The sequence below is a fragment of the Haemorhous mexicanus genome, chromosome 16 (genome assembly GCF_027477595.1).
Source record: "Haemorhous mexicanus isolate bHaeMex1 chromosome 16, bHaeMex1.pri, whole genome shotgun sequence".
Classification (NCBI taxonomy): domain Eukaryota; kingdom Metazoa; phylum Chordata; class Aves; order Passeriformes; family Fringillidae; genus Haemorhous; species Haemorhous mexicanus.
In genome coordinates this window covers 4,628,437-4,697,338 of record NC_082356.1, presented here as the reverse complement: position 1 = coordinate 4,697,338, position 68,902 = coordinate 4,628,437, and the positions used below count along the sequence as shown (strand labels likewise).

The 68,902-nt window shown below is 55.7% G+C and overlaps 3 protein-coding genes across 3 annotated transcripts; all 3 read left to right on the top strand.

Moving 5' to 3' along the window:
• The first annotated feature begins 25,886 nt into the window (after window positions 1-25,886).
• On the top strand, window positions 25,887-26,833 carry LOC132334593 (olfactory receptor 14J1-like). The gene has a single exon (XM_059860700.1). The coding sequence runs from the start codon at window positions 25,901-25,903 to the stop codon at window positions 26,831-26,833; it is 933 nt and encodes a 310-aa protein (XP_059716683.1). The 5' UTR covers window positions 25,887-25,900.
• A 4,964-nt stretch (window positions 26,834-31,797) lies between these two features.
• Window positions 31,798-34,348, top strand: LOC132334592 (serine/threonine-protein kinase pim-1-like; the record flags this gene model as incomplete). Its single annotated transcript, XM_059860699.1, has 5 exons — window positions 31,798-32,391; window positions 32,508-32,558; window positions 32,763-33,129; window positions 33,772-33,951; window positions 34,200-34,348. Coding segments are annotated over 5 exons (1,299 nt in total), but the record flags the coding sequence as incomplete, so codon positions are not given.
• Window positions 34,349-65,064: 30,716 nt separating this feature from the next.
• LOC132334670 (serine/threonine-protein kinase pim-1-like) lies at window positions 65,065-67,559 on the top strand. Its single transcript, XM_059860761.1, has 5 exons — window positions 65,065-65,610; window positions 65,728-65,778; window positions 65,983-66,349; window positions 66,976-67,155; window positions 67,411-67,559. Exons 1-5 carry the CDS (start codon window positions 65,065-65,067, stop codon window positions 67,515-67,517), a joined length of 1,251 nt encoding a protein of 416 aa, XP_059716744.1. The 3' UTR covers window positions 67,518-67,559.
• Window positions 67,560-68,902: the final 1,343 nt, after the last annotated feature.

Sequence of the window (68,902 nt, the reverse complement as noted above, 5' to 3'; positions counted from 1 at the left end):
GGTGAGCCCACACAGGGTGTGCTCCTGGTCCCAGCATCTCATGGCCCAACATCTCAGAGCCCAAGCTGAGTGTGGCAGTGGGGATTCTCCCTTCTGCAGCCCTTCATGGCGCTGAGACTTCAGCCAAGTTGCTTTTGAGCAGGGCTGGGTGTGGAGCCAGCTTCCAGCCCTGCAGGCAGCCTTTGCCCACCACTCTGCCCAGGACTGGGGCTGGGGCAGCCAGCCCAACAAAAACACCCGTGGGTGGGGATAGCCGAGAGGGGGGGTCGGAACCAGGGCCCCAGCCAGTTTGGTGTGCAGGTGAGAAAGGGCTTGGACTGCTCCACTTGCCTGGTTTGTTTTGGGTTCATAATGTTTTTTGGAGCAATGCAGGCAGGGAGGATGCAGGCATGGATTTTCCCCCAGCACTGAGTGGTTTCTCCCTTGTTATGGTGGGGCCTTGCCAGGGCTTCCACTGCCCTCTTCCAATCCCAGTGGCTTCTTTTCCAACCCCAAGTCTGTACACAAGTCCCAGGTGCTGGTGAGAGGGCAGTGCGTCACACCCCATGTGCCACTGGAGCAGGGATGCTGGGGCCAGGCTCTGGGAGCAGCAGCATCCCCCTGATGAACTCCATCTGTATTCCATAGGAACACAGTCATACAGCCCCCCGGAATGGACCCACTTTGGCTGGTACTATGGCAGGCCAGCTACCATCTGGTCCCTGGGCATCCTGCTGCACCAGATGGTCTGTGGGGAGCACCCTTTCAGGAGGGGCCAGAACATCAGCTGGGACCATCAGCTCCTGCTGCCACAAGGGCTCTCTCAAGGTGGATCCTCTTCTCTGGGCATGGGGGGAATACCAGTGCTGGGAGACAGCAGCGGGCTCGTGAGCATCCCGCTCTGGCAGCTGCTGAGGAGGTGGCACATGTCCTGCTCTCCTGCTCTCCTCCAAACCAGGGAATGGATGGGAAAGCTTAGGCCCAGCTCTGAGCACATCCAGCATGGCCTGGGCATGGGAATAGTGGGGCAAAGCCAACAGGAGCCTTCTCCAACTGACCAGCGGTTTGTGGTTTCTCTGCCCAGAGTGCCAAGATCTGATCAGGCGGTGTTTATCCATGCTGGACTTGGAAAGGCCCTCATTAGAAGAGCTGCTCTGTCATCCTTGGATGCAGGATATTCATCTGCACTAGAAGAAGGGAGAGAGCCACAGGCACACTGTGATGCAGGGCCCTGGTAAGTTACAGCTCCACACATGCCTTGGCAGTCAGAAGCAAAGGAAGCCAGACTTTTTTGTCCTGCCCATGTCACTGCCCAGGGCTCATCAGATGGGAACACAGAGCCCTTGTGCTGGAGCTGAGCTGCTCTGCCCAGCACTGGTGGCCACCATCCAAGCTGGTTTTGCTTGTCCTGGTTCCCTGACAGCTGGGGCCTTGGGCAGAACCTGAGAGCCTGGTCTCACCCCAGGGAAGGAGAAGGAGCCCCTGGAGAAGCTGTACCAGGTGGGACTGCTGCTGCTGGAGACAGCGAGGATGACATCAAGGATGGCAACCTCTTCCTGGACCTGGCCACTGGCCAGCTGAAGATGATGGACTTTGATTGTGGCACCTTCTTCAAAGCCAGGCTCCACAGCAAATTTACAGATGCGTCCACACCTAGGGGGATGCTCCCAGATTTGGGCATTGCACAGCCTGGCTGGGAACCAAAGGTTCCCCCTTTGCTGGGGCAGATGCAGCTGATCCTTCAGTCGCCTGCCCAGCTGGTTTTGGCAGGGCTGGGGGGATGGGCTGGGGTGGGTACAAAATGGGAGTGGGCTCCTGGCCCTGCCAACAGCCCCCAGCCCCCACCGTGCCCCGGGCTGGACTGGGGCAGCCAGCCCAACACAAACAAACCCCATGGTGGGAGCAGAGGTGGGACTCCAGAACCTGTGCTGAGGCTGCTTTGCTGTGCAGGCAAGGAAGGGCTTGGGCTGCTCCACTGCCCTTGTTTGCTTTGGGATCAGCATTATTGTGGGGGGCAGTGCAGGGGGGAAGGGAGAAAGCCTGGGCTTCCCTCACCTGTGTGTGGGTTTTTCCTTGCATGCAGGGGTTGGGCCTTCCTCAAGGCCCTGGCAGAGATAAGATTTTTTACCTTTTTTCTTGTTTCCCCTTTTTGTCTGTAATCTATTTTCAATAATTTGTTGTTTGTTTTTCTAGAGGAAGCCTTATAGGTTGGGTCCAGTCTGGATCAGGAAGTGCTTGGGACCAGCTGCAGTGTGGATGGGCCGTGCCCTTGGAGAAGGCTGAGGACATCGTTTGGGACCAGCTTTTCTTCCAGTGGGGGAGGGTGTGAGGTGGGTCCCCGTCTGCCTGGCAGGGTGGGATCAGAGCTTCTGGGAGATGGCAGCGAGCACAGGAGCCTCCTGCTCTGGGCAGCTGCTGAGGAGGTGGATGTGCCCTGGCTGGCTGCAGGCTGGGCACACGTCCTGCCCTCCTGCCCTGCTGCCAAAAGCAGCAGTGATGGGCAGCTCTGGGCACCGCTCTGAGCACGGCCAGCATGGCCTGGGCACCGTGGGCAGCTGGGACAAGGGCACAGGAGCCTTCAGCTGACGGGCGGTTTCTGCTTTCTCTCCTTGCAGCCGGGCTCTGCGGGTGCTGAGGCTGCTCTGGGCTCTGCCAGGGCTCTGCTGGAGCTCAGCACCGGGCTGGAATCAGCCAAAGAAGAAATGGTGTGACCTGCAGCACAGACTTGCTTGAGCATTTTGGCAGCACAGCTCAAGTTTGCAGAGTGTACACCTCCATGGGAAAAGATGACACCCCCCAAAAAATAAATTTGTTCAATAACTTCTGAAATGAAATCAATCTGGAATGCCCCAAAATGACATTTCTCAGCTTGCTCAAGTTGTAGCTCAGCCCTTCTCTGAACAGTTCTCTCCCCATCTGCCTTTTACTACTGCTCCCTCTTTTCCCTCGGTGAGTTCCCAGCCCATTGCAGCCTGTATCACACTGTTGCCTTCCTTGGTGCCCCTCCCCACGAGGAAGGCTGAGCCCCAGGCTTAGGGATGCATCCTGTCACTGGCTGAGGAGCAGCAATGTCTCAGAGGTCTCATGGGATTTTGGTGTCATTGAGAGCCACTCTCCAGCCCTCAGCTCTGCTCACGGCTGAGCTCCCACTCCCTTTCCCTTGTCCTTCCTGCAGGATGAGCTCTCTGAATCCCCTTGAGCCTCTCCACCCTTCCCAGCCCACACACCCACCTCAGTTAAGCCGAAGCTGAAGCTGCTCTGTCTCCTCTGGTGTACAGGGTGATCTTGACCCCCAATGAGTTGCAGCTGGACCAGTTGCTGAAGATTGGAGGTGGGCCTGATCTTGAAAGGCCACACCTGCAACCAACAAGAACTAGTGATATATAAGAGTAAGGAAAGAGGAGTGAGAGGAGTCAGATTACTACTGCAAGGAGCTGGAACAGTCAGTGTGTAGAGGAACTGCCTGTGAGGAACAGCAAGAAGGTATGAAGCTCTGACAATACAAAATCCTTGCGCTATGATGATGCTAGAATTTGTGTTATCTAAGACAACACTCTGGCACACCATCCAGTCCCCTCTGCAGGGAGCCCCAGCCCCAGAGCACAGCACACAACAGTGCAGTCCAGGCTGGAGCAGCAGCCCTGCAGGCCTGGCTTGGCTCTTTGTGGCAAGGGAATGCTCCCTGTTTCCAGCTGTCCCTGCAGGATGGCCCCAGGGCAGAGCCCAGCTGAGCTCCCACTGCAGCCCCTGGAGCTTGGGGCAGACAGTGCTCCCAGAGCTGAGGTTCCTGGGGAGCACCCGGAGCTGTGCCTTGCACTCTGCTGCCATGTGTCCCAGTGCAGGCTGGCTAGTGCTGTGTGAATGCACCAGCCCCTGGTTTGAGTGACAGGGGCCTTGCCCAGTCACATCTCTGCCAAGGCTGCAGCATTTCGCTTGGCAGAACCTGACAAGGCATAGAGAGCAGAGCAATGAAATTATCCAGACTGGGTTTTTCAAAGGCCCTTTAGAAGGAAGGGCTTGAGAATAAATGCCCTCTGTTTGCCACATAAACATTGGGGTGAGTTAGTGTCTTTGTCTTCAACCCACTCCCCCTCGAGCCAACGTTACAGCCACCCACTCCCTCACACATCCCCCTCATGCCTTCCCACTGCTGTGTCCTGTCAGGGCTTCTGCAGCCCCTCGTCCCTTCTTGGCCCAATCCCCTCAGGGTCTCCCCCAGCCCGGCCACGCTGCCCGGCAGCAGCGCCGCAGTCCCACAGCAGCTGCAGAGGAGCCCCATCCAGAGGCACCTTGGAGCCCTCAGCAATCCAGCCAGCAGCACACGGGCAGGAGGACACAGATGGCGCTTCCTGCCTGGGACAGGGCTTGTGGCCATCTCCAGGCACCGCTCTCACAGGGATCTCTGCAGCTCCAGCCCCTGCCCACCCGCTCTGTTGGCAGCAAAAAGGCTTCAGCAGAACCACCAAAGGCCAAGGGGCTTCTGGCCATTTTCCCTGCAACACAGCATGCCGGGACAGCTTGCTGAGCCCAAGCACCGTTTTTCCCCTCTTCCTCTATGCCCTGCAGACCCTGGAAAGCAAAAGAAAGCTCCTGGGAGTCTGTGTATTATAACACACTCTATATTCATATACTAAAGAAAAAACAAAAATAAAAGAACAATCATGAAGAAAGAGAATATTCCCGCTGGCTTAGGTGGCCCCAGCAGACAGAGCCTCTGGGCTCAGCTCTCTACAGATCTCCAGCAGCGCAGCCAGCCAAGCCCCGACAGACGAGGCCGTGTCCTGCATGCCCTGCGGAGCTGATCCTGCAGCCTCTGGAAGACGGAAGATCGCTCACTCTGGAGTGCCTGGAGGACATTCAGTGTAGGAAGTGCCATGTGTGACGTGGCACTGCTGGTGTCCTCTGTCAGGTGTTCAAGGGCTGAAAGAGAGAGGAACAGAGCCACGGTCAGAATCTGAGAGAACCTGAGGAGAGTCCCCTGCCAGGGCCATTCCAGCCGGCTCTAGCCATGGCCAGGAGGGAGCAGGGACCAATGGGACCAGCCCGAAGCTCCTGGCCACGAATCCCCCACGTGGCTCTGAAATCTTTGTGTGCTCTGCCCACGCTGCCCCTCGTCCACACAGGGAGCAGTGCCCTCGGCAGCCGGGGCAGGGCTTGCAGCTCCCCCCATCAGCCTCTGCTTTCTGCACGCTGCCCTCACTCACCGTTGCAGATGAGCCGGAGCTCTTCCTTCTTCCCCCTCAGGTGCCGCCCGGCCATCCCTGGGAACACAGAGCCTGTCACAGCCCCAGCGGCACAGCTCCCTGCCAGCGGCGCTGCTGGCACTGTGGCCACACGCCCTGCTGGCCTGGCAGGGCTCAGCCCGGCCCCTGCTGCACGCGGCCGCCCCAGGGCACGGCTGTGAGAGGGCGGCAGCAGTGCCGGGGCCAGGCGGGGCTCGATGGCGCCGGGCCCGGGTGGCGCTGCCGGGGCAGCAGGCGGGGCTGGGGCCGAGCTGTGGCAGGGCCAGGAGGGAGCGCGGGCTCGTGGCTCACCAATGAACCTGATGGCCACCACTTGCAGGGACTCCTGTGGGCTCTGCAGGTAGGGCAGGGCCCGGCGCAGGTGCTCGGCTGCTCTGCTCCCGTGGTCTGCCAGCTGGAGAGAGCGGCAGGAGGGAAGGGTTGGTGCGGGCTCAGCCCCTTGGCCGGGCGCTGCCTGCGCCCAGCCCCAGCCTCCCCTGCCTGCACAGCCCTGAGGCGCGGCCAGCAGCTGCTGGTGCCGGGCTCTGGAGGGGCAGAGGGCCGGCTGCTGCCCGGGGAGCCGCGGTGCCAGCCCGCCCCCCAGCTCCGCTGGGCCAGGGCTGCATGGGAGCCCGGCTCAGGCCCACAGGAGCCTGGAGAAGAGCCCGCACAGCCTCTGGGTGCAGCAGCGGGCAGGGGCAGAGCTGCCAGCCCCGCACTCTGAGCACCGCCCTCGGGGGCCTTCTCCAGGCTGAGGCTGGGGCTTGCAGGCCATCCTTACCAGGCACTTGGTGAACTTCCACGGCTTCTGGTTCTTCACCAGTCTTTCAAGATCCCTCCTCTTCAGGAACTTGACCACACAAAGCAGCGTTTCCTGAGAAGCCTGGAGAGCAGCAGAGATGCAGAGATGGCCCCACAGCCCAGGGCGCAGGACTCACGTCCCTGTGCCAAGGCCTGGAGGAGGCTGCAGCCTGGCAGGCGCCAGGGCAGGAGGCAGCCGAGCCCCCTGCCAGGGGGACAGCAGCAGCCCACGAGTCCTCACCTGTGCCACATGCCGATTCTCATCATGGCAGTGGAAGAAGAGTGGCAGCAGGCTCTGGCGCAGGGGTGTCTTCAGGGCCTTTTTTTTCTTTTCCAGTGGAAGAGTCACCAAGGTTCTGAAGAGCAGTATGGAGAGCAGCTGCACCTGGCTATTATTCTGTATTGAAGGAAGAAAAGAAGACCTTAGCATTGGCTGCACGGGGCTCAGCTTGGCCCAGGCCTGCAAATCCACAAGGCACAGTGCCTGGGAAGCACCCAGTGGCCGTGGCTGGGGGCAGCGAGCCTTACGTTGTTGAAGAGTGGCAGAAGTGCCTCAAGCAGCTGCAGTGTGATGGGGCTGGGCATCAGCATGTCATTGTCCAAGATGATAAAGCTGAGAAGCATGACTGTCATGCTAACTATCTCTCCATCTGCGTCCCACAGGAGCTCCACAAGACTTTCAGTCAGGCTCCACATTTTTTCGGTCTGTGCGGAACACAAGTTTGTGAAACGCCATCCTGCTGCTGCAGGGCCTAGAGGCCAAAGCCCTGTCCTGAAGCACTCGGGCAGCTGAACTGGGAGGCAGGAGAGCTGGGAGCAACTGCCCCAGCACCCAAAGCTCAGCCAAGCCCAAGGGACTGCATTCCCCAGCTCAGCCTCAGCTGCTGCCCCCTTCTCACCATTGAGGGCTCCTCAATGAGCTCCAGAAGGGCCCTGAGCGCCAGGCGACGCCTCTCCCTGCACTCGCTCTGCAGCTGCCTTGACAAGATTTCCAGGACTCTGTTAGCACCGCGTTCACTCAGGTCCAGGAACTCGAGGACCTGAAAGGCACAGGGCAGTGAGAGGGGACCCGGCCGGCAGGAGCCCAGAACTGCACAGGGCTGGGCCCAGGCAGCAGCACAGGGTGCGGGCACCGTCCCAGGCAGCTGTGGCTCCGAGAGGGCAGAGAGCTGGGAGGCAGCTGAACCAGGCAGTGCTGGCCATCAGACTCACCTCCACAAGGAACGCCAGGGCAGGCAGATCCCAGCGTGGCTCCCGTGTGCTGAGCAGCCGGAGCAGGTAGCGAGCGATCCGGGAACACAAGGGGATGGAGACACAGCACATCTCCCTGGCAGGAGAAAAAGGAACCAAGACTGTGAGCCAGGGGGACAAATGTTTCCCAGGACTGACTCACAGAAGTCTAGTCTTTCCCCAGCATCCTACAAGTGCACCTGGGATATTTCGGAGGTGGCTCCTTTTGTCCACCTTCCTCTCCCAGCCTTTTCCAGTCTGCTTGGCCATCCCTCAGTGACAAGGCCCTCTGGGCTACAACCAGGGGGACTGTGTTGGAAACCCAGGGAACAGAGCACAAATGTCAGAGGCAGTGGGGAGAAGGAGGTCTCACCTGGCCAGCAGACCCACGGCAAAGTGGTGGGTGTCAGCACACAGCAGCGTGTCCCAGCCACCCCTGCGTTCCATTGCCACCACCACATCCTCCTGCTGCATTCGGCAGAGCAGGGACTTCAGAGTCTGCACTGCAAACCTGCGTGCAGAGCAAAGCCCACGTCACGCTGGGAGCACTGGCTCCTGCCCAGGGTCGTGGCAGGGACAGGAGGACTGGGATGAGCACCTGCTGGGGCTGGTGGCAAGGCCATGTTGCTCCTGGCATCCTTTCCAGAAGGTATCGACCTCCTCTGGCACATCCAGAGTGCTGAAGAACACTTGGAAGAGCAGATGCACAAAGAGGCGGGGGAAATACACCGTCACCATATGTGGGACACAGGGCACCAGTAGGATCTTCCACATCACCACAGCTGCCTGCAAAGGACAAAGCCCCCCAAGACAGCCCTCAGTGCTGAGGTGTCCGTGTGGCAGGGCCCAAGCAGGGGAGGGAGAGGCCAGGAGAGAGGCAGGGGGAGCACGGGGCCTGGTGCCCCTGAAGCTGCCCCTGGGCCAGGTTTCAGCCCAGTCCCTGAGGCAGGGAGATGCAGTGGGGCAAGGAAGATGGAGAGCTGCTGGAGTGGCGGCCGTGGGGCCAGCAAAGGCCAGTTGCAGAAACTCACAGCCAGGGCAAAGACACCCGTTTTGTCCCCATCTGAGGTGCACGTGCTGTGCTCTGGCCAGCTCCCCAGCACATCCAGGAGTATCAGCAGCACCGGCTCCGCAGTCCTGGGCGAGCACATGATGCTCTTCCACATGGTCAAAGCAGCTCTGTGGGGTTAGAGCTCTGTCTCAGGGGGCTCTCAGACACAGCACCAGTGCCTGGGCAGCAGTGGGGATCTGAGCTGGCTTCCAGCTCTGCCTCTGCCCACTGGCCCTCACCAGCAGCACCCAGGCAGCCCAGCCCTATGGGGACAGTCCCCTGAGGGGTGGCAAGGGAGCGTGGCAGCAGGCTCGGGGGCTGACGTGCAAGGGCTGGCAAAGAGAACAGCCAGAGGGCCCTGGAACTCTCTGTTGGTCAGACACTTTGGCCAGGCTGTACAGGCTGATGGGCTGGGGAGCCCTGAGCCCTCTGGGCAGGTGGGCCCCATACCTGTCACAGGATGGGGACACACGCAGGAGCGTCATGACTACGTCAGCAGGCTGTGCTTCAGTGAGATCCAGCAGGGTCCTGTTCAGCCTGTGCTCAGCAAACTGATTGGCCAGGAGCCACTGGTGGATGTACCTGACCAGGGCGGGCACCTGGAGAGGGCACAGGGAGACTTGGAAAGCTGCCAGAGGGAGGAATGTCCCCAGCTTCCCCAGAGAAGTGCTTCCCTTCCCAACACACTGCCATGTGGCCTCAAAGGTTTCCAGTGACCAGAAGGCGTGGCTTGGGAGGCCAAGCAATTCCTGGGAGGATCAAACCCTGGCTACAGGCTGCTTACTTGCTTTGGACTGGAAAAGCCCTCCTCTACGAGCATATCCAGCAGGGCAGCACTGGTCTTGGTTTGGAAGATGTGCGAATATGCTCTGAGCCCAGTGCCCATGGGGCTGGTCTCTTCTTCCCGAATTCTCTTCAGGAATTTGCAAACCAGCTGTAGGAGAAGGGCAGGAAGCCAGGGATTTTGCACGGAATGCTCCAAGCACGGTGACAGCAGGCCCAGCCCAGGTGGGGATGGCTGCAGGTACCTGTGCTGTTCTGTGGAAGAGGCCACGGGCGGGGTCCTGCTCTTGTGTGCGCTCCAGGGCTGCACCTGGCAAAGAGGGAGCACAGCCAGAGCTGAGGGGCTGCGGGAGAGGCAGGAGAACACAGCCCTGCCCTGTGCTTCCCTGTGCTTCCAAGGGACAGCCCTGGAATGCCCCAGGGGATGGAGCACAGCCCTGCGGGGTGTCTGCCTAGCCCCTCTTCCGTCCTGTCCATGGGCATGGCCCATGGGATGGGATGGGATGGGATGGGACTGGGATGGGATGGGATGGGATGGGATGGGATGGGATGGGATGGGATGGGATGGGATGGGATGGGATGGGATGGGATGGCGCAGTGCCCAGCTGGCTGCAGGCACCAACTCTGTGGCCCAGCTCCACCACTCACCACCACTCAACGGCTCCAGCTCTTCAGTCTCCTGTGCGGGGGCAGGTCCAGGACCTTCTTCCTCTTCTTCCCTCCAGGCCAGCTTGGGCCCTCTCTGCTCCATGTCTTGCAGGAGAGATGCCGTGGAAAAGCTCCGAGTCAGCAAGTCCTACAGTCGTGCCTGGAAGGCACCTTCGAGAGAGAAGCCTCGGGAAGGCTACAGGACAGCAAGTCCTGCACTCTGGTCTCGAGGGCTCCTGCCACAAGGACAGGAGACTCCTGTCAAGGATTGTGGTGTGGCCTCAAGGGCACTGGCAGCAGGGATTGGAGATGCCTCCGGGGCACCAAGTCCCACGCTCTGCCCTCAAGGGCACCTGCAGAAGAGGAGCCTCGGGAAGGCCACAGGTCAGCAAGTCCTGTGGTCTGGCCTCGAGGTCAGCTGCAGGAACAATGCCTCGGAAAGGCTCTGGGTCAGACACGATCGAACGCGCTGTGCGGGGGCTCCTCACGGCACCGCTCTGTGCTGTCCTGTCCCGTTGCCTGCTCCGAGCACTGTGGCCTGCTCTTGTCACCACCAGCTCCTATGTCACTACGTGTCACAAAGGGCCCTTGGACACCCGTTCTATGCTGACCATGCTACCCCATGTCACAAAGGGCCCCTGCACACACTGCCCCCTCCCCTGGGGCCGCCCCCAGCCCACCCAAAGTGGCCCAGGCTGGAAGGAATCCCTGGTCCCAGGTTTCTAAGCCAGCCTGACAGGGTCTTAAGGAAGGGCTCAGAGCATCAGCAAACGGTGCCCTGCTCTCTGGGCTCAGGGCAGCAGAAGGAGACCCCAGGGCTGCCGAGGCAGCCGCTCTGGGAAGGGCACGGGGCCTTCCACAGAAGCTGGCACGGCCTCCTTGGGACACGTCCCGGCGGGTGGCCATCCTAAACCTGTGGGTGTGACATGGACAGGGAACGTGTGGGCCAGGGCACGAATGCTGCTCTGATCCCTGGGCCTGGGGAGCACTGACATCAGCAGGTGTGGCAGAGTCCCTGCCCAAGCAGACCTGCCACCCCCTGAGCCCTGGCAGCGCTGGTGCCCATCTCCTGCCCCAGAGACCTGTGCCCCCGGGGGCTTCTGTGCCAGAGGGAGCCAAAGCCCACGTGCATTGGGGGCTGTGCTCCTTCCTGCAGGGGCTGTTGGCAGGAGCACCTGGAGCAAATGCTGGCAACACTTGGTCTCGGTCAGAAGCTCTCACTCCATGCTGAAATTATTTTCTATTGAAGTAATTTCCTTTAGCACAGAAACACCTTAGTGGTGAAGGCACAGAAGAATCTGGCGTTTAAGACTCCTCACTTCAGGAAAGCTTTCCTTCCCATTGCTCAACTCAAGGAGTTCCAAAAAGTTGCAAACTTCCCAAATTCATTGGGATGGCCTGAGAAGGTGAAGAGTTGGAAGTTTGCTTCCCATCTCAAAGCAGCAACTCATTTACCCTAATGTCATCCACTGAGAGTCACTTTACAGAACATAACACTACACAGAGGCAAACAAAAGGCCATTCTTTGGTTTGCAAACAGTTGTCTATGAAGGGATGATAATATCCTAATTCTCTTAAGGAATAAAAGCTGTCCAGAAATGAAAGTCCACTCAGTGTTGCAAAAGTAGCCCAAACAAATGGGTAGATGGCAAAAGGGCTAATCCTCCCCCTGGTACAGATATCTAAGTGGCCAGTAAAGTACAGCTCTCCCTTCTTGTTCCCTGCAGGAGAATCAGGACCATGAACAGGAAGAGTCACAGATATTCTTTCTGCCCTCTGTAAGGCAAAGCTGTGCCAAACCACAAATGCTGCCTTCAAACTGACTCAAATTCCAGCCTAGACCTCTCACCTTCCAGACAACTCCTTCCCCAACACTTCACCAACACCAACCCTCCCAAACTCCCACCCAGAAGCCCTCAACACCCCACCAGGACCCCCAGCTGTCCCCGTCCCTCCGCAGAGCTTTCCCACCCCCCAGCAGACGCCCTGGTTCCCTGCAGGAGCCGTGGGATGGCACTCAGGGGGATCTGCCCCAAGGCCTTCCCCGGTGGCAAGCTCAGGCTGCCAGGCCTGGGGTTCCTGGATCACCCTTCCCAGCGAGCCTTCCTGTGCACGGCTGTTCCATTTGCACCTTTGTGCCCAGCTTGGACTTCTCCACTCAACCAGGGCTGCTGGGAAAGGATCCAGAGCAGCCTGACAAGCTCTTTTCTCCAGCTCCCTCCTAACTCTCTGGGGAGGTAGAACATCCCACAGGAAAGCAACTGGTGCCACAAGGAGCAGGCGGCCTCAGGCACCTTTGGCAATGAAACAAGGATTTGTTTGACATAAGTAAGCACAGGCAATTCACATTAGTCAACAAGTACTTAGCACAGACAGACATAAGTACTTAGCACCAGTTAGCATAAGGAAAACCTAACTTGACATGAGAGTGACTTGACAAAAAGCTTTAGACATAGTCTGCCAGAAGAACTAAGGGCAAGTATGGAATCAGCCCTGTGCAGGGAAGCCATGAGGAAGACTTTGTGCTGCTTTGGGGCATCGAGATTGCTCCTGGCCAGTGCCTGGACATCAGCTTCAAGTCTAGGAATCTGACACAATGTATTTCTAACCCCCTGCCTATCGAATCACCTCAGCAGTGTAAAGATGGATGGTACGTTTGATACAATTCCTACATACTGAAACTTCCACTGAAATTTCTAAGTGGCAGAGAAATATTTTAGTGGGGTGCAGACTCCTGCCCTCCTGCCAGGTCAGTATAAGGGCTTTTGGCAGACAATGCATTTGTCTGCCGATTTCTCTGAATTAGGGAAAGCCCTCAGGACTGCTATATCCTGAGGGAACACCCTTGGCCTTGACCTGTAGGCACCTGCACAAGATTAAAATCAGCTGTCTCAGCTCCCAGGAGCTCTCTTGGCCAGCATCCTGACATGGATGCGGGGCTGCTGCGAGGCACTGCTGGGACCCAGCAGGACAGGACCGGCTGTCTCATGTCCACGTAGCACCCCTGACACAGACAGCGTCATCCCAAAACCCGACAAACGCTCACGTGTCAGCAGAGGGGAGCAAGGAGCACTGGGCTCCTCTCCAGGTATCTCAGCTGGGCTGGCTCCACAACACACCCCCATTTGAAGGCCTGCTGATGCCCAGCTGCCAGAAATGCCTACCTTATTCTCTCCAAGATGCACAGGGAGAGCCAATGAGCAGGACGCCTGGAGAGGCAAACCTTCCAAGCCTTTTCTGAGGCCAGGGACACACCAAGATCAGCCAAGGCTCTCCACACTGCCTGGCCCACCCAGCCCAGCTCTGTGCTGGCCCTGGGCCACAGCAGCTTCCACCAAGTAGGAGGCAAATGCATATTGCTAAGAGTTGAAACACAGCAGACAGGGAAGATGTGAAAAGCGTGTCTGTAAAGACCTTTTAATTCCCAGCTCTCAAAGAGAGCTCTGGGGCTCGTGGCTGGACAGAGATGCCCCTGCTCACACCTCTGTCCAAAGTGGGGGAACACACCCTGCTACAGGTGTTTGGGTTGGTCTCTGCAGGTCCAGGTGGATGCCAAACCTGCTCCTCACAGCCTTCTACCTTGCCCTGCCCCTCTGCCAAGTGCAACGGGCCTCAAGGACTGCAAGGAGCACAGAGAGCCAAAGTAGGACACTTTCACCTACCTCACTGGGAGCTCCCTGGGAAGCACTTTCCTTGAGAAGCAAGCCCCTTTCCTCCAAAGGCATTTCCCCAAATGTGTAGCTTTTCTGGGGAACACCAACACACTCTTAAGAAAAGCTGGCAAGGCTGAATGACTTCAGGTCCTTTCAGGACAGGCACTCCAGCTCTAGCTCCTATTCCCCCAAGTGTGTTTCCAGGTGGAGGTTCAGGGGTGCAGCCCCAGGCCCTCTACAAACACAAGGTGCCCGCTGCCTCTTCACCTGCCTCAACTCCTGCCTGCGCTCACGGCAGGAAAACCAGGCTGTTCCCAGCCAGAGCCCAGAGCCCTGTCCCCACAGGACGCTCTTGCCAGAACCTTCCAGAACTCTCTGCTGTGCACGCAGCACTTTTCATGCCCGCTCCCAATAGGCTTTGGAATGCAGAGCACACCCTGGCTGGCTCTGCCACCAGCACGCCCCAAACACAGGTGGAGGAAGAAGCAGCAGGGGTTGTTTTGCGGCCATGCCCAAGAGAAACTGGAAGGGTGCCCTCGCTCTGGTCTCACTTGGTTGGCTTTCTGACTGGCTCTGAGCCTGGGGCTGCCATTCCTCATTGTGGGGACCAGAACCACACCTGGGATCCCAGCACTGCCAGGCAGCACTCCAGGCACTGGCACGGTCATGTGTCTGAGTCTCGGGCACCATGCTGCTGCTTCATTTGCTCTTAGGCACACCTAAAGCTCTCTGTTGAGCCCAGATGGTCTCTGCTTCTGCCCTCTTCCTGATCCTGTGCAGGGATGGAGCAATGCTATGCTTTCAGGAAGCTGTTCTTGAAACCTTCCAGCATTCCAAACCCCTTTGCCCTCCATGGATGCTTGCCATGGAATGCCTCACAGCTGGGTTCAGAGCATCCTCAGCTTGGCTCTTCCAAAGTCCAGGGGCTCCAGGGTGCTCAGCAAGGTCTGTACCTCCACAGCGTCGTGGAAATGGATCTTCAGCACAGGGAACTTCCCAGCCAGATCTGCCCTTGTTCCTGTGTCTGTACACAAAACACGGTGTGGGAGAGAATGGCAGGAGGGGCTTGTGTGTCCCAGGGCCCCAGATTTGTATTCCTCCAGTTCCACAGAGATGCAGGTAAAGCAAAGAAGCCAAACAGTTTATTAATGGAAGGCGAAACAAAGGGATGAGCTAGGAGGGAAGAAAGGGGATGGGCAGGTGTGGAAGCGCTCTGCAGCCACGGGATGGAGGTTTGCTGGCCAGCACACCCTTGGTGGCTGAGGGCACACACGAGAGTGGCCGCCCCCTGATCTCTGCTGAGACCGTCTAGGGTGGCGGTAATTGCTACGGCGTGGGTGACAGCAGGAGCACGGCATGAGAAATCAGAGGCGAAGGAAACAAGGAAGGATCACTCGTCTGAGTTTCTGAGGAATGTTTATTTCTAAAAGGGGTCCAGTGCAAGTGACAAAGAAAATCGATCCCACTAGCATTTTTAAAGAGGGGATGGTACAAGGGGTGGCTACAACTCTCACCCAATGAGGGGATCTTAGGGGAGGAACAGATCACTTAGCAACTCCAATAAGGATCATTCAGGGGAGGGAAGAAGCCTCACAAACCAATCAACCATCAAGACATAGCTAACTGACACAGAACATTCGAGAATACAAGGGGAGTGACTACGGAGACTGACAAGAGTAAGGGGTAGCACAACTGAGATTGACAAGGGCTTCTAAGGGAATGAGGGGGGAGCAGGGAGACTGACACACTGATGGGCAGACAAGTGGTGGGAAAACTTTGTGGTAAACAACTTAGGACTGAACCATTAGGGGGAACAAAATGGGGTACATGGGAGAAACCATTATAACTGACTAACATAGGAAATCTAACTTTTATATTAAAACTACTGTAAAACACCAACTACCACAGGCAGGGTCTGAGGGCTGGAGGGAGGGAGCTGTCTACAGGGAGGGAGAAGGCAGGAGCTATGGGAGCTTCCCACAGGCTCAGCTGTGCCAATCATCAGCTGTGCCTGGAGCTCCAACTGGTCTCCTCTGGTCTCCAGGTGGTTTCCTGTATGCCCAGGAAAGACATAATAACCAGGGTTAGAGGGGCCCTGCCTCTAGCTGGGAAGAGGCACAGCCAAACTGGATCTTCTGGACGGTGTGCATCTGATGGCCTGGCACATCATAGTGACAAAAATACGATGCCTTCGTTGATACTGGTGTGCAGTGTACCCTGATACCATCGGGACATGTTGGGGCAGAACCTGTTTCCATTGCTGGGGTGATGGGGGGAATGGCAGCAATTGACCCTGTTGGGAGCACAGGTGAGCCTGACGGGGAAGGAGTGGCAGAAACATCCCATTGTGACTGGCCCAGAGGCCCTGTGTATTCTGGGCATAGGCTTCCTCCAGAATGGCTATTGCAGAGAACCAAAGGGACTCAGGTGGGCTTTTGGCATAGCTGCTGTAGAGGCAGAGAACATTAGGCAGCTGAACACTCTGCCTGGACTATCAGAAAACTCATCTACAGTAGGACTCTTGAACGTGGAAGAGCAGCGAGTGCCAATTGCCACCTGGACAGTGCACTGCCAGCAGTGTCAGATGAATCAAGATGCTGTGATCCCCATCCACAAAATGATCTGTGAGCTGGAGAGCCAAGGGGTGGTCAGCAAAACACACTCACCCTTCAACAGCCCCACTTGCTCTGTGTGCAATTCTGACAAAGAATGGAGATTGACTGTGGACTATCATGGCTTAAATGAAGTCTCCACCACTGAGTGCAGCTGTGCCGGACATGCGGGAACTCCAGTACAAGCTGGAGTCCAAGGCAGCAAAGTGCTTTGCCACCATTGACATTGCCAACACGTTTTTCTCCATTCCTCTGGCAGCAGAATGCAGGCCTCTGTTTGCTTTCACCTGGAGGGGCGTGCAGTACACCTGGAACCGAGTGCCCCAGGGGTGGAAGCACAGCCCCACCATCTGCCATGGACTGATCCAGGCTGCACTGGAAAAGGGTGAGGCTCCAGAACATCTGCAGTACATCGATGACATCATTGTGCGGGGGAACACAGCAATAGAAGTATTTGAGAAAACAAGGAGGATCATCCAGATTCTGCTGGAAGCTGGCTTCGCTGTCAAGAAGAGCAAAGTCAAGGGACCTGCCCGAGAGATCCAGTTCCTGGGAGTAAAGTGGCAAGATGGACGGCGTCAGATTCCCACTGAGGTCGTCAACAAGATCAACATGATATCTCCACCAACCAGCAAGAAGGAAACACAAGCTTTCCTGGGTGCCATAGGGTTTTGGAGAATGCACATTCCCGAGTACAGCCAGATTGTGAGCCCTCTCTACCTGGTCACCCACAAGAAGAACAATTTCCACTGGGGCCCTGAGCAGCAACAAGCCTTTGCCCAGATCACGCAGGAGATCACTCATGCCGTAGCCCTTGGCCCAGTCAGGACAGGACCAGAGGTGAAGAATGTGCTCTACTCTGCAGCTGGGAGCCATGGTCTGTCCTGGAGCCTTTGGCAGAAGGTGCCTGGGGAGACTTGAGGCCGAGCACTGGGATTCTGGAGCCAAAGTTACAGAGGGTCCAAAGCCAACTCCACTCCCACAGAGAAGGAAATCTTGGCTGCCTATGAAGGAGTTCAAGCTGCCTCGGAGGTGATTGGCAGAGAAGCACAACTCCTCCTGGCACCTCGACCACCAGTGCTGGGGTGGATGTTTAAAGGAAAGGTTCCCTCTACCCACCACACCACCAACACTGCATGGAGCAAGTGGATTGCTCTTATCACACAGCGAGCTCGTATTGGAAACCTGAATCACCCTGGGATTTTGGAGATAATTACAAACTGGCTGGAAGGTGAGAACTTTGGTCTCACTGACGAAGAGGAGCGGGAACAAGTGACACGGGCTGAGGAAGCTCCACCATACAACCAACTACCAGCAGAGGAAACACGCTACGCTCTTTTCACTGAAGGGATGAACCAGAAATGGAAAGCAGCTGTATGGAGCCCCACATGACAGGTTTCACAAGCTACCAAAGGAGAAGGTGGATCAAGTCAACTTGCTGAACTCAAGGCCATTCAGCTGGCCCTGGGCATTGCTGAAATGGAAAAGTGGCCAAAGCTCCACCTTTATACTGATTCGTGGATGGTAGCCAATGCTCTGTGGGGCTGGCTGGAAAGGTGGAAAAGGACCAAATGGCAGCATAGAGGAAAGCCAGTCTGGGCTGCTGATGAGGGGAAAGACATTGCCTCTGGGGTAGAAAATCTGTCTGTGAAGGTCTGTCATTTAGATGCCCATGTCCCCAAGAGTAGAGCCAATGAGGAGCACTGAAACAATGAGCAGGTAGGTCAGGCTGCAAAGACAGAGGTGTCAAAGATAGACTTAGATTGGCAACATAAGGGGGAGGTATTCTCACCTTGATTGACCCATGATGTCTCAGGTCATCAGGGTAGAGATGTCATTTCTAAGTGGGCACGAGACCAGGGGGTGGATCTAACCATGGACAGTGTTTCTCAGGTTATCCATGACTGTGAGATGTGTGCTGCCATCAAGCAGGCCCCGCGAGTGAAGCCCCTGTGGTATGGTGGGCGGTGGTCCAGGTACAAGTATGGGGAGACCTGGCAGATTGACTACATCACACTGCCCCAGACACGCCAGGGCAAGCGCTACGTGCTGACCATGGTGGAAGCCACCACAGGATGGTTGGAGACCCACCCTGTGCCTCATGCCACTGCCCAGAACACCATCCTGGGCCTGGAAAAACAAGTCCTGTGGAGACATGGCACCCCTGAGAGAATTGAGTCAGACAACAGGACCCATTTCAAGAATGGCCTTATCAACACCTGGGCAAGGGAACATGGAATTGAATGGATATATCATATCCCCTATCATGCACCAGCTGCTGGGAAAGTTCAACGGTGTAACAGACTAATTCTGACTACCCTGAAGGCACTTGGCAGGGGAACCTTCAGAAATTGGGAAATGAACTTAGGAAAAGCCACCTGGATGGTAAACACCTGAGGGTCCATCAATCGAGCTGGCACTGCCCAGTCTGAACCCCTGCACACAGTGGATGGAGATAAAGTCCCTGTGGTACATATGAAAGGAGTTTTAGGAAAGACTGTTTGGATTAATCCCACCTCAGGCAATGAGAAACTCATCCATGGGATTGGTTTTGCCCAAGGACCTGGTTACACTTGGTGGGTAATGCAGAAAGATGGAGAAAGCTGTTGTGTACCACAGAGAAACCCAGTCTTCAGTGAGAACTGTGTGTAAGGTTTCATTGTGATGCAGATGGAAATAGAATAAGGGGTGGATAATGTCCTGGATTGCAAGGTAATTAATGTGTATATTCTATTTTCCATCTGTTAGAGGTGTGGCAGTTATCTTCTGTTAATTGGGCAGTTTTCTTTATCTCTTCCACAAACCAATCCTCCCTCTGGGAAATATCTTCTGTGCATGGGCCATTGAGTGTCACTGCATAAAATTGCTGATAAAATTACATCATCCCATTGGGAGATGCTCCACCCAGGGGGAGGAGCCAAGCATTCCTACCTGGACATAGTCTGAGATTTTAGGACACCAGAGCAGCCTTTTCCCACTGGATTCCCACAGGAGCTGCTGTCTTCTCCACTGGATTCCCAGAGGAAGACCAGGCCCATCTACAGCACCCCTGGACCTTCAGAGGAAAACTCCACCCTTCTACAGGATCACTGCTCCAACAGAACCCCATCTGTCCCTGCAGCCACCATTTAATGAGACTGCTGCCAACACCCTGACACACAGGGTGTCAGGTTGTGTTCTGAGTCTGTCAGTGGCTTTTTTGTTGTCTGTATGATTGCATTTGTCTTTTTAGTTTTCCTAGTAATGAACTGTTATTCCTATTCCCATATCTTTGCCTTTTAATTTCAAAATTGTAATCATTTGGTGGGAGGGGGTCTCCATTTTCCGTTTCAGGGGAGGTTCCTGCCTTTTTTAGCAGACACCTGTCTTTTCAAACCAAGACAGTTGGATACACAGAATTTTAGAGGCAGAATATCAATTTCAGCCATGGACACCTGGAGGTGAAGGACGGTTCTTTTCCATAGGAAGGAAAACACAGAACACCAGTGTTTCAGGGCCAGATGAAAGGCAGCAATCATAGGCCAAGGCCAGGCAGATCTCTCTGTCCTGGCAGCTTTTGTCTGAAAGCAGCCCTTGGATATCGGGAGTTCTGGAGGTGGAATCCCAATTTCAGCCATTTCAGCATAGATATAAAGGATGGTTCTTTCCCACAGGAAGGAGAGCACAGAGCCCAAGTGTTTCAAAGGCAGAAGAGGAGACAGGTGGCTCCTGGGAGGCCAAGCTGCCAGACCTGTTTGTCCAGGCAGCTTTCATCACTGAGAAATCCCTGGATATACAGAATTTGGGGGGCTGAGTTTCAATTTCAGCCCTGGACATCCTGATGAAAAGGATGGTTCTTTTCCATTGGAAGGAAAGCACCGAGCCCCAGTGTTTCAAAAGCAGGTGAGAGGAAGCCCCCAAGAGGCCAAGGGCAGCCAGACCTGTCTGTCCTGGCAGCTTTCACCTGGGAGCAATCCTTGGATGGATGGAGTTTTGGAGGTGGAATCCCACTTTGGCCATGAGCACCTGGTCGAGGTGGATGGTTTTTCCATAGGAAAGAAAAGCACGAAGTCCAATTGTTCTGGAAGAAGATGAGAGGTGACCACCCATGGGCCAAAGCAGCCAGAGCTGTCTCTCCTGGCACCTTTCATCTGTGGGAAGTCTTTGGACATAGGGAATTTTGGAGGTGGAATCTCAATTTTGCCTGTGGGCACCTGGCCAGGAAGGAGAGTTCTTTTCATTAGGAAGGAAAGCACAGAGCCCCAGTGTTTCAAAGGGGATGAGAGGTGGCCCCCAGGTGGCCAAGCGAGAAAGATCTACCTGTCCTGGCAGATTTCATCTGGGAACAATTCTTGGGTGGACAAAAATTTGGAGGAGGAATCCCAATTTTGGCCATGGGTGCCTGGAGGAGAAAGGCATCTATTTCCCACAGGAAGGAGAGCCCAGAGCCCCAGTGCTCCAGGGGCAGATGAGCAGCAGCCCTCGACATGCCAGGGTCAGCTGGACCTGTCAGGTGGCCCCCAGGTGGCCAAAGCAGCCAGACCTGTTCCATGTCCCCTTGGTTCCATGGGGCCCCCGAGTTGCACAATGGACTCCTTGACTCCATGAGGCACCTCAGTGTCACCACGGCCCCTTGGTTCCATGAGGTTCTGTGCTGTCAGCAATGGTCTCCTCGTTGCTGCAGTGTCACAATGGCTGCATGAAGGCCTGAGGGTTTAAAAGAACAGAGCCCAAGCTCAGCCCATGGTCTGGACCCTCCCTCTCCTGGGGTTTGTGTCTCACCCACACTGGAACCCAAGCAGTTGGTAGTTATATCTGTGTCTTTCTGTCGATCTTCCGTCTTTCTACCATTCTCTCTGTTTTTATTTCTTTTACTCTTTACCTTAAACATTTTTGGGTATCTTAGCATCTTAAGGGTTAGAGGTATCCAGGAGAAATGGCCTAAGTTAATGAAGTTAATGCTATAGTAAGAGTTTCGTGTTGAATTGGATATTGTATAAAATCCTTTGCCAAAGTTCCTTGATTTTCTATATTTTACCAGTAAATCTCTGTGTTATCTTGACCTCTTAAGAATATCTGGTTGGTGTTTCTCTTGAACACCAAACTTGACTAAAGGAGCCTTTGGTCACCCCCAGCATTTGAGTGTTCTGGGGTGTCAGAGCCCCGCAGGCTCCCAACGGCCTCTTGTTTCCATGAGGCCCCGCTGTGTCACTCTGGCCCTCGGTTCCCTGAGGATCTGGAGTGTCACACGGGTTGATGGCGTTTGTCCTTGCTGCCCCTCACATCCCCCTGCCCCACAAAGAGCCCCGAGCCAGCCGTGAGGGACAGGCCCTGCTGGCCCAGGCTGGGCTCAGGGCTTGGCCTTTCTGCTTCCTGCAGCCAAGCCAGGCCTTGCTCAGCATTGCAGTTCCCTGCCCAGAGCCTTGGGCTCCCTGCACTCCTGCCCTCAAGGATCTGCTCTCAGCACTCCCTGGACAGCCTTTGGCACTCCCTGCCCTCCCTGGGGCCCAGCCATGCTCCAAGGCACTTGGAGTTTTGCTGCTGACTCCTTGAGCGGCTTCTTCCTCCTTCTCTCAGTGCCTGAGGCTCCTGGACCCAGCCCCAAATCCACCGTGGGGCTGATAAAAATATAGAAAGCCCTCAGGAGCTCTTTGTCTCCCTTCCATTGTCTTTGAGTCTCTGTTATAAATAAGAAGCTTGACTATGCCAATATTCAAGCAGCAATCAATTTATTAATTAATATGGTAAAGAATGAGCAACACAGTGCTGGGTACAGTGGGGGAGCTTTCCCTCCAACTGCACACGAAGGTTAATTGCAAACACTGGGACCATGTGCTTTTCTTTCTTATGGGAAAAAAGCACCTTTCACATCCAGGCACCCACAGCCAAAGTTGGGAATCCACATCCAGAATTCCGTATATCCAGGGATTTCTTCCTGACCAAAGCTGCCAGGAGAGACGGGTCTGGCTGGCCTTGGTTTCTGAAGAGCTGGCTCTTGTCTGCCTTTGAAACACTGGGGCTCTGTGCTTTCCTTCCTAATGAATAGAACTCTCCTTCCTGGCCAGGTGCCCACAGCCAAAACTGAGATTCCACCTCCAAAATTGCCTATATCCAAGGGTCTCCCCCAGATGAGAGGTGTCAGGAGAGACAGGTCTGGCTCTCTTGGCCCATGGGTGGCCACCTCTGATCTTCTTCCAAAACACTGGAGCTTTGCACTTTTCTTTCCTATGGGAAAAACCATCCATCTCGATCAGGTGCTCATGGCCAAAGTTGGGAATCCACCTCCAGAATTCCTTATATCCAAGGATTCCTCCATGATGAAAGCTGCCAGGACAAACAGATCTGGCAAGTCTGGCCTCTCAGGAGACTTCTCTCTGTACTTCAGCCCGTGAAACACTTGGGCTCTGTGCTTTCCTTCCTGTGGAAAAAACCATCTTAGATATCATGGATATATGCAGAAAGGGCCAAAATTTGGATTCCATCTGCAAAATTCCCTGTATCCAAGGGCTGCTTTCAGACAAAAGCTGCCAGGACAGAGAGGTTTGGCTGCCCTTGGCCTCTGGTAGCTGCCTTTCATCTGGCCCTGAAACACTGGTGTTCCATGCTTTCCTTCCTCTGGAAAAGAACCGTCCTTCTCCTCCAGGCATCCTTGGCTGAAGCTGGTATTCCACCTCTAAAATTCCCTATATCCGGAGATTGCTCCCAGAAAAAATCTGCCAGCACCGTTTTATCTGGCTGCCCATGGCCTCTGGTGGATGCTGCTCATCTGCCCCTGGAACACTGGTGCTCGGTTGTTTCCTTCCTCTGGAGACCACTGTGACACTGTGAGGACCACGTGGAACCATGGACACCATTGTGACACTTTGGGGCCATGGTGACACCGTGGGGCTTCTTGGAACCAAGAGACCACCGTGACACTGTGGGGCCTCGTGGAACCATGGAGACCATTAAGACCCTTCAGGGCCTTGTGTCACCAAGGGGCCACTGTGACACCTCAGGGCCTCATGGAAGCAAGGGCACCACTGGGACATTGTGGGGCCCTGTGGAATCAGGGGAACATGGAACAGCTCTGGCTGATTTGGCCTCCCAGGGGCCACCTGACAGGTCTGGCTGATCTTGGAATGTCAAGGGCTGCCTCTCGTCTGCCCATGAACCACTGGGGCTCCATGCTTTCCTTCCCATGGAAAAAAAAACTGCCTCTCTTTTCAGACACCCATGGAGAAAATCTGTTCTATCCCGTAAAAAATTTCCCATATGCAAGGGTATCTCCCAGAAAAAAACCTGCCAGCTCTTGGCCTCTGCTGGTCACATCTCATCTGCCTCAGAAGCATCAGGGCCCTGACAGAGCTGCCAGGCCCTGACAGAGCCAACTTGGGCAGCACTTTGGCCATGGCTGCTGGGCCTGGGCCTGAGCCAGGAGCAGGAGACAAGTGACCCTTGCAGGCCTGGGGCCTCATGGCCTCCTTGTCCCTGCTCAGCAGCCTGGCAGGGGCCGCCCCATGCTCCTGCCCTTGGCACTGCACATCCCCACATGCCAGTGCCCATCCCGGGAAGAGCCCTGAGCAAGGAGGGAGGGACAGGATCTGCCTGGCCAGGGGCTGGGGCTCAGGCCTTGGCCCTTTGCATTCCTGAAACACATCCAGCTTTGCTCAGCACCAGAGACACCTTTGCCTTGTTTGTCCCCAGCTGTCATCACTGTTCTGCTCTAACTGGAACCTGGGGACACTTCCTCAGTCGTGTCCATCAGTGGGACCCATTAAAACTTCAAGAAACTTTGGAAATTGATTGTGACTTTGGATTCTTGAGAGATTTCTCTAACTCCCTCTCAGGGAGTGATGTTCAGTGTCTCAGTACCCAACCCACAAGAGATGTCCTTGTGCTGTGTCTGTGCTGCTGAGCTGGGCTGGGCTCCTGGCAGAGAGGCAGCTCCTGGCAAGGGCAGTACTGCAGAGAGACAGCTCTGGCCAGGAGCAGCTCCTGTGCACAGCCCAGCAGGGCTGGGACACTGCCTACAGCCACCCCGGGCACAGCACAGAGGCACAGAGAGAGGAGAGGCAGCCTGGGCTGGGAGGGTGACTGAGCTCTCGCTAGGGGACAAATCTTCCCAGGGTTTGAATGAATAATTTTTTTCCTCTAGGAAAGTTCAACTTCCCTTCCTGGAGGCTTCTCCTAAGGCTGGCACATCCCACAGTTTCCATGATATTTTGCAAGGGCTCTCCCAGTTCCTCTGGTGCAGAGGAGGTGGCCATAGGGCAGACAGGGCAGTACCTGCAGGCAGCAAGGGCAGGCAGCACAAGTGACAAAGCGGTGAAAGGCAGCCTGGGGAGGGAGGACAGGAGACACCCCATGAGGGCAGAAGCCTGCACAGCCCCTGGACATGGTGAGTCTCTGGCTGCAGGGCAATGCAGGTGAGTTCCTGGAAGCGTCTCTGACAGGACCTGTAAGGATGGCTCTCCTGGATGTCCTGGCATGGAGCAGAACAAGCTCCAGAGCGGGGCTTCCCTGCTGCCCCCTCAGAGGCACAGGACAGGTCCCTGCACAGGCAGAGCTGCCCCGGGGCTGGTGGGGTGGGGATGGGCTCTGTGAGCCCTGGCAGGGAGCGGAGCTGGGCACAGGGAGACGCTGCTGGCAGGAACAGCCACCCTCAGCAGAGACACGGGCAGGGAGGGACAGGGAGCTGCTGCCACAAATGCTGGGCAGGGGGATGTGGCACCTCCCTGCTGTCCCTGTGGCTCAGACACCTTCCCCCAGCAGCTCCTCCCCGGGCTCCTTTCCCATCCTAAGCAGAGGCCCTGCCGTCATCCCGCGGGGGCTCAGCTCTGCAGAGCCCCTGGAGCAGCCAGAGCCCAGGGAAGGAAGGACAAGCCCCTGATCAGTCTCTGTGTCCCTCCTGCCCTGGCAAGGGCACTGTGACATTTCACTGCCATGCCCAGGTGCCTGTGCTGTCCTTGTTGCCACCATTGGGTTTTCTGAGGCAGTGTAAGGGTTTGGGGCTGGCAGGTGCCCGTCCAGGCAGGGACCCTTTGGATCCTGCTGTGGAGATGTGTCAGTGAGAGCAGAGTGCCCAGGTGCCCTCAGGGGTCATTCAGCTGATTCCCTGGATGTCCTGCAGGGCTGCAGGGTGCCCTCCAGAAAGGCACAGCTCTCCTGGGCTGTCTCTGGGCTGCCTGGGATCCCCATGGAGGAGACAGCTCAGTGGCAGGGCCAGGGAAATGCTGCTGGGCAGCTGCACCTGGGCACTGCATGGATGCCTCTGTGCACCAGCCTGGCAGGAGACAGATGAGATCCTAATGGGGCACCCTGAGAGAAGGGGAGGGCTCTGTCCATCTGCTCTCTGCCCCCAGAGCCCTCTGCCCTCAGCACTGCCCTGTTTGTCTGTAGGGGAAATCCCCTGGGTGCCCCTCCTTCAGCTCGAAGCTGCCAGCAAGGGGCAGCTGAGAACAGCCCTGCTGGGCAGAGCTGCTCTCTTGTCCCTGCACTGAGAGACCATCCCAGTGCCTCTCAGCCCCACACGGTTTCACCTGCAGTGCTTTAGAAATGTCAGGGATTTCAGACACCCACAACCACTCCTAACTGTGGCAGGTGCAGCTGGATGAACAAATTCAAGGAATTCCATCAGCTCAGTTCTTCAGATGGGCAAAGAGCGAACAGCAGAGCTGAACACTTATTTGGTATCTCACAAGTCCATTTAATTGGAGATCATTCTCAGCTGCCTCTCCCTGCACAAGAAGAAGGAATCCTCTGGAGCCCATTTGTGTGAGTCCCTGCTCTCAAGGCCTGCAAAACCAGAGCACAGGTGAGGGGAATGCAGAGAAGTGTTCCTAAAAGAGAGACCCTGAATGTTGAATTGCTATGGGATATGCAATATATCTTGCTCTAAGACTGTCTCAGCTCTGTCCTGCCTTTTCCTTCTCAGGAGAAAATAATTTCCTGAGGCCACAAATGTCCAACAGCAGCTCCATCAGCCACTTCCTCCTGCTGGCACTGGCAGACACGCGGCAGCTGCAGCTCCTGCACTTCTGCCTCTTGCTGGCCATCTCCCTGGCTGCCCTCCTGGGCAACGGCCTCATCATCAGCGCCGTAGCCTGCGGCCACCACCTGCACACGCCCATGTTCTTCTTCCTGCTCAACCTGGCCCTCAGTGACCTGGGCTCCATCTGCACCACTGTCCCCAAAGCCATGCACAATTCCCTCTGGGACACCAGGACCATCTCCTACTCAGGATGTGCTGCACAGGTTTTCTTCTTTCTTTTCTTTATCTCAGCAGAGTTTTCCCTCCTGACCATCATGTGCTACGACCGCTACGTGTCCATCTGCAAACCCCTGCACTACGGGACCCTCCTGGGCAGCAGAGCTTGTGCCCACATGGCAGCAGCTGCCTGGGCCAGTGCCTTTCTCACTGCTCTGCTGCACACAGCCAATACATTTTCCCTGCCACTGTGCCAGGGTAATGCCCTGGGCCAGTTCTTGTGTGAAATCCCACACATCCTCAAGCTCTCCTGCTCACACTCCAAACTCAGGGAACATGGAATTATTGTAGTTGTTGCCTCTTTAGCATTTGGTTGTTTTGTGTTCATTATTTTCTCCTATGTGCAGATCTTCAGGGCTGTGCTGAGGATCCTCTCTGAGCAGGGACGGCACAAAGCCTTTTCCACCTGCCTCCCTCACCTGGCTGTGGTCTCCCTGTTCCTCAGCACTATCATGTTTGCTCACCTGAAGCCCCTCTCCATCTCCTCCCCATCCCTGGATCTGGCCCTGTCAGTTCTCTATTCCGTGGTTCCTCAAGTACTGAACCCCCTCATCTACAGCCTGAGGAACCAGGAGCTGAAGGCTTCGCTGTTAAGACTAATCACTGAACAATTTCAGCCTCATTGAATTGGTTGCCAATTTCTGCTAGTCATGTGTAATAAAAGTAATCTTTGATAGTTCTGCTTGTTTAGTTATTTATTTTCCTGTGTTTCAGCTTCTATTATTGTCCCTAAACCTGGGCAAATATTTGTTCCATTTCTCATTTTGTTTCTCTCAAAATATCCTGTGTCCCCAGACTTTGTCAATGAAGAGCTGTCCTCTTAGTGGCTATAAATGAACTAAAAGATTTCCCAGCCAAGTTTTCACCAGAGATGCCCTTTTGTTGCCTTCTCTGGAGCTGAAGCAGCAATGTCTGTGTGCAGAGCTGGGGGCAGATCAGTGCTGGCACAGCAGCTGTGCCCAGCAGCAGCAGCACTTGGTGTTGCCAGTGCTGCTCCCGTGGCCCTGCCCCGCTGCCCTGGTGGCCCTGGTGTTGCTGTAGGGCCTGAGTGCTCTCGGGGCCGGGCACAGCCCTGGGGGTGGCAGTGCCAGGGCTGCAGCAGGGACAGGCCATGGGCACTGCTGGGGCAGCGCTGACAGCTCAGGCCAGGCCCTGGGGGCTCCAGGCTCCTTGCCCAGGCTCTCTCAAGAAAACGCCCAGGCCAATGCACAGCACAGAAAAGCCCTGTGAGCAGCCCCAGGGTGGCCGTGGGCAGGCTGGGGGCAAACAGCATGGCTGAGGCCCTGCAAGGGCCCTGGGGGAGATGGGAAGGAGCAGCAGAGCAGGGGCTGATCCATCCCCAGTGCTCTGGACAGGCCAGGGCAGCATCCCAGAGCATCCTCATGGAGCTGCCAACAACATCCCCCCTCTGCAGCCCTGGCCTCTCCCCCAGCTCACACAGGTGCCCCATCCTTGCAGGCACAGACACGGCAGCACTGCCTCAGCAGCCCCTGTTTGCATTGCACAGCGCAGGGGGAGCACCCCTATGCTGTTGGTGTGGGGACATGAACCTGAGGGAGCACAAATGCCATCAGCCCCTGGGGCCAGGAAGGGCTGGGGGACACCAGGGAAACCCCTCAGCTTTGTCCTGGCTTTTGCACTCAGCCAGAAAGTTTGTTCCCATCAGCTGGGAGTTCCCTGTCCCACTGCAGATGCTGTTGCTCAGAGCCAGGGCTGCCTGGCAGCCACCCCCAAACTGCCCTGAGTATTTCCTTGGCTTCACCTTTGCTTTCCTTACTCTTCCTGCTACAAATTTCTTCTCATTGCCCACCCCTGTTCCCTCCCCTGCAAACAGCCCATCCCTTTTTGCCCTTCCCTCTCTGGCCCCACTCCCCATTGCAGTTCCTGACTTGGCACCATGGGAACGTCCCTTGGGGAGCAGGATCATCCCACAAGTGCTGCAGGAATTGTCTGTCAGCTCCTGCAGTGCCTCCTGCTGCTCCCTTGCCAGAGGCACCACAGGCCAGGGGGGCAGATCTGGGCTGCTGTGTCTGGCTCTGGGGCTCCCTGTTCTGGGCAATGAGGAGGAGCTGCAGAGGCTCTGCAGGACTGACAGGATGGGCTTTGGGCCTGGCAGGAGAAGCTGAGGGACCTGGGCTGCTGGAGCTTCTGAAGAGGAGGCCCAGGGCTCATCCTGCAACTGCTCCAAGGGTGGTTTCAGAGAATCCCAGAATCAGCAAGGGTGGAACAGGCCATGGAGATCATCAGGCCTAAGCTGTGCCCTGACACCGCCTTGTCTCCCTGAGCCTCCTCTTCTCCAGGATAAACAACCCCAGCTCCCTCAGCCACTCCTCACAGGACTTGTGCTCCAGACCCCTCCCCAGCCTTGTTGCCCTTCTCTGGACACGCTCCAGCCCCTCCATGTCCTTCCTAAATTGGGGGCCCAGAACTGGACACAGCACTCGAGGCGCTGCCCAAGCAGTGCTGAGCACAGGGGAAGAATCACTGCCCTGCTCCTGCTGGCCACACCATTCCTGAGCCAGGCCAGGAGCCATTGGCCTTCTGGGCCACCTGGGCACACTGCTGCCTCATGTCCAGCCTGCTGTCCATCAGTCCCTGCAGGTCCCTTTCTGACCACCTGCTGTCCAGCCACTCTGTCCCCAGCCTGTAGAGTGGGAGGGAGGAAGGGAGGAAGGAAGGAAGGAAAAGAGGAAGGGGGTCCAGATCCAGTCCTTCCTGAAATGTGATGTTTGCTGGCACTGCCAGTTCCCTGATCTGGATATTTCCCTATTCTGGCACAGCCCAATTGCAGCAATGTGCTGGCACAGGAATCAGAATTCCTGGTACTTGTACGTACTATATAAACCTTCTTGTAAACCTCCTTGTAGACATACTATATAAACCTTCTGTCAAACCTTAAAAATTCTCTACAAATTCATGTCCAGCATTACTGGGTCTGGCACCGCTCAGATCTGGTGTTTGCTGGCACCGCCAGTGCTCAGATCCAGCAGTTTCCCAGTGGCAGCACAGCCCAAGTCCAGCAGGTTGCTGGCACAGAAAGCCAAAACCCAGCAATTTTCTGGTGTCAGCACCGGCACTGCCCAGATCTGCTGTTAGTTGGCACTGCCAGTGCCTATATCTGGCAATTTCCCAGTGCTGGAACAACCCAAATGCAGCAATTTTCTGGCAAAGAAAGCCAAAACCTTGCAGCTTCCTGGTGCAGCCACCAGCACGGCCCAGATCTGCTGTTGGCTGCCACTGCCTGTGCCCAGATCCGGACATTTCCTGGTTCCAGCACAGCCCAAGTGCAGCAAGTTTTTGGAAGAGAAAGATAAAACACAGCAATTTCCCGGTGCCAGGACTGCCACTGCCCAGATCTGGGGTTTCCCAGCACTGCCAGTACCCAGATCCAGAGATTTCTGGGTGCCAGCACAGCCCAAGTGCAGCAATTTGCTGGCGCAGAAAGCCAAAACCAAGCAAATACCTGGTACCTACAGCAACCCGATCTCATGTTTGCTGACACTGCTAGTGTCCCAATCAGGAATATTTCAGATGCCTGTACAGTGTAATTCCAGCAGTTTGCTGGCACAGAAAGGTAACATTTGGCAATTTCCCAGTGGGGGCACAATCCCCACCCAGATCTGGTGTGCGTTGGCACTGCCAGTGCCCAGATCTGGCAATTTCCCAGTGCCAGCACAACCCAAATGCAGCAATTTTCTGGCAAAGAAAGCCAAAACCTGGCACACTGGTGTGTGTTTGGGCTGGTTTAAAAGAAGAAGGAGGCCTCAGCTTAAGGCCGTGGGAAAACCCTCTTTAGTTATGCTGAGCAGGAGCTCCTGCCCATATTCCTCTTGTACAGTTATGCAGACTGTTACCAGAAAGTTCGGAGTTCTCTTTGCTACCATTGGTTACTTTTTACTGCAAAAATTATAATATTCTTAATCGTTCCTTCCTCTTGGATCCTTCCCTCAGACCCTACCTTAACCCCTCCCCATAAATAAATGTATAAATATCCCTGCTAGACCCTGGACCCAGGCTTTTTTCTGCTTCACTCTCTGTACTGTGCAAGTCATCCTGTTTGTTGTGTTTGCCTTCATTAAAGTTCTGTTTCCAGACACCCAGATGAAAGCAGTCTCTCTCTGTAAAGGGCCAGAGCTGGTTCTCAGGGCAACCACTGGTCAAGGGTCTGGACTGGTGTTTGCTGGCACCACCAGTGCCCAGATCTGGAAATTTCCCTGTTCTAGCACCAACAGTGTCCAGCAATTTGCTGGCAAAGAAAGCTGAAACCTGGCAATTTCCCCTTGCCAGCACTGCCCAATCTGGTGTTTGCTGCCAGCAGGACTCCAGGAAGGAAGGAAGGAAGGAAAGAAGGAAGGAAAGGGTCCAGATCCAGTCCTTCCTGGAGTCTGGAGCCTGGAATGGGATGCTTGCTGGCACTGCCAGTGCCCAGATCTAGAAATTTCCTTATTCTGGCACAGCCCAAGTGCAGCAATTTGCTGGTACAGAAATCCAAAACCCGGCAACTTCCTGCAACTGGCTCTGGGACCTCCCACATCTTGTGTTAGCTGCACCAGTACCCCGATTTGGAAATTTCCCAATGCCAGCAGAGCCCAAATCCAGCAGATTTCTGCCACTGGCAACGACACGTCCCAGATCTGGTGTTTGCTGGCAGCGCCAGCGCCCAGATCTGAAAACTTCCTGGTGCTGGCACAGCTCAAGTCCAGTGATTTTCTGGCACAGAAAGACAAAATTTGGAAATTTCCAGGTTCTGGCTCCAGCAACATCAAGATCTGGTGCTGCACACACAGTGCAGTGTGGAAAGCCAAGAGAAGCGGCAGCTGGTGGCTGCAGAAGTTCAACCTTGTTCTCCACAAGAGGTTCTTGAAAAGAACAGACAGGAGAAGATTCCTGGAAAACTGAAACAGCTTTCCAGAAGTGACATGAAAACAGAAGCCACAATCCAGGACGTTTTCCTGTATTTATTTCTATGCTCCCCTTCTCCATGTTGCACTGCTTCTCCATCCCAGTAATTGTAGATGCACCTCACCTACAAGACTGGTGACTTAGCAAGTTTTAGGCACTCTAAAATACCATGAGCCACACACACTTTTCCTTGTCCTGTTTTTACTGGAAAGCAACACTGGAGATGGAAGTGCAGTGCTGGGGTCAGGTAAGAATCCTACACCAAGGGAAGGTGTCCCGACAGTGTTTGACCCTCAGCAAGGACAATGCACAGCAGCAAGCGAGGGGATTGCTCTGCCAGCGTGCAGGAGTCAGGGCTCTGCATCTGGGCTCAACACTGCAAAGTTCCCGTGTTCGGACAGACGAAGGGGCTGTCCCCGGGGCGCGCGGGGCTCGGCCGCGGGGCTCGTGGGGCGAACGGGGAACGGACACGGGGACGAACGGCCCCGGGGCTTCAGTTGAAGCGGCGGCAGCGGCGGCAGCGACAGCGGCGGCACTAGCAGCGGCAGCAAAAAAACAGAGAAGCCTCTACACTTTTTTTCTCTTTTTCTTTCTCTTTTTCTTTCTCTCCCTTTCCCGCTGTCGGGCACTCTTCTCTCGGGGCCCGTTTCCCGGCGTTCCTCTCCTCCCCCCGCCTCCCTCTCTCCCCTTGCCGGGCCCGGCCATGCCCCCGGCCCGCCCCCGGCCCCGGGCGGGGCTGCCCCTGCCCCGTCCCCGTCCCCGTCCCCGGGCGTCCCGCCGCGGTCTCGCCTCCGCCCGGCTCTGGCCGTACTGGCGGTGGCGCTGCTGGGCGGGCATCAGTGCCTGGGGCTCGGGCGGCATCGCCTCCCTTTGTCTCCGCCTGGCCCGAGCCCGGCCCCGGACCCAACGCCGGGCCCGACGCAGGGTCCATCCCCGACCCCGACCCCTCCCGGGGCCCGCGGAGGACACAAGCGGCGCGGCCGCTCCCGCCGCCTCCGCTGCGGTTTCCCCGGCCCGAGCTCCGCCGCTCGGCAGCGCGGCCGCCGGCCCCGAGCCTCCCGTGTGGCGTTCCCAAGAGCGAACGCCCGGGGATGGCCGGCCCGGGGCGGGTGAGGGGCGCTCGGGGGCCGTTGCCGGCCCCGGGCCGAGCGCTGACAGCCGCGTCCCGCCCGCAGGGAAGGCGCAGGAGGCCCTGCAGGAGCGGTACCGGCTGGGTTCGCTGCTGGGGCGCGGCGGCTTCGGCAGCGTCTTCGCGGCCACGCGGCTCTCGGACGGCGCCCCGGTGAGCGGCGGGGCCGGCGGCGGGCGCAGGAGGAGGGGGCGGAGGAGGAGGAGGATGGGGCTGTGCCTGGGCAGGGCGGGCGGCGAGCTCAGCCCGCTCTTCCTCTTGGCTTGCAGGTGGCCATCAAAAGGGTGCCACGGAAGCGCGTCCGGCACTGGGGCGAGCTGGTGAGTGAGCGGGGCCAGCGGGAGCAGCCGGGGCTGCCGGGCGGGGATGAGCCGAGGTCCGGCAGGGTGGAAGCTGCCAGGACGCCTCGAGGGAGAGCGGGCGTGGGGCCAGCGCAGGGCACAGAGCATCCCGGGCTGGGTGAGGGCTTCCCCAGGCCTGGCACGGCATCGGCTCCCACTGACGGCATCGTGCTCCTCCCGCAGCCTGACGGCACCAGAGCACCGCTGGAGATCGTGCTCCTGGACAAGGTGTCCACCAGCTTCCCCGGTGTGGTGCAGCTGCTGGAGTGGCTTGAGCTCCCCAACAAAATTGTGATGGTGCTGGAGCGGCCAGAGCGGTGTCAGGACCTGCAGCATTTCATTCGGGCACGGCGGTTCCTGCCCGAGGAGGTGGCGCGGGAGCTGTTCCGCCAGGTGCTGGAGGCCGTGCGGCACTGCACCAGCTGCGGGGTCCTGCACAGGGACATCAAACCAGAGAACATCCTGGTTGACCTGGCCACCGGGCAGGCCAAATTGATTGACTTTGGCTGTGGCACCTACCTGCAGGACACAGCCTACACGCACTTTGCAGGTGAGCCTCCACAGGGGTGTGCTCCTGGTGCTGGCATCTCATGGCCCAGCATCTCCCAGGCCAAGCTGGCTGTGGCAGCGGGGATTCTCCCTTTTGCTGCCAGTCAGGGGACTGAGTGTTCAGCTGAGTTGCTTCGGAGGGGGGCTGGGTGGGGAGCCATCTTCCAGCCCTGCTGGCAGCCTTTGCCAGCCACTCTGCCCAGGACGGGGTCTGGGCTGGGGCAGCCAGCCCGACAAAAACCCCCGTGGGTGGGGGTAGCAGAGAGGGGTGGCCAGAACCTGTGCCCCAGCCAGTTTGTTGTGCAGGCGAGAGGAAGGGCTTAGACTGCTCCACTCGCCCTGTTTGCCTTGGCTTCATAATATTTTAGGGGCAATGCAAGCAGGGAGGATAAGGGAATGTTTTTTCCCCAGCACGGAGGGGTTTTCCCTTTGCATATCAGGGTCACACCTAGCCAGGGCTGCCCTCTTCCAACACCAGTGGCTTCTTTTGCAGCCCTGAGTTTGTGCACAAGTCCCAGGTGCTGGCGAGAGGGCAGTGGTCACCCTGTGTGCCACTGATGCAGCCCCCGCACGCTCAGGGATGCTGGGGCCAGGCTGTGGGAGCAGCAGCATCCCCCTGCTGAACTCCATCTGTATTCCATAGGAACACCGTCATACAGCCCCCCGGAATGGAACCACTATGGCTGGTACTATGGCAGGCCAGCTACCATCTGGTCCCTGGGCATCCTGCTGCACCAGATGGTCTGCGGGGAGCACCCTTTCAGGACGGGCTGGAACATCTGCTGGGGCCATCAGCTCCTGCTGCCACAAGGGCTCTCTCAAGGTGGATCCTCTTCTCTGGGCATGGGGGGAATACCAGTGCTGGGAGCCAGCAGCGGACTCGTGAGCATCCCGCTCTGGCAGCTGCTGAGGAGGTGACACGTGTCCTGCTCTCCTCCAGAACAGGGAATTGATGGGAAAGTTGAGGCCCAGCTCTGAGCGCATCCAGAATGGCCTGGGCATAGGAATAGTGGGGCAAAGCCAACAGGAGCCTTCTCCGGCTGAGCGGCAGTTTCTGCTTTCTCTCCCCAGAGTGCAAAGATCTGATCAGGCGGTGTTTAGCCGTGCACTTCTTGGACAGACCCACATTAGAAGACCTGTTCTGTGATCCTTGGGTGCAGGATATTCCTCTGCCATAGAAGAAGGGAGAGAGTCCCAGGCACACTTTGATCCCGGGCCCTGGTAAGTTCCAGCTCCACACACACCTTGGCAGTCAGAAGCAAAGGAACCCAGACCTTTTTGTGCTTCCTGTGTCACTGCCCAGGTGTCATGGGATGGGAACACGCAGCCCTTGTGCTGGAGCTGAGCTGCTCTGCCCAGCACTGGTGGCCGCCATCCAGGCTGGTTTTGCTTGTCCTGGTTCCCTGACAGCTGGGGCCTTGGGCAGAGCCCTGAGAGCCTGGTCTCACCCCAGGGAAGGAGAAGGAGCCCCTGGAGAAGCTGTACCAGGTGGGACTGCTGCTGCTGGAGACAGCGAGGATGACATCAAGGATGACAAGCTCTTCCTCAGCCTGGCCACCGGTGGTTGAAGGTGATGGACTTTGATTCTGGCACCTTCTTAACAAAGCCAAAGTCCACATGGAATTTGCAGATGATTCCACAGCTGGGGTAATGCTCCCAGATTTGGGCATTGCCCAGCCTGGCAGGGAACCAAAGGTTCCCACTTTGCTGGGGCAGATGCAACTCATTCTTCAGTCGGCTGCCCAGCTGCTTTTTGGCAGGGCTGGGGGGATGGGCTGGGGTGGGTACAAAATGGGAGTGGGCTCCTGGCCCTGCCAACAGCCCCCAGCACCCACCGTGGCCTGGGCTGGGGCTGGGGCAGCCAGCCCAACACAAACAAACCCCATGGTGGGAGCAGAGGTGGGACTCCAGAACCTGTGCTGAGGCTGCTTTGCTGTGCAGGCAAGGAAGGGCTTGGGCTGCTCCACCGCCCTTGTTTGCTTTGGGATCAGCGTTATTGTGGGGGGCAGTGCAGGGGGGAAGAGAAAAAGTTTGGGCTTCCCTCCCCAAGGCTGGGTTTTTCCCTAGCGTTGTAGGGGTTGGGCCTTCCTCAAGGCCCTGACAGAGATAAGAGTTTTACCCTTTTTTCTTGTTTTCCCTTTTTGTCTCCAATCTTTTTTCAATAATGTGTTGTTTGTTTTTCCAGAGCAAGCATACTGGGTGGTCCAACGTGGATGGGGAAGTGCTTGGGAGCAGCTGTGGCGTGGATGTGCCGTGGCCTTGGAGAAGGCTGAGGACATGGTTTGGGAGCAGCTTTTCTTCCAGCCGTGGATGGCGTGAGGTGGGTCCCTGTCTGCTTGGCAGGGTGGGATCAGAGCTTTTGGGAGATGGCAGCGAGCACAGGAGCATCCTGCTCTGGGCAGCTGCTGAGGGCTGGATGTGCCTTGGCTGGTTGCAGGCTGGGCACATGTCCTGCCCTCCTGCTCTGTTCCAAAGGCAGCAGTGATGGGCAGCTCTGGGCACCGCTCTGAGCACGGCCAGCATGGCCTGGGCACCGTGGGCAGCTGGGACAAGGGCACAGGAGCCTTCAGCTGACGGGCGGTTTCTGCTTTCTCTCCTTGCAGCCGGGCTCTGCGGGTGCTGAGGCTGCTCTGGGCTCTGCCAGGGCTCTGCTGGGCTCAGCCCTGGGCCCAGCTGGGCTGGCTCTGCCCTCACATTGCTCTGACAGCTTTGCATCAGACGAGCCCGTTCTGAGCACAGCGCCTGAGCTTTCTGCTTTGGCAGGTGAGTGAGACTCTCCTGCAGGCCCAGAGATTGCAGCTGGGGACCCACATCCAATTGGCAAGGACCCAGACTCTCCACAGTCCAATCTAACCCCCTGGATCTGCACAGGGTGTTTTGTCTGTCCCATTCTTGCTTCTTTATTGGCTGGAATTGTGCAATTGCACTTTCTTCCTCCTCTAGCAGTGCCACGAGTGGGCCAAGGCTGGCGAGTGGGCCGTGTTCCTGAGGCAGTGCAGGTTGGAGCTGATGGATGGAGAATTGCCCTTCTGCACTTCCCAATCAGAGCAAAAAGCTGTAAGTGGGACTTGGTGTCTCTAAGAAATCCCTGACAGTTTCAAAGGGAATCTGCAGTTCATTCACAGGGCGAAGAGGAAGGTCATCTTCTAAAGATTTGGGGATTGACAGAGTTTCCATTCCCAGTCCTGCTTGGAGCTGGTAGGGCGCAAAGCAATTTTTGGGGTTTTTTTTTGCTTTAACCATAATTTCAAAAAAACACGTTGGAAACAAAGCCCACAATTTTAAAAAAGGCTGCTGAGGTCTGTAAGATGGATCCATGCCATCAGCCCATTTACAATGTAAATAACTGAGCTCTCTTTTTAAGTAGATAATTTATCTCTTAATGCAAAGAATGTAACTTGGCATTTATGTTTTGTTTTTTTCACTAACATTCTGTTATGTTTTTTCACTAACACTTGGATTTTATTCTTATCTTTTAGAATTTATCTTTTTTTTTCTTTTTTTTTTTTTTCTCTTTAAATAGAAAACGTGGCCTTCAAAAGAAATGTCCTTTGCTCCTGGTTCCAGTGTGGAGCAGCTCCCTTCCTGCTGGCTGAGCTGCTCAGGCAGAGCCCAGCAGCTCCTGGCCCTGCAGGGCTGAGGCTTTTCCCCGTTGCTGGGCACAGACTGATGGAGCAGCACTGCTGAACACGGGCACACCCAGAGGGACCAGCAGCAGCTGCCTTTGGCCACCTGAGGCTCCAAGGCCTAAACTCTGAGCAGACAGGGCTGGAAGAGACTGGCAGGCTCCCTGCTGGCTGTGCTGCCCCACTTGTGCCCGGCCCAGCTTTGCTTGGGGCAGAGGGAGAACAAGGGGCAGCTCCCTGCCAGCCCCAGCCCAGGGACCCCTCCAGCCCCGGGGCTTGGGGCACTGTCAGCAACTGCTGCTCCAGCCAGGGCTTCTGCTGGCCCTGACAGCAACAGCCAAACTGGGGCTGATCCTGAGGGAGCAGCAGCAGGGCCTGGATCTGATCCCTGACTCTGGGCCAGGGCTGCACAAATGACCCCACAGCAGCAGCAGCAGCAGCAGCAGCACATGGAGCTGACTTTCAGCACAGCCCCTGCCCCTCTTCCCTCCCGTGTGCAGCAGTGTCACAGCAGCCTGAGGCATCTGGGAGCCCCCAGTGCCAGCAGGGACTTGAGATGGCAGCCCTGGGCTCCTGGAGGTTGTGCAGGGAACGGAGCTGGGGACTCCCTGTCCATGGGGAGCTTCCAGATGGAAAAGGCTGCTGTGCCCAGGCAGCTCCAAAGGCACAGAGAGGAGGGTCTCCAGCACTGGATCTGTGCCAGTCCCACAGTCCTGGGCAGCAGCCAGCGAGCCCTGGGGGAATAGAGGGCACAGCAAGAGGGACAGAACCAGGCAAGGTCAGAGACTGGAGAGAGCCAGACCCGGGAGCAGGAACAGCTGCTCCATTGCACTCTTGGAGAAAGCTCTTGGCTGGTTCAGAGCGCTGAAAGGCGTGAAGGGCAGAGAGGAGGCCACAGCAAACAATGCTCCTGTTTCCACAGCCTCCCCTCTCTGTGTCCCAGAAGGAATTGGATGGACTGTGTTCGTCCCTCCGAGTCGTCTCGTTCAGCATGAGCAGCTCAGCACCAGGAGCTGAAGGAGCTGAAGCCTCAGGCCACAGGAGCTGGGCAAGAGGGAACTTTCTGAGCAAAGTCATGCTGCTAAAATAGACCCAGCTGAATGCAGCGGATATAATCATGGAATCCCAGAATCCTTTCAGTTGGAAAAGACCTCTGAGCTCACCAGTGCAGCCGGTCACCCAGCAGTGCCAAGCCCAGCACTAAACCACGTCCCTGAAGTGCCAAGGCCTGGACAGCAGGCCCTGAGCCAAAGGTGCCTCTGGATGAACCTTCCACCCAAAGGTTATCTTTGTATCTGCTCCCTAATGAAATATGCATGGTCATTAGCACTGTGATAGATGTAGGCACTCCTCAGTGAAACATGCATTGACCTTTCTGTGTTTAGAAGCCAGACAAGGCCATGAAATTTGACATCTGGCCTTGTTTGGGGCTGAAGGATCAAAGTCACCTCCCCTGGTTCCTCCTGGGGCCCTGGCCAGGCTTTGGGAGGGAGCCAAGAGGAGCATGAAACCAGATGTTCCTGCACTGGAAGTGCTGTCAGTTTGTTCATCCAGCACTGTCAGAGCTGGGCCCTCTCCCAGCGGGGTTGGAGCCTCACCTGTGGCTGGAGGCACCTGCAGGAATTCCCAGTGCCCAGGAGTGGCTCTGCAGCCCTGGGCTGTGACAGCTTCCCCCAGCTGCTGTGTGGATCTGGGGGATGGAAAAGGCTGGGGGTAAATGCTGCTGGATCTTTGTTAATCACTGCAGGCAATCTTTGGTGGGGATGATTGGGTGCATTGCTGAGCTGCTCCTTTTGTGATTCTTTGCTGCTTTGAGCTGCAGGAAATGACACTGATTCCTTCAGCTGGAGTCTGTGTCCTTGGTGCTGACCCTGCCCACTGGTAAAACAAAACTGGCACAGTCTGGCCAGATGACAACAAAATGTCACTTGTTCAATGTAAATGTGAGGAATCAGTCCCATCAGAAATTCCCAGATGGGAAGTCCTTCCTGGAGTTCCCTGGCTCTGGAGTGGGCTGAGGTTGGAGCACCATGTGAGCAGTGGGGCAGTCGGTGAAAAGAAGCTGCACCCCTGGATGTCTTCAACTGCATCCAAAAATTACTTATAGGAAAAAGGAAAAGAACTTGTGGGTTTGGGCAGACAAAGATGGATTTGTTAAGAGTACATTGGAAACAGCACCTTCAGAAGGAACAATTATTGCTGGAATGCTCCCACATGGAGCAAGAAAAGAAGGTTTTAATCTTGAGATCAGATGCATTTGTGCAAGTGAAATATTAATATAATAATTAATGATATATGTATTTATAGTATAATAGGACCTTTATATACATTTTTATATTTTTATATGTATGTCTATATCTATCTATATCTATACCAATATGCATATCTACATATAAAATAATAATGATGTGAAATAGTGCTGACATTACTAATTTGGTAGCTTTAGCTGCTCAGGGATGTAACACTAAATACCCTACGGAACAGGATTGGCCAGGACCCTAATGTCAGTGGTCAACTGACTTTGTGAGATTGTATTCAATGAAAAAAGGAGGAAGGGATGAAATTGGCTATTTTTACAGGGTTTGCTGATACTGTGATGCAGAGTGCTTTGTCTGTTCCTGTGAAAAATACAGTGGTTAAGCCTGCAGGGTTTTTCATGTACCAGACCATCCACAAGCTGCAGGACTGGTTGAACGGGTGAAGGGGTTGTGAAAAGAGCAGTTGAAAGAATGAGGAGATGGGAACCTGTGCCCATGGAGAACTCATCTCCCAGATGTGCTCCATGCCCTTAACAATGGCCCACTGGGGAAATGGAAACCCCCTGGCTGTGCAGGGCTGCCCCCAATTTGCAAATACAGCCATGGACAGTGAGACTTGGACTGCCTGGGAAATTGTTCTGGCTGGGATGGCCCCTGGCAGGGCCAGCCCAGAGGCTGCAGGACTGGGCCTTCATGCACTGGAATTAATTGGGATAAACTCAAAGCAAATGAGAGCTATCAATACTGAAACAGGAATTGAGATTCCTCCAGGACACTTTGCTTTGGTCACTGCTCGCTTGGAGCTTGGCCTTGCAAAGTGTTCATGTCATGGCAGGAGGAATTGATGCAGAATATCAAGGAGAAATTGCAGTAATTCTGTTAAACAATAGTGAACAAGTTTGGATTATTCAACCCCGTGACACGGTAGCACAATTATTGAAATTGCAATTTTAAGAAAGGTTGTGAAAAAAGGAGCTCCACCTCCAATCACCACCATTTGTGGAGATAAAGGGTTTGGATCCAGCAGCCCTAATAATGGAGCCAGAGTGTGGGTGTGGAGGCCAAAAGGCCCTCCCGAGGCAGCTGAAGGAACAGCTCCTAGGAAAGACAACTCTGAGTCCTGAAACCTGGGCAGGAGCAATGGGAATGTGTCCCTGCAGCCAAGTGTTCTGTGTGAGACCCAGCAGATCTGACAGGATATTGTTTTACACATCCTGCCAGAGCAAATCTCCCTGTTTGCCCCAAGGGCCCCTTTGGAAAATGCTCTGATCCACGGGGCTCCATGTGCAGGCTGCTGTGACCCTGAGGGACTTCCAGAGGAATTCCATCCAGGAGCCTGGGTGCCCCTCAGGGACTGGGACCCAGCCCCTTCCAGCCAGAGGGGAAAGGGCCCCCCCAAGCCTTGTTAGGCACAGACAACATGGTAAAGCTGAACAGCAAAGGGCCTCGGGGCATTATTCTGGAATTAAAAAGGCACCAGCTCCATGGACAACAGAATTCTTGTTCCCAACTCGAATGAGACTGAGAAAAAAGAATGAAGAACTGTGTCACTAAAGTGCTGCTGATGTCTGTAAGTTGTACCTTGATGGTCAGCCAGAATCTTTGTCTGCACAAACACCTCTAGTGTTTCACCAAGGGGTGAGTGATCAAAATGTAATGATTAGTTATGAAAATGTGAAGATCAGGGTAGCCAAAGCAGTGCATGTCACCAATTGCTGGGGATGTTCTCAGCTGGAGTTGGGAGGGATGGGGTTCCCTTGGAGGGCCCACCCTGTGGGGTGGCCAGAACTCTGTCCCTGGGCTCTGACTGTCACTGTCAGTGAAGGGACAGTTAAAGAAAACACAGGAATACAAGGATCACTTGGACAGGATTCCCTGAGATTTCCCTTCAGGAGAAACCAAACCCTGTTCTAGTTCTAGAGGCCCCAGTGTGAGAGGATTTCTGTGCTTTTCCATCCCTGCCAATGTCAGTAGAACTCGGGGTGCTGGAGCTGCTCGGTGCCAGTGTCACACCACTCTTGGCTGCAGGGCCACCATTTCGGGTCCTTCAGCAACAACCACAAGGAAGAGTTGGGGCCCAGAGAACATTTTCTCCCCAAGGAGTGCCCTGGATTTTAGAATGCAAAATCTTTCTCCATCACTGGACTAAGAAAACTTTAATGACCCTCTCATGGCTTTGGTGTTGTTTACATCAGACTCAGTCCCTGAGAGAGTGTTCAAAAAGCTACTCAACAACTCAAAGTTAAATTGAAACTCTGAACTTTCTTGAAGTTTTAATGGGTCCCACTGAGGGACATGACTGAGAAAGCGTCCCCAGGTTCCAGGTAGAGCAGAACACTGGAGGCAGTGATGACAGCTGGGGACAGACAAGGCCAAGGTGTCTCTGGGGCTGAGCAAAGCTGGATGTGTTTCAGGAATGCAAAGGGCCAAGGCCTGAGCCCCAGCCCCTGGCCAGGCAGATCCTGTCCCTCCCTCCTTGCTCAGGGCTCTTCCCGGGATGGGCACTGGCATGTGGGGATGTGCAGTGCCAAGGGCAGGAGCATGGGGCGGCCCCTGCCAGGCTGCTGAGCAGGGACAAGGAGGCCATGAGGCCCCAGGCCTGCAAGGGTCACTTGTCTCCTGCTCCTGGCTCAGGCCCAGGCCCAGCAGCCATGGCCAAAGTGCTGCCCAAGTTGGCTCTGTCAGGGCCTGGCAGCTGCTGCCCATGCCTGTGCCCTGTGCAGCCCAGGCTGTGCTACGGTGTCCCTGCCCTGCGCCTCTGTCCCTGCAGGCTGTGCTCATCCCCCGGCTGCCTCACCTGGCTGGCCCCTTCCTTTGCTGACAGCTCTGCCTCCTGCCTGCCTCTGCCTGCCCACACAAAGCCTTGGGCTGACCCAGGCTCCTTCTGAGGGATGTGTTGCTCCACAGCCCTGCCCTGGCAGGGAAATTCCTTGCTCTTTTTTTCCAATCTGGGCCTCCCAAGCTGCCCTTTGCATTAACTCTTTCTTTCTCTGGCTGTACTCTACTATGTCAAAATGATCCACCATCTCTGAATCCACCCTTCAGTCCCTCCCAGGGCTCTCCCCTTCTGTCCTCAGTCTGCACCCCACTGAGCACAGAGCTCCTCTGTCCCTATACAGTGCTCATGTGCTTGAGGACATGGGCGCCTGGACAAGAAGGACGGTTCTTTCCTACAGGAAGGAAACCACAGAGCCCCAGGGTTTTGAAGGCAGATGAGAGGATGGCACTGGAGACCAAGGTAAGCCAGACCTGTCTGTCCTTGCAGCTTTTGTCTGAAAGCAACCCTTGGATATTTGGGGAGTTTTGGAGGTGGAATTCCATTTCAGCCATATGTAGCAGTGTATATCTATAGCCATGGTTGCCTGGACCAGAATGACAGCTCTTCTGCACAGGAAGGTAAGGGCAGAGCCCCAGTGTTTCACAGGCAGATGAGAGCTGGTCTTCAGGAATCCAAGGGAACCTAGACAGTCCTGGCAGCTTTTATCTGGGAGCTCTCTTGGATGTAAGGAATTTTGGAGGCAGATTCCCAGTTTTGGCTATTGATGCCTGCACATGAGAGACGTTTCTTTCCATGGAATGAAAAGCACAGCCCCCCAGTGTTTTGACGGCAGATGAGATGTTGCCCCCCAGATGCCAAGGCCATCTTGAGCTGTCTGTTCTGGCAGATTTCATATAGGAACAACCCTTTGATATAATCAAATATGGAGGTAGAATCCCAATTTCAGCCCTGAACCCCTGGAGGAGAAGGAGAGTTCTTTCCCAGAGGGAGGAAAAAATGGAGCTCCATGGCTTCAGGGGCAGATGAATAGCAACCCTCCACATGCCAAGGTCAGCCAGACCAGTCAGGCTAAGCCAGCAAGACTTGTTCCATGTTCTTGGATCCTGGGGGCCCTGCAGCAGAACTTTGTTTCCAGAAGGTCCAGCAATACTACAGTGGTCTCCTTGGCTCTGCAGTGGCACAATGGCCCCTTGCTTCCATGAGGCCATGCAGTGCCAAAATGGTTTCCTTGGTTCCATGGGACTGTGCAGAGTGCCACAATGGCCCCTTGGTTCTATTGGGCTCCCCAAGATCACAATGGACCCTTGGTTCCACAGGCATGGCTGTGTCACACTGGCCCCTTGCTTCCATGGGGACCCATAGTGTCACACTGGCCCCTTGGTTCCATGGGGACCCATAGTGTCACACTGGCCCCTTGGTTCCATGGGGACCCATAGTGTCACAATGGCCCCTTGGTGCCATGGGGACTCAGAGTGCCAGAACAGCCTCATTGCTTCCATGAGTCCCTGCAGGGTCACAAAGTGATCCTTGGTTCCACAAGGCCCTGCAGAGCCCCTTGATTCAACAAGGCCTCAAAGTGCCAGAATGGTCTCCAGGACTCCATGATGCCCCACAGTGTCACAAGGACACCTTGGCTCCATGAAACCCTGAAATAGGGAATGGTCCCTTGATTCCATTGGGCTCCTCCCTGTCACACGAGTTCTTAGTTCCACCGCACCCTGTAGTGTCACAATGGTCTCCTTGGTTCCACAGAGTCAGAATCTCTCGGTGGTCTCACGGCGCCCCACTAAGATCCCCTTGATTCCATGAGGCCCTGCCGTGCTACAATGACCCTTAGGTTAAATGGCCCCTTGGTTCCAGTGAGTCCTGAAGTGTCATAATGGTCTCCATGGTTCCATGAGGCCCCAGAATGTCACAATGGACTTTTGGTTCCATGAGCTTTCGTACAGCCAACAGCAGTGTCCTTGGCTCCACAGTGTCACAAGGGACCCTTTGTTCCATGAGGTTCAGTAGAGTGAGATGGACACCTTGATTCCATGAGGTTCTGTAATGTCCCAATGGACTCCTTGGTTCCATGGCCCTGCTGTCCAGAATTGCCCCTTGGTTCCAAGAGGTTCTGAACTGTCAGCAGGAATCACCTTGGTTCTGCAGTGTGTCCTAGGTTGACTATATGATGCTTTTATCCCCAATCGTCTCATTCCGTTTATGCTGAATAGTAAGTTTTGCACCTTTAAGACTTGCTTCAAAGATTGAGGGGGGGAGAGGAGGCGCGCAGTTTGTTTTCAGACACTGAACTCACTCCTACACATTCCTGCTTCTGGACTGCGTGGTTCTGCGGATGAACAGACGGTGGGACAGGGCTCTCTTTTTTTTGTTGCTTTTTAGTTAGTTTAGCTAGCTGAGGCAAAGAAATTCCCTGGACTGTGCTTTTTTTTTTTTCCCTTTTTTTTCCCCTTTCTCTAGACCTGTTCACACCTGCTCTGGACTGAACAACCATAAGAGCACCAGCAGCTCGCATCGGTGGGCCGGGCCGGGCCTGGGCAACGGCATTTCCAGCGCCGGAGGGACTGATAAGAGACTGAGTGAGCTGAACTGGAATTTGGGGAGGGGACTCTCTGGGTTTGTCATCTCCTTTGGAGCAGCAAGGGGTTTTATTGTTTAATATTAAGTTTTCTTGTTTAATAAACAGTTTTTTTCCACTTTTCTCCAAGGAAGTATTTTCTCCTGGACCGGCTGGGGGAGGGGTGGTAGAATCCGATTTCCTAGGGGGGCCCTTTGGGGTTCTCTCCCAAATTTGCCCTGAACCAGGACAAACACATATATTGGCGCCCAACGTGAGGCTCGAGAAAGTGGAAAAAAGCATTATTGATTGCATGTTGGTTGTGCTTGCTCTGTAGTGAGTTAAAGCAGTCAGTAGCCATGTTGCTCGATTTCGTAATGTCTCTTGGGGTGGAGGCCTTCCTGTGGTTCTGGTCTATAAGCCTTTTGAGGTTTCAATACCTTTCTGGTCACTAGGATTATTGTCCCTAAGACGTAAGTTTCACAGTACAGGGGCACGGATTGGAACAGCTATTTTGCTGGCCTTGGTGATAATGATTTATAGGGCATTTACAAGGTTACTGGAGTCTGCTTACAATATGTATGGTTTATGGTTTCTTCGTCCTACCCCGCGTCCTAGTTCCGGCAGTATGTTTTGGGAATTTATTAGTAATTGCACCCAGTTTGTTAGAGGAGGAGCAGGGAATGAGACTTTCCAGCCTTTCCTTTCCTTCTTCTCCTCTGAATCTGTTATGTCACTTTTTGAGAATGTTCAGTTTCCCCTGAATGGTAAGGAGACCATGTTTCTAGCATTTAATGTGGTAAGCTTCCTCTATATGGTCTGCAGCTTCTCTAGAATGAGGGCTGAGATGTCCAGAGGAGCTGACAAGACCCCTGACCCAGAAGTAGACTCAGGCATGAAAAATGATGAGTGGTGTGGAGAATGGGAAAATATGGGCCAAACCCTGAAGGAATTTTCTGATCCTGTAGACTGGGATTTTCCATGTGAACAAATTCAGAACCCAGCTGAGGTGGGAAAATACCTGAAAGAGAAATGCCATGGTGACTGTAAGGAAAAAAGTCTCATTGCAATAAGCTGGGCCCTGGCCTACGCTTATCGCACCCTGCTAGATACTAAAGGGCAGCAGACAGAGGCAGGCAGGCAGGGAGATAAAGCAGCAGCTACTCCAATCACTCAGGCTGCAGCCAACACTCCAGCTGCTCAGGCTGGAGCTAAACCAAACAGTAACGCTTGAGGGAAATGGCAGTGGCAGAGATTGTCTTCTCGGATGATGTAAACACTGTAAATCCAGACTTGGTACCATGCACATCTGTAATGTGGAGAAAACTTGTACGACTCGGGCCACATGAATATGCTTCTGCTCTAGCAATAATGAAGCGAGATGATGGTGAGGAGACTGTGCTGGATATGGCAAAGCAACTCCGAGCATATGCAGACGCTGTGCATGGCCCGACACATGCCAGAATCGCAGCAGTGGGAACACGTCTGCAGAGGTCAGAGGATAAGATAGAGGAGAATCACAAGAAGCTCCGAGAGGAGATTAAGGAAGACCTTCTTCAAATCTCAGCAGTACAGATCAGAGGTTCTGGTGCCCAATGCAGACGCTCCCCAGATGGAGAGAGAAGGTACACCCCACGAGCTGAGCTGTGGTTCTTCCTGCGTGATTGTGGAGAAAACATGAGGAGATGGGATGGAAAACCTACTGCTGCTCTGGTACAATGGGTACGTGAACTGAAGACTCAGAGAGGAAGTTCCAAAAAGGAAGCAGCTCCAGTAGCCAGTAACCGAACTGTCATATATGATGGTAATGACAATATTTTTGATGCCCTTGAAGGAACCTCCAAGACATATGTCCAGGGAAAGAAGGATAACCAGGCTTAGAGGGGCCCTGCCTCTAGCCAGGTAAAGGCTAGGGAAAACTGTGTTTTTTGGACTGTGTGGATTTGTTGGCCTGGCACATCTGAACCACAAGAATACGAAGCTTTGGTCGACACTGGTGCGCAATGTACATTAATCCCATCGAGACATGTGGGGGCAGAGTCTGTTTCTATTGCCAGTGTGACAGGGGGATCCCAGGATTTCACTTTGGTGGAAGCTGAGGTGAGCCTGACTGGAAATGAGTGGAAGAAACACCCTATTGTGACTGGCCCAGAGGCCCCATGCATTTTAGGCATAGACTTCCTCCGAAGTGGGTATTTCAAGGACCCAAAGGGATTCAGATGGGCATTTGGAATAGCTGCTGAAGAGGCAGAGGGTGTCAAGCAATTGAACACCTTGCCTGGACTGTCAGAAGACCCATCTGCAGTAGGACTTCTGAACGTGGAAGAGCAGCAAGTGCCAATTGCCACCTCGATAGTGCACCGCCGGCAGTATCGGACGAATCGAGATGCCGTGATCCCCATTCACAAAATGATCTGTGAGCTGGAGAGCCAAGGGGTGGAAGCACAGCCCCACCATCTGCCATGGACTGATCCAGGCTGCACTGGAAAAGGGTGAGGCTCCAGAACATCTGCAGTACATCGGTGACATCATTGTGTGGGGGAACACAGCAATAGAAGTATTTGAGAAAGGAAGGAGGATCATCCAGATTCTGCTGGAGGCTGGCTTTGCTGTCAAGAAGAGCAAAGTCAAGGGACCTGCCCGAGAGATCCAGTTCCTGGGAGTAAAGTGGCAAGATGGACAGTATCAGATTCCCACTGAAGTCATCAACAAGATCAACGTGATATCTCCACCAACCAGCAAGAAGGAAACACAAGCTTTCCTGGGTGCCATAAGGTTTTGGAGAATGCACATTCCCGAGTACAGCCAGATTGTGAGCCCTCTCTACCTGGTCACCCACAAGAAGAACAATTTCCACTGGGGCCCTGAGCAGCGGGAAGCCTTTGCCCAGATCACGCAGGAGATCGCTCATGCAGTAGCCCGTGGCCCAGTCAGGACAGGACCAGAGGTGAAGAATGCGCTCTACTCTGCAGCCAGGAACAATGGATTGTCCTGGAGCCTTTGGCAGAAGGTGCCTGGGGAGACTTGAGGCCGAGCACTGGGATTCTGGAGCCAAAGTTACAGAGGGTCCAAAGCCAACTCCACTCCCACAGAGAAGGAAATCTTGGACGCCTATGAAGGAGTTCAAGCTGCCTCGAAGGTGATTGGCAGAGAAGCACAACTCCTCCTGGCACCTCGACCACCAGTGCTGGGGTGGATGTTTAAAGGAAAGGTTCCCTCTACCCACCACGCCACCAACACTGCATGGAGCAAGTGGATTGCTCTTATCACACAGTGAGCTCGTATTGGAAACCTGAATCACCCTGGGATTTTGGAGATAATTACAAACTGGCTGGAAGGTGAGAACTTTGGTCTCACTGACGAAGAGGAGCAGGAACAAGTGACACGGGCTGAGGAAGCTCCACCATCCAACCAACTACCACCAGAGGAAACACGCTACGCTCTTTTCACTGAAGGTTCCTGTTGTATTGAAGGGATGAACCAGAAATGGAAAGCAGCTGTATGGAGCCCCACATGACAGGTTTCACAAGCTACCAAAGGAGAAGGTGGATCAAGTCAACTTGCGGAACTCAAGGCCATTCAGCTGGCCCTGGACATTGCTGAAATGGGAAAGTGGTCAAAGCTCTACCTTTATACTGATTTGTGGATGGTAGTCAATGCTCTTTGGGGCTAGCTGGAAAGGTGGAAAAAGGCCAACTGGAAACATAGAGCAAAGCCAGTCTGGGCTGCTGATGAGGGAAAAGACATTGCCTCTGGGGTAGAAAATCTGTCTGTGGAAGTCTGTCATGTAGATGCCCATGTCCCCAAGAGTAGAGCCAATGAGGAGCACTGAAGCAACGAGCAGGTAGGTCAGGCTGCAGAGATAGAGGTGTCAAAGATAGACTTAGATTGGCAACATAAGGTGGAGTTGTTCCCAGCTCGATGGGTCCATGATGTCTCAGGTCATCAGGGCAGAGATGCCACCTATGAGTGGGCACGAGAGCGAGGGGTGGATCTAACCATGGACAGTGTTTCTCAGGTTATCCATGACTGTGAGATGTGTGCTGCCATCAAGCAGGCCAAGCAGGTGAAGCCCCTGTGGTATGGTGGGCGGTGGTCCAAGTACAGGTATGGGGAGGCCTGGCAGATTGACTACATCCCACTGCCCCAGACACGCCAGGGCAAGTGGTACGTGCTGACCATGGTGGAAGCCACCACAGGATGGTTGGAGACCTACCCTGTGCCTCACACCACTGCCCAGAACACCATCCTGGGCCTGGAAAAGCAGGTCCTTTGGAGACATGGTACCCTTGAGAGGATTGAGTCAGACAATGGGACTCATTTCAAGAACAGCCTTATCAACACCTGGGCCAGGGAGCATGGTACACTAAGTGGGTGTACCATATCCCCTACCATGCACCAGCTGCAGGGAAAGTGGAGAGGTGGACTACTAAAAACCCAGCTGAAAGCCTTGGGTGGGGGATCCTTCAAAAATTGGGAGCAGCATTTAGCAAAGGCTACCTGGTTAGGCAACACCTGAGGTTCCACCAACCAAGCAGGTCCCGCCCAGTCTGAGTCCCTGAATATAATCGTTGGAGATAAGATCCCAGTGGTACATGTCAGAGGTCTGTTAGGGAGGACGGTGTGGATCAATTCTGCCTTGAGTACAGACAAATCCATCCGTGGGGTTGTCTTTGCTCAGGGACCAGGTTGCACATGGTGGATAATGCAGAGAGATGGAACAACACAATGTGTACCTCAGGGAGATCTGATTGTGGGGTGAGAATGATATGCAAATATCACTGTTTGTTGGATGTTACTGCCATTGTCTGTACATTAAACCACACAGACAGGAGATAGAAAGAAATGCCTGTCAAAGGTCTGAGCAGGTGAAAGATGGAGAAAGAAATGTGTAAGTGTTGAAGGTCTGAGCAAGTGAAAGATGGAGTTTTGAGTGAGTGAAGTGAAAGTGAGGAATCCTGCAGCTCTGTAGTATGGGGCCTAGATTCAGTAGTCCGGTGTAGAGATGTGATGAAGGCATGATGGGTATTGCTTGTAATTTCTGGGGTAACAGATAAAAGTTTATGTGAATAAAATGCATGATGTGTGGTAGTATATTGACAATATGGAGATAAGGAGTGGAATGTCCTAGGGTGACGTTATGATGCTTGTATCCCCATTTGTGTCTCCAAATTTTTTCCTGGACTGTTTTTCCTTTCCCTTTTTTGGACCTACTCGAACCTGCTCTGGACTGGGACCTGGGAAACGCCAAGTTTGTACCTTGTGGCTGCAGCAGCTACCCCAGCACCGGAGGGACTGATAACAGAGCGACCACCCCCAAGAGAGACTTTCTGAATTTGTCATCTTTTTCAGTACGGTGACAGAGTGGTGCCACCCAATATTGTTCATTTTGTGTGCTTGGGGAGTGCTGTGCCTGTTAAATAAACAGGTTCTTTCCACTACTCTCCAAGGAATCCTTCCCAAACTGGTTAGAAGAAAAGCCGTGTGAGTTTGGTTTCTAGAGGAGCCCCTTTTGAAAGTTTTCTCCCAAATTTGCCCAAAACCAGGACACCTCCAAAATTCCTTATATCCAAAGACAGCTCTCAGACAAAAGCTACCAGGACTGTCTAGGACCCCTAGGCTCCCTGAGGGCCAGTTCTCACCTGCCTGTGAAACACTGGGGCTCTCTACTTTACTTCCTATGGAAAAGAACTGTCCTTCTTGTCCAGGTGCTCATGGAGAAAAGTGGGATTTGGCCTCCCAAACTCTATCTATCCAAGGATTGGTCCCAGACAAAAGCTGCCAAGACAAACAGGTCTGGCTGGCCTTGGCCTCCTTGGAGCTGCCTCTAATCAGCCTTTGAAACACTGGGGCTCTGCCATTTCCTTCCTGTGGAGAAGAGCTGTCATTCTGGTCCAGGCACTCATGGCTGAAATGGAATTGCACCTCCAAAACTCCCCAAATATCCAAGGGATGCTTTCAGACAAAAGCTGCAAGGACAGACAGCTCTGGCTGGCCTTGGCCTCTGGTGCCTGCCTCTCATCTGCCTTCAAAGCCCTGGGGCTCTGTGGTTTCCTTCCTGTAGGAAAGAACCGTCCTTCTTGTCCAGGCGCCCATGTCCTCAAGCACATGAGCACTGTATAGGGACAGAGGAGCTCTGTGCTCAGTGGGGTGCAGACTGAGGACAGAAGGGGAGAGCCCTGGGAGGGACTGAAGGGTGGATTCAGAGATGGTGGATCATTTTGACATAGTAGAGAACAGCCAGAGAAAGAAAAAAATGAATGCAGCTAGGGGGGCCCAGATTGGGAAAAAAGAGCAAGGAATTTCCCTGCCAGGGCAGGGCTGTGGTGCAACACATCCCCCAGAAGGAGCCTGGGTCAGCCCAAGGCTTTGTGTGGGCTGGCAGAGGCAGGCAGGAGGCAGAGCTGTCAGCTAAGGAAGGGGCCAGCCAGGTGGGGCAGCCGGGGGATGAGCACAGCCTGCAGGGACAGAGGCGCAGGGCAGGGACACCGTAGCACAGCCTGGGCTGCACAGGGCACAGGCATGGGCAGCAGCTGCCAGGCCCTGACAGAGCCAACTTGGGCAGCACTTTGGCCATGGCTGCTGGGCCTGGGCCTGAGCCAGGAGCAGGAGACAAGTGACCCTTGCAGGCCTGGGGCCTCATGGCCTCCTTGTCCCTGCTCAGCAGCCTGGCAGGAGCCGCCCCATGCTCCTGCCCTTGGCACTGCACATCCCCACATGCCAGTGCCCATCCCGGGAAGAGCCCTGAGCAAGGAGGGAGGGACAGGATCTTCCTGGCCAGGGGCTGGGGCTCAGGCCTTGGCCCTTTGCATTCCTGAAACACATCCAGCTTTGCTCAGCCGCAGAGACACCTTTGCCTTGTTTGTCCCCAGCTGTCATCACTGCTGTTATGAACAAAAAAAGGGTTACCCATTTTTTTCCCAAAAGTTGTAGAATTACAAGTTTAACTAGTTCTGGCAGAGGAGTGTTTTTGTTAGCTGCTTGTTGTAATCACCTGTTAAGTATCGGGTCCTTAGCCATCTATGGTTGAGAATTCACTCTATTGTATCAGCATCACCCTGCTTGTGGCCAGGTGGGAGGATGGCATCCCCCCCAGATGGTAGAGGGGAGGGAACCAGGAGTTAATATGCAGATAAGTTTAGAGCCAAAATGCAATGGGGCAAGCCCCCATTCCAAACACAATTAATAAACCCCTAAACCAGCGAGCCAATATGGAATTCAGAGATCAAAGTGGTCTCTAGACATCAGGGGTGAGGTGAGAAGCCAGCAGAGACTCTGAAAACCATAATAGCCCCTCACCACAACTTCAGAAGATGTTGATTAGAGGCAGGACCTGAGGCTGCCAACTCAAAGTTGGGATCCTGGTGGTGTGTAAATCCTCCCCTGCTGTTGTAAGGCTGGACCCTCCAGCTCTGCCCCCCCCAGTGGACAAAGCTGCATTTGCCTCCTCCTCTGAGTCACTCCAGGGAGCTGTGACGGCGAACCCGCAGATCCATCGGGCCTCCCAACCTTGAGCTGTTCACTTTTAATAAAGGCATCAAAAAAGGAGAGATATCTCCTGCCCTGTTTATCTGAACTGCCTCCAGTGTTCTGCTGTAACTAGAACCTGGGGACACTTTCTCAGTCGTGTCCCTCAGTGGGACCCATTAAAACTTGAAGAAGCTTCAGAGTTTAAATTTAAAAGTTTGAGTTCCTGAGAAGGTTTTTGAAGACACTCTCAGGGACTGAATCTGATGTAAGCAACATCAAAGCCGTGAAAGTGTCATTAAAGTTTTCCTAATCTAGTTATGGAAAAAGATTTCAAAGACCTTGTAAGAAATACACATTCCTATTTTAACGAGTGTATTTTATTACTGTTCTCTTTAGAGCAGAGGTGATTGCAGCAATCTGTGATTGATATTGACCCAGGGTCTCTCCTCAGGAGCTCTGGCCTGCTCACAGAAGCTGTGCCTTGAGCTGTAGGAGACACTGGGACATCCTGGGACATACTGGGAGTGACACTGGGGAGGAGTAGGACAAACTGGGGACACTGGGGACATTGTGGAGAAGACTGGGGACACTGGGGCATCCTGTGGATGACATTGGGGGTGAACAGGAAGGGACTGGGAATAAACTCCGGTGTATTAGGAGGGATTGGAGGGGCACTGGGGTTGTACTGGATTCTGCTTGGGATGAACTGGGCTGTACTGGGAGGGACTGGAGAGGTTGAATAGGCAGTTCCCGCCTCCACCGCATCCCATTTGCCAAAGCTCCCACCCATCAATACCAGCAGCCAATCAGCGCCGGGATCAGGGTCTCAAGGGCGGTGCCAAGCATGGCTGCCATTTTTTCTTTTTGCATACAACTCCTGTCATGCCCCACGGTTTGATTGAGCCCCACTGGGGCCGGGAATACAACACCCGTCATGACCCATGCTCCAACGAACCCTGGGATCCGCCCTCCATCTGTCCCGTAAGTGTCCCCCAGACCCTCCAGGATCCCTCAGTGCCCCCTCAGCATCCATTCGGGACCCCCTAAAAGCGTCCCTGGACCCCCTGAGTGCTTCCCCTGAGTGCATCCCACAGATGCCCAGCACAGCCACTTCTGGGAATTCATTTCCTCTCAGCCCCTGCTGCCCCAGAGCCCCTCAGAACACAGTCCCGCGCCTAAAGCTGCTGCCCTGCCCTGCGCCCTAAACAGCCCGGTTAGAGCTCCCCGAGCGCCCCGAAAGTGCTCCCGAGCCGTTTAAGTTCCCCCGAGAACCTCAAGTCGCAGCTTGGACTCAAAAGTTCCCCCCACGATCCTTCCCGGACCCCCAAACATCGTGTTCGACCCACTTCCGGGACTGCTGCGCCCACGATGCACCGCGGCGCAAGCCCAGAGCTATTCCAGCCGGGACTTCATCTCCCGTAATGCTCCACGACCCGCCGAGAGCCATTGCGGGTTCACCCAGAACTCCCGTGATGCTCCGCGGCCTCGTTCAACCGTATGATACCCGCGCCTACAACTCCCATCACCCCCCGCGCCCCAGAGAGCCCCGTTCGAGTCCCCCAGGGGCCCGCCCGGACCCCGAAGGGCCCCAAATTCCCCTCCCTGACCTCCAAGGGCTCCCCTGGACCCCCAAGTGCTGCCCCGGACCCCGAACTGTCCCTCAGAACCCCTGAGTGCCACTCCAAGGGCCCACTCGGCTCCCCCAAGTGTTCTCCAGAGCCTCAAGTTCTCTCTGAATTCCCTCCTTAGACACAAAACTGCCCCAAATATGCCCCAGAAATGTCTCTGTGGACCCCAGAGTGGCCCCTTTTACCTTGTGTGAGAAAATACTAAATAAAATGGCAGGTGTACTAAATTATTAGCATAAAGAAGGAGAAATCAGTAGCCAATAGGTGGAAAATTATTAATGAAGGAAAAGATATGACTTAAAACTAATGATGAATCATTTTTTTAGTTGCTAAAAATGTATACGTTTTTTATGCAGTGATAAAAATATAGTACTATTTTTATGTATAGGCTATTATAAATAGGGCAACTATATTTATAATTTTAATAAATAAATTTATTTTATAAAGAAATATTCTATAATTTTTTATATGTTTTGGCATGTCAGTCCCAGGTGGGCAATGTCAGACATGGTGAGGCTAGGGGTGAGGAGCAGCTTCTCCAAACAGACTCAGCTTGCAAGGAGCTCATTCTTCTCCAGTCCCAGACCTCCTAAGGAGACATTCAGCATCAAGATCACTTAGGAATGCTTCTATCCCCTCTTCTCTGAAATGAAAAGTAAAAAAAATATTTCCCTGACTAAAACGAAAAATAATGAGGTGCACTTTGGAATCTTCCTCCTTATCAGAACTCCAAGCTCTCTCCAATCTCTGCTAAAGCTTTGGAGACTCGAAGACAATGGAAGTGAGACAAAGAGCTCCTGAGGGCTTTCTGTATTTTAATCAGCCCCACGGGTGGATTTGGGGCTGGGTCCAGGAGCCTCAGGCACTGAGAGAAGGATGAAGAAGCCGCTCAAGGAGTCAGCAGCAAAACTCCAAGTGCCTTGGAGCATGGCTGGGCCCCAGGGAGGGCAGGGAGTGCCAAAGGCTGCCCAGGGAGTGCTGAGAGCAGATCCTTGAGGCCAGGAGAGCAGGGAGCGCAAGGCTCTGGGCAGGGAACTGCAATGCTGAGCAAGGCCTGGCTTGGCTGCAGGAAGCAGAAAGGCCAAGCCCTGAGCCCAGCCTGGGCCAGCAGGGCCTGTCCCTCACGGCTGGCTCGGGGCTCTTTGTGGGGCAGGGGGATGTGAGGGGCAGCAAGGACAAACGCCATCCACCTGCAGCCCCTGCCAGCCTCCCCAGGAGGCCGAGGGAGAACCAAAGTGCAGCCCCTGCCAGGAAAGTTCCTCCTGTGGGGCCTCCGGAGGCGCTGCCCGAGCCCAGGGCACAAAGGCCTGGGTGCCTGTGGCCCTGCCAGCCCTGCCCAGCCCTTGGCCATCTGTCCTGCAGGCTGTGCCCCCTGGGCGTGCTGCTCCTCTGCCCTGGCCGGCTGCACTCGCCCATCTCGCTGTGCCCCAGCATTTCTCACCCAGCGTTTCTGGGCCCTCCCTGGGCTCCCTGCACCCAGCGCTGCCGGCTCCTGGCACACAGAGCCCGGCCATGGCCCAGCCTCACGCTGGGACACCTCCAGCACCAACATTCTGCCCTGGGAGGGACTTTTCTTTCTCCTCAGCTCCAGGCTGAGCCTTCCAAGCTGCACTTGGGGGAGGTTTCCTGCAATTCCCACTGCCTAGGAAAGCTCTGTCTCCTGCTGGTCACAAAGAGAGAAGGGCTTGTGGGGGATGTGGTGGTCAGAGGCTGTTTGGGGCACAGTGACCATGAAAATATTGAGTTTTTAAAATATTCCGTAAAAGAAGGAGGGGCATCCACAGCACATCTACACCTGGCTGGATGGCCAGCCCAGATATTGGTGGTGAACACTGCTGCATCCAGCTGGCAGCCAGCCAGCAGTGCTGTCCCTCAGGGCTATGTGCTGGGGCCAGTTCTGTTCAGTATTTTACTGACAACATGGATGAGGGTGTTGAGGCTTTCATTAGTAAATCTGCAGATGACACTGAGCTGGGAGCGTGTGTCCTTCTGCTGGAAGGTAGGAGGGCTCTGCAGAGAGACCTGGAGCAGTTGGATGGATGGGCAGAGTCCAGTAAGATGAAGTTTAATAAGTCCAAGTGCTGAGTCCTGCATTTTGGCCACAAACCCCTGCAGGGCTACAGGCTGGGGACAGAGTGGCTGGACAGTGGCCAGGCAGAAAGGGACCTGGGGTCACTGATGGACAGCAGGCTGGACATGAGCCAGCAGTGTGCCCAGGTGGTCAAGAAGGCCAATGGCACCTGGCCTGGATCAGGAATGGTGTGGCCAGCAGGAGCAGAGCAGTGATTCCCCCAGTTTAGGAAGGACCTGGAGGGGCTGGAGCGTGTCCAAAGAAGGGCAACAAGGCTGGGGAGGGGTCTGGAGCACAAGTCCTGTGAGGAGTGGCTGAGGAAGCTGAGGTTGTTTATCCTGGAGAAGAGAAGGCTCAGGGAGACAAGGCGGTGTCAGGGCACAGGTTGGACATGATGATCTCCAAGGTCTTTTCCAACCTTGCTGATTCTGGGATTCTCTGAAACCACCCTTGGAGCAGTTGTAGGATGTGCACCGGGACTCCTCTTCAGAAGCTCCAGCAGCCCAGGTCCCTCAGCTTCTCCTGCCAGGCCCAAAGCCCATCCTGTCAGTCCTGCAGAGCCTCTGCAGCTCCTCCTCATTGCCCAGAACAGGGAGCCCCAGAGCCATACACAGCAGCCCAGATGTGCTCCCCTGGCCTGTGGTGCCTCTGGCAAGGAAGCAGCACGAGACCCTGCAGGAGCCGGCAGACAATTCCTGCAGCACTTGTGATGCCAGGACAGAAATCAAAGGTGAAGCCAAGGAAATGCTTGGGGTAGTTTGGGGGTGGCTGCCAGGCAGCCCTGGCTCTGAGCAACAGTGTCTGCAGTGGGACAGGGAACTCCCAGCTGATGGGAACAAACTTTCTGGCTGACTGCAGAGCCCATGACAAAGCTGAGTGATTTCCCTGGTGTCCCCCAGCCCTTCCTGGCCCCAGGGGCTGATGGCATTTGTGCTCCCTCAGGTTCATGTCCCCACACCAACAGCATGGGGGTGCTCCCCCTGCTCTGTGCAATGCAAACAGGGGCTGCTGAGGCAGTGCTGCCGTGTCTGTGCCTGCAAGGATGGGGCACCTGTGTGAGCTGGGAGAGAGGCCAGGGCTGCAGAGGGGGGATGTTGTTGGCAGCTCCATGAGGACGCTCTGGGACGCTGCCCTGGGCTGTCCAGCGCAGTGGGGATGGATCAGCCCCTGCTCTGCTGCTCCTTCCCATCTCCCCCAGGGCCCTTGCAGAGCCTCAGCCATGCTGTTTGCCCCCAGCCTGCCCACGGCCACCCTGGGGCTGCTCACGGGGCTTTTCTGTGCTGAGCATTGGCCTGGGCGTGTTCTTGAGAGAGCCTGGGCAAGGAGCCTGGAGCCCCCAGGGCCTGGCCTGAGGCGTCAGCGCTGCCCCAGCAGTGCCCATTGCCTGTCCCTGCTGCAGCCCTGGCACTGCCACCCCCAGGGCTGTGCCCGGCCCCGAGAGCACTCAGGCCCTACAGCAACACCAGGGCCACCAGGGCAGCGGGGCAGGGCCGGCGATAGCTGAGGAGCTTGGCAGCACCTCCTGTCCCGGGGCTAAGGAGCCATGATGGCAAAGGCAGTTTGAGAGGGTTTCCCGCTGAGCCCAGGGAGAGCAGAGAGAACTGTGCAATGCAAGAGCCTTGGCTGTAACTCAGTGAAGGGTGAGGGGAGCTGCTCTGTCGCTTCATCTGTCCCCAGCTGCCTTTTCTGAGATGGAGGGCAGTCCCTGTGTACCCCTGGAAATCAGCCTGACACAGCTGAGAGCAGAGGGACACAGAGCAGAGCAAAGTGGCTCAGCCTTTCTCAGGGTCTCAGCCCCACTCTGGCCAAGGACTGTCCCCCAGTGTCCCCTGGAGGCAGCTGACAGCTTGGATGACATCCCGAGGACACACCAAAGGCTCCTGTCCAGGGCACTCCTTGAGGAGAGTGGGCTCATTGCCAGCCCCCAGGCTGCCCTGCCCAGAGCTCCCCGGGCACAGGGAGCTGGGACACCCCATTGCTGTGCTCAGCCTGCACAGGAGGAGCCCAAGGGCTGGGCCTGACCCTGCAGCTGGAACTGCCATTCCAGAGAGCCCCTCAGCACTGCCAGGAGCACCTGGGCAAGGCCAGGAGAGGGAGAGAGCCAGGCCTGAGGAAAAGCCTTTCCCTGCCCAGCCCTGCCCAGCCCTGCCAGGCAGCAGCAGGGCAGGACAGTGGCCCTCAGGCCCTGGTCAGCAGGGAATGGGCACATGGCCAGAGAGATGCCCTTCATCTCTGGAGCTGCTCTGCTTGCCCAGGAGGGACTGAGGGCCCCGAGCCCCCGGGCTGAGGGCTGTGCTGGCTGGGAGGGGACACAAGAGCTGTGCTGCTCAGGGCAGTGTCTGCCCTGCAGGGCAGGGCCAGCAGGTGCCACATCTGCCCTGCAGCAGGGCTTCCCTCAGCACTGCCTCCCTCCCTCCCTGCCCACGGCTCTGCTGCTGGAGCTGTCCCAGCCCGAGCTGCTCCTGTGGCCCCGGGCTCCTTCCCTGCCAGAGCTGCCAGAGCCCAGCCCAGCCCCTGGGCCAGCCCTGCCCTGCAGCTGCTCGGGGCTGCAGGGATGAAAGAACAGCTCCCCCAGCCTGGGCACCATGGAAAGGTGATGCTGGATGGATCTGGAGGCTGGGCAGGTGCAGGCACTTGCAGAGGTCCCCAGGAATCCTCAGTGTGGTGGTTTAAGAGCCTCAGCCCCTGCTCTGCCCTGCACAGCTGAGTTTTCATTGCCACCAAGCTGAGCCAGGGAAAAGTGGAAGCACAGATTCAGGAGAGCAGACAGGGAAGCAGGAAAATACAGCCTGATTGAGCTCCTGAAAAGTCCCCTCAGAAATGAGCTGGGTATGAGCTGGAGCTCTGAGCAGCCCTGGCCCACACAGCACCCTCTCCACAGCAGCAGGACCTGCCCTGGCAGGAGTCACTCCTTGCACCCACAGCTGCCCTGCACCATCCATGGGGAGGTGCCAGGCAGGCTGAGAGCTGCCCCTGGCAGGTGGCACATGCCCTGGGCTGGCCAGGAGCCCTGAGGGCTGCAGGACCTGCTCTGCAGGACAGCCCTGGGCAGCCCTGGCTGCAGCCCCAGCTTCACCCCCTGCAGCCATCCCTGGCAGCAGGAGCCGTCCTGCCCTGTCCCTCTGATGGTGCCCAGGGCAGCCCTGCTCTGCAGCACATCCTCCCCCAAAGCAGAAACAGCAGCAGAGCCATCCTTAGAGTCACATCAGTCCTGTCCTGGGTCAGCTTCAGGAGATCCCTGCAGCCAGAGACTGACTGTGTCAGAAGTGGTGAAGATGTCTCCAAGAATGAGCTCAGAATTGTCCTTCCAGCTGCTTTGAGCCTCTGTCTGCTTCACTGCTCTCAGGTACCTGCAGGCAGTGCCCTCAGCCCTGCTGGGCTGGGAGAGGAGCTGCTCCTCAGGAGAAATGTCTTTTTGAAGCTCTTCTTGTTTTCCCACGAGCTGTCTCTGTGCCAGGAGCCTGGCCCAGCTCAGCAGCACAGACACAGCACAAGGACTTCAATGACCCTCTCAGGGATTTGGTGTTGTTTACATCAGACTCAGTCCCTGAGAGAGTCTTCAAAAAACTTCTCAAGAATTCAAAGTTAAATTTAAACTCCCAAGTTTCTTGAAGTTTTAATGCACCACACTGAAGGACACGACTGAGAAAGTGTCCCCAGGTTCCAGGTAGAGCAGAACACTGGAGGCAGTGATGCCAGCTGGGGACAAACAAGTCAAAGGTGTCTCTGGTGCTGAGCAAAGCTGGATGTGTTTCAGGAATGCAAAGGGCCAAGGCCTGAGCCCCAGCCCCTGGCCAGGCAGATCCTGTCCCTCCCTCCTTGCTCAGGGCTCTTCCCGGGATGGGCACTGACATGTAGGGATGTGCAGTGCCAAGGGCAGGAGCATGGGGCGGCCCCTGCCAGGCTGCTGAGCAGGGACAAGGAGGCCATGAGGCCCCAGGCCTGCAAGGGTCACTTGTCTCCTGCTCCTGGCTCAGGCCCAGGCCCAGCAGCCATGGCCAAAGTGCTGCCCAAGTTGGCTCTGTCAGGGCCTGGCAGCTGCTGCCCATGCCTGTGCCCTGTGCAGCCCAGGCTGTGCTACGGTGTCCCTGCCCTGCGCCTCTGTCCCTGCAGGCTGTGCTCATCCCCCGGCTGCCCCACCTGGCTGGCCCCTTCCTTTGCTGACAGCTCTGCCTCCTGCCTGCCTCTGCCTGCCCACACAAAGCCTTGGGCTGACCCAGGCTCCTTCTGAGGGATGTGTTGCTCCACAGCCCTGCCCTGGCAGGGAAATTCCTTGCTCTTTTTACCCAATCTGGGCCTCCCAAGCTGCCCTTTGCATTAACTCTTTCTTTCTCTGGCTGTTCTCTACTATGTCAAAATGATCCACCATCTCTGAATCCACCCTTCAGTCCCTCCCAGGGCTCTCCCCTTCTGTCCTCAGTCTGCACCCCACTGAGCACAGAGCTCCTCTGTCCCTATACAGTGCTCATGTGCTTGAGGACATGGGCGCCTGGACAAGAAGGACGGTTCTTTCCTACAGGAAGGAAACCACAGAGCCCCAGGGTTTTGAAGGCAGATGAGAGGCAGGTACTGGAGGCCAAGGTAAGCCAGACCTGTCTGTCCTTGCAGCTTTTGTCTGAAAGCAACCCTTGGATATTTGGGGAGTTTTGGAGGTGCAATTCCATTTCAGCCATATGTAGCAGTGTATTTCTATAGCCATGGGTGCCTGGACCAGAATGACAGCTCTTCTGCACAGGAAGGAAAGGGCAGAGCCCCAGTGTTTCACAGGCAGATGAGAGCTGGTCTTCAGGAATCCAAGGGAACCTAGACAGTCCTGGCAGCTTTTATCTGGGAGCTCTCTTGGATATAAGGAATTTTGGAGGCAGATTCCCAGTTTTGGCTATGGATGCCTGCACATGAGAGATGTTTCTTTCCATGGAAAGAAAAGCACAGCCCCCCCAGTGTTTTAACGGCAGATGAGATGTTGCCCCCCCAGATGCCAAGGCCATCTAGAGCTGTCTGTTCTGGCAGATTTCATATAGGAACAATCCTTTGATATAATCAAATATGAAGGTAGAATCCCAATTTCAGCCATGAACCCCTGGAGGAGAAGGAGAGTTCTTTCCCAGAGGGAGGAAAACATGGAGCTCCATGGCTTCAGGGGCAGATGAATAGCAACCCTCCACATGCCAAGGTCAGCCAGACCAGTCAGGCTAAGCCAGCAAGACTTGTTCCATGTTCTTGGACCCTGGGGGCCCTGCAGCAGAACTTTGTTTCCAGAAGGCCCAGCGATACCCCAGTGGTCTCCTTGGCTCTGCAGTGGCACAATGGCCCCTTGCTTCCATGAGGCCATGCAGTGCCAAAATGGTTTCCTTGGTTCCATGGGACTGTGCAGAGTGCCACAATGGCCCCTTGGTTCTATTGGGCTCCCCAAAATCACAATGGACCCTTGGTTCCACAGGCATGGCTGTGTCACACTGACCCCTTGGTGCCATGGGGACCCAGAGTGTCACACTGGCCCCTTGGTTCCATGGGGACCCATAGTGTCACACTGGCCCCTTGGTGCCATGAAGACTCAGAGTGCCAGAATGGTCTCATTGCTTCCATGAGTCCCTGCAGTGTCACAAAGAGCTCCTTGGTTCCACAAGGCCCTGCAGAGTCCCTTGATTCAACAAGGCCTCAAAGTGCCAGAATGGTCTCCAGGATTCCATGATGCTCCACAGTGTCACAAGGACACCTTGGCTCCATAAAACCCTGAAATAGGGAATGGCCCATTGATTCCATTGGGCTCCTCCCTGTCACACGAGTTCTTAGTTCCACCGCACCCTGTAGTGTCACAATGGTCTCCTTGGTTCCACAGAGTCAGAATCTCTCGGTGGTCTCACGGAGCCCCACTAAGATCCCCTTGATTCCATGAGGCCCCGCCGTGCTACAATGACCCTTAGGTTAAATGGCCCCTTGGTTCCAGTGAGTCCTGAAGTGTCATAATGGTCTCCATGGTTCCATGAGGCCCCAGAATGTCACAATGGACTTTTGGTTCCATGAGCTTTCGTACAGCCAACAGCAGTGTCCTTGGCTCCACAGTGTCACAAGGGACCCTTTGTTCCATGAGGTTCAGTAGAGTGAGATGGACACCTTGATTCCATGAGGTTCTGTAATGTCCCAATGGACTCCTTGGTTCCATGGCCCTGCTGTCCAGAATTGCCCCTTGGTTCCATGAGGTTCTGTACTGTCAGCAGGAATCACCTTGGTTCTGCAGTGTCATAACCAACCCTTGGTTCCATGAGGTGCCAGGCCTCCCACAGCCTCTCAGAGACCCTTCTCCCCCTCATGGCCTCTCACAGCCCCAGGCCTGGGGCTCCTCCCAAAGGAGAAGGGGTCGGGCCCTGCTTGTTCTCCTTTTATTTCAGTCCCTTCACAGCCCCGAGTGAAGAAAGGCTGAAATGGAGCCTTTCCCCAGCGTTTCCCTCGGGGTTCATTGCGGGCTGAAGCTCTGTGCTGGCGCTGGCCCGAGCGCCACCATCCCTGCAGCCGCCAGGCCTTTGCTGTCCCCCCGTGTCCGTTCCCTGTCCCCGAGTCCCGCCCGGCTCTGGCAGCAGCAGCAGCCGCAGTGCAGGGGGCGCCGGCCCGGCCCAGCCGGGGCTCCCGGCCAGGAGCAGCAGCAGCGCCGGCCCCTTCCCGCCTGCTCCTGCCTCGGCTCCCGAGGGCTTTTTCCAGCTCAGTTCTGGAGTAGAGCAGCAATCACCCACACCCAGCCCTGACTGCGCAGGGCCCGCCTGTGCTGCCCTGACCCAGCCTGCAGAGAAAGAAAGGATCGGGTTCCAGCGCTGTTTTCAGCACTGCTTTACTCACCCTGAGGTGACAGCAGGAGGCTGCTGCTGCCTTTGCCTTGGCAATTGGAGATCATGGCTGCTCTTGCCGCTTGAAATTTATCTGTAAAACTGCAATTGCCTTTTTTGATCAGTGCTACCCAGAGTGCTTTCGTGACAGTGAATGTGGGAATCCTTAAAATCAGAGGGTTTTGGGAAAGCTGCAAAAGGCAGGCCTCAGAGACAGCAGAACTGTGATTAGAGCTGAGCTGTAACCATGAGATAGGGCAGCAGAAAAGTTAAATAAGAAGTGGGAAAGTAAGGACAAATAGAACAATAGTTTGTGTACTAAGGCTTGGCTAGAAAAACTCCCTAAGCTGCAGAAAAGTATATCTAGCCTGATATTAGGAAGTACTGAGCTTAATAAATGAGCTCTGAACATTGTGGCTCACAAGCAGGTATTGTATTCGAAATAATCAGGCATTGTTTTAACCGAAGGTACGTGTGCTTATAATGGTTGGATAAAACTACTGTCAATATGCTTTACTTTGCGTGATTGGTCAAAAAACTTTTAAAGTAAGTTGTAACATTGAGTTCTTTGTCTGCTGCCGAGGAGACAAACTGCCAGCATCTTCCCACTGTCATAACCATGTAATGAGACTGATGCTGGAAAATAAACACCTCAAGACACATTCCTCAGCAGTCCGGTCCTGTTTGTGATTTTGTACATAGACCCCCGGCCGGCAATAGGTGAACTCAGGCTTTTGGTCACAGGCATCATGATTAGCAGATCTTGAAATCCCCTAAAGTCCCTGAGCACTAAGTCAAGGAGAAGTAAAGCCACACAGACCACATTTGCAGTGCTCAAACACGGCCCTGTTGCTGCTGCTGCTGAAATAAAATCACAGAAATTGCCTCTCAAGTGTCAAATCAAATGAAAAAATCCACCAGGAGGAAGAGAAACCAGAACTTCTTGACCCACTCCATTTTTCTTCTGAGCAGCAGCAGCAGCAAGTGGAGATGCGCAGAGGTATTTCCAGCTGCTGCTGATCCCAGCTGGAGCCCAGCCTGCTGCCCAGTCCCAGCGGGAAGCTGAGCCCAGCCCGGGGAGCTCCCGCAGTGTCGGGAGCTCAGCGCACGCGGGGCCAGGCCCAGAGCCCCGGGCACGGCCGCCCATTGCGGGGCAGCGGCGCAGACGGAATGTCCTGCGGCCCAAACCTCCTGCTCCTGCCACACAGCGCCAGCGCTCTCCCCCTCCTCCTCCTCTCCCAGCACGGCACAAATTCCAGCTCGGAGGAGGCTTCCCCAGAGAGGGCTCAGGCTCCTGCTTCAGCCTCAGGGTCCCTGCAGAGGAACAGGGCATCTTTCAGGCACTTCCACAAGCTCAGGGCTGCCATTTCATGGGCAATCTGGGATGAAAATGGACTTGTTAGGAAGCACAAAAGCAGAGGGAATTGATCAGAAATTATTAGGAAAAAATGACCCTTCTTAGAGACAAAGTTTGCCAACTCATTCCCTGCGTTTCTCCTTTTCAAATTCTTCCAGTCATCTCCTGACAGGTCCAGCATGTTCTGGTACTTTTCATGAACTGACTGTACTCTTGATTCATATCAATGCATGAGATGGAGAAGCATCTGAACTGAACACTGAGACAAACTCCCTCTGTCAGCCCATTTTCATCTTCTAGCTCACTTTCCGTATGTCCACAGGCATCTTGGAATGATTATCCCACAGCTCTCCATTTCTGGCTGCAGGCTCTGGAGATTCTTTCTCTGCATTCAGTCAGGTTTGCATTCCCCAACAATTCCTGGTAGCCCATCATGTTTTCTTAAGGTAGAACAGTAACATTGAAAACCTCACCAGTGGCACAACTGCCCAGCCCACAAGGAAAAGAAAGAAGAAGCTGTCAAGTTCTTCAAATATTTGTCCTGCTTTGCGGCAAGAGTCGTGCTGCACGCACGGTGTGGAAAGCCAAGAGGAGCTGCAGTTGGTGGCACATCTTGTGACAGAAGCTGCACCTCATTCTCCAGGAAAGATTCTTGGAAAGAGCAAAGAGGACTGTGGAACAGATGATGGGAAAACTGAAAGAGCTTTTAAGAAATTCAAAGAAAACAGAAAGAAACCATCTGAGATGTTTTACTCGATTTATTTTTATGCTCCCCTTTCCCATCTTGCACTACTTCTCCATCCATTAATTCCAAATGGATCTCACTTCTAAGCTCAATGACTTGGCCAGTTGTAGACACTGTCAAATACCATGAGCTACACCCAGTTTGCCTTCCCCTGGTTTTCTCTGGAAAGCAATGCTGGAGAGGTAAGTGCAGTGCCTGGGTCACGTACAAATTCAGCATTCAGGGAATGCACTCCGATAGTGTTTGAACCTCAGCAGGGACAATGCACAGCAGGGACCAAGGGGATTCCTGTGCCGCTGTGCGGGAGTGCAGACTCTGGGTCTTGGCTGAACAAGGCCAAGTTCCCGTGTTTGGACAGGCTCAGGGGCTGCCCCGGGGAGCGCGGGGCTCGGCGCGAGGGCGAGTGGGCAACGGGCAAACGGACACGGGGACAAACGGCCCCGGCGCTTCAGTTGCAGCGGCAGCAGCAGCAGCGAAAGCAGCAGGGAAAGCAGCGACTTTGCCGAGCCCCTCTTGCTTGTCCTCTCCCTCTCCCGCAGTCCCGCTTGTCCCGCAGTCCCGCTTGTCTCTCCCTGTCCCGGTCTCCCTTTCCCGAGGTCCCCTCCTCTCCCAGTCTCTCTCCCCATGCACGGTCGGGCCATGCCCCCGGCCCGCCCCCGGCCCCGGGCGGGGCTGCCCCGTCCCCGGCCCCGGGCGTCCCGCCGCGGCCTCGACTCCGGCCGGCTCTGGCCGTACTGGCGGTGGCGCTGCTGGGCGGGCATCAGTGCCTGGGGCTGGGGCGGCATCGCCTCCCTTTGGCTCTGCCTGGCCCGAGCCCGGCTCCGGCCCCGGCCCCTCCCGGGGCCCGCGGAGGACACAGGCGGCGCGGCCGCTCCCGCCGCCTCCGCTGCCGCTTGCCCGGCCCGAGCTCCGCCGCTCGGTAGCGCGGCCGCCGGCCCCGAGCCGCCGCTGTCCCGCTGCAGGGAGCGAACGCCTGGGGATGGCTGGCCTGGGGCACTTGAGGGGCGCTCGGGGGCCGCTGCCGGCCCCGGGCCGAGCGCTGACAGCCGCGTCCCGCCGGCAGGGAAGGCGCAGCAGGGCCTGAAGGAGCAGTACCGGCTGGGCTCGCTGCTGGGGCGCGGCGGCTTCGGCAGCGTCTTCGCGGCCACGCGGCTCTCGGACGGCGCCCCGGTGAGCGGCGGGCGCAGGAGGCGGAGGAGGAGGAGGGGGCGGAGGAGGAGGAGGGCGGAGGATGGGGCTGAGCAAGGCGGGCGGCGAACTCAGCCCGCTGCTGCCCTTGGATTGCAGGTAGCCATCAAAAGGGTGCCACGGGAGCGCGTCCGGCACTGGGGCGAGCTGGTGAGTGAGCGGGGCCAGCGGGAGCAGCCGGGCCGTGCCGGGCGGGGATGAGCCGAGGCCCGGCAGGGTGGAAGCCGCCAGGACGCCTCGAGGGAGAGCGGGCGTGGGGCCAGCGCAGGGCACAGAGCATCCCAGGCTGGCTGAGGGCTTCCCGAGCCCCGGCACGGCATCAGCCCCACTGACGGCATCGTGCTCCTCCCGCAGCCCGACGGCACCAGCGCACCCCTGGAGATCGTGCTGCTGGCCAAGGTGTCCACTGGCTTCCCTGGTGTGGTCCAGCTGCTGGAGTGGCTTGAGCTCCCCAACGACGTCTTGATGGTGCTGGAGCGCCCGGAGCGGTGTCAGGACCTGCAGCATTTCATTCGGGCACGAGGCTTCCTGCCCGAGGAGGTGGCACGGGAGCTGTTCCGCCAGGTGCTGGAGGCCGTGCGGCACTGCACCAGCTGCGGGGTCCTGCACAGGGACATCAAACCAGAGAACATCCTGGTTGACCTGGCCACCGGGCAGGCCAAATTGATTGACTTTGGCTGTGGCACCTACCTGCAGGACACAGCCTACACTCACTTTGCAGGTGAGCCCACACAGGGTGTGCTCCTGGTCCCAGCATCTCATGGCCCAACATCTCAGAGCCCAAGCTGGGTGTGGCAGTGGGGATTCTCCCTTCTGCAGCCCTTCATGGCACTGAGACTTCAGCCAAGCTGCTTTTGAGCAGGGCTGGGTGTGGAGCCAGCTTCCAGCCCTGCAGGCAGCCTTTGCCCACCACTCTGCCCAGGACTGGGGCTGGGGCAGCCAGCCCAACAAAAACACCCGTGGGTGGGGGTAGCTGAGAGGAGGGGTCGGAACCAGTGCCCCAGCCAATTTAGTGTGCAGGTGAGAAAGGGCTTGGACTGCTCCACTCGCCTGCTTTGTTTTGGGTTCATAATGTTTTTTGGAGCAATGCAGGCAGGGAGGATGCAGGCATGGTTTTTCCCCCAGCACTGAGTGGTTTCTTCCTTGTTATGGTGGGGCCTTGCCAGGGCTTCCACTGCCCTCTCCCAACCCCAGTGGCTTCTTTTCCAACCCCAAGTCTGTACACAAGTCCCAGGTGCTGGTGAGAGGGCAGTGCGTCACACCCCGTGTGCCACTGGAGCAGGGATGCTGGGGCCCGGCTCTGGGAGCAGCAGCATCCCCCTGATGAACTCCATCTGTATTCCATAGGAACACGGTCATACAGCCCCCCGGAATGGACCCACTTTGGCTGGTACTATGGCAGGCCAGCTACCATCTGGTCCCTGGGCATCCTGCTGCACCAGATGGTCTGTGGGGAGCACCCTTTCAGGAGGGGCCAGAACATCAGCTGGGACCATCAACTCTCGCTGCCACAAGGGCTCTCTCAAGGTGGATCCTCATCTCTGGGCAGGGGGGAATACCAGTGCTGGGAGACAGCAGCGGGCTCGTGAGCATCCCGCTCTGGCAGCTGCTGAGGAGGTGGCACATGTCCTGCTCTCCTGCTTTCCTCCAAACCAGGGAATGGATGGGAAAGCTTAGGCCCAGCTCTGAGCACATCCAGCATGGCCTGGGCACGGGAATAGTGGGGCAAAGCCAACAGGAGCCTTCTCCAACTGACCAGCGGTTTGTGGTTTCTCTGCCCAGAGTGCCAAGATCTGATCAGGCGGTGTTTATCCATGCTGGACTTGGAAAGGCCCTCATTAGAAGAGCTGCTCTGTCATCCTTGGATGCAGGATATTCATCTGCACTAGAAGAAGGGAGAGAGCCACAGGCACACTGTGATGCAGGGCCCTGGTAAGTTACAGCTCCACACATGCCTTGGCAGTCAGAAGCAAAGGAAACCAGACTTTTGTGTCCTGCCCGTGTCACTGCCCAGGGCTCATCAGATGGGAACACAGAACCCTTGTGCTGGAGCTGAGCTGCTCTGCCCAGCACTGGTGGCCACCATCCAAGCTGGTTTTGCTTGTCCTGGTTCCCTGACAGCTGGGGCCTTGGGCAGAACCTGAGAGCCTGGTCTCACCCCAGGGAAGGAGAAGGAGCCCCTGGAGAAGCTGTACCAGGTGGGACTGCTGCTGCTGGAGACAGCGAGGATGACATCAAGAATGGCAACCTCTTCCTGGACCTGGCCACTGGCCAGCTGAAGATGATGGACTTTGATTGTGGCACCTTCTCCAAAGCCAGGCTCCACAGCAAATTTGCAGATCAGTCCACACCCAGGGGGATGCTCCCAGATTTGGGCATTGCACAGCCTGGCTGGGAACCAAAGGTTCCCCCTTTGCTGGGGCAGATGCAGCTGATCCTTCAGTCGCCTGCCCAGCTGGTTTTGGCAGGGCTGGGGGGATGGGCTGGGGTGGGTACAAAATGGGAGTGGGCTCCTGGCCCTGCCAACAGCCCCCAGCCCCCACCGTGCCCTGGGCTGGGGCTGGGGCAGCCAGCCCGACACAAACAAACCCCATGGTGGGAGCAGAGGTGGGACTCCAGAACCTGTGCTGAGGCTGCTTTGCTGTGCAGGCAAGGAAGGGCTTGGGCTGCTCCACTGCCCTTGTTTGCTTTGGGATCAGCATTATTGTGGGGGGCAGTGCAGGGGGGAAGGGAGAAAGCCTGGGCTTCCCTCACCCATGTGTGGGTTTTTCCTTGCATGCAGGGGTTGGGCCTTCCTCAAGGCCCTGGCAGAGATAAGATTTTTTTACCTTTTTTCTTGTTTCCCCTTTTTGTCTGTAATCTATTTTCAATAATTTGTTGTTTGTTTTTCTAGATGAAGCCTTATAGTTTGGGTCCAGTCTGGATCAGGAAGTGCTTGGGACCAGCTGCAGCGTGGATGGGCCGTGCCCTTGGAGACAGCTGAGGACATCGTTTGGGACCAGCTTTTCTTCCAGCAGGGGAGGGCGTGAGGTGGGTCCCCGTCTGCCTGGCATGGTGGGATCAGAGCTTCTGGGAGATGGCAGCGAGCACAGGAGCCTCCTGCTCTGGGCAGCTGCTGAGGAGGTGGATGTGCCCTGGCTGGCTGCAGGCTGGGCACACGTCCTGCCCTCCTGCCCTGCTGCCAAAAGCAGCAGTGATGGGCAGCTCTGGGCACCGCTCTGAGCACGGCCAGCATGGCCTGGGCACCGTGGGCGGCTGGGACAAGGGCACAGGA

Coding starts and splice junctions, on each gene's coding strand:
- LOC132334593 (XM_059860700.1), top strand. CDS start 25,901: ATGTCCAACAGCAGCTCCATCAGCCACTTCCTCCTGCTGGCACTGGCA.
- LOC132334670 (XM_059860761.1), top strand. CDS start 65,065: ATGCACGGTCGGGCCATGCCCCCGGCCCGCCCCCGGCCCCGGGCGGGG. Junction 65,779..65,982: donor TCCGGCACTGGGGCGAGCTG/GTGAGTGAGCGG, acceptor CTCCTCCCGCAG/CCCGACGGCACCAGCGCACC. Junction 66,350..66,975: donor AGCCTACACTCACTTTGCAG/GTGAGCCCACAC, acceptor TGTATTCCATAG/GAACACGGTCATACAGCCCC.